This window comes from Echiichthys vipera (assembly GCF_963691815.1).
Source record: "Echiichthys vipera genome assembly, chromosome: 3".
NCBI classification, from domain to species: Eukaryota; Metazoa; Chordata; class Actinopteri; order Perciformes; family Trachinidae; genus Echiichthys; species Echiichthys vipera.
Window position 1 is genome coordinate 17,027,394 of NC_139828.1, and position 72,089 is coordinate 17,099,482.

Sequence of the window (72,089 nt, forward strand, 5' to 3'; positions counted from 1 at the left end):
GCATTCGCGCGCCATGAGCTCAGTTGGAGGCCGTCTTCCTTGAAAAAATACAAAGTACAAACTTTTCCTTGATAATACAGCGTGAAAATGAACGCTGTGTCAACCAACGATAAGTGTTTTCAGCTTTTATTACCCTCGGTCATACATTTTGAAAGAGTTTGGAAAACGGTCATTGCCAGCCTAAAACACACACACCCGCCGTGTAGTTTTCCGAGACGTACCAGACGAGTTTATCACGCTGTTTGGACTCAGGGTTTACAGCAACAGTCGTGGGGCAAACGCACATTAGAGGTGTGTACCTGTTATCATTACTTTGTACCCTAAATAATAAACCTCCTAAGGTGCCTCAACCCGCTTCTCTACCAGAGGGTTGCAATATTGGGGATAAAAAATAGTATTCAAGAAATAACATAGCTGTTAATTCTTGAATGCTTAAATAGCCAGATGATTTTCTTTTATGCCAGTTTACACTGCATCCCTAAATATTGAACAGAAAGCAGGAGCGGCTCTGGTGGGCTTGAACACTTTAAAAATTCATATTTGATATTTCATATCACATTTTAAAATCTTATAAACATTAATAATAATCCCGTTTTCTGTGAAATATGTTTTTGTTTGTCGTGGTTTGTGTGTTTTACCTGAGGCTCAAATGTTGCAAAAAAATCATGCCAGTAATTTACATCAGTTAATTGCTTTTGGTAAAAATATATACAGGTCGAGAGGCTAAATATAACAATGTGTGACTGCTATTTACTATGTTCCATATCTGTTTTATAAGTAGTACTGATTCTAACAGCGGAAGTAAACTACTATTCACTGTCTCTCTTATTTGTAGGCTCTGAATGTGGAGGTGCAAACAGTGCTCTGAAAAGAATCCTTTTTTTTGGTGAGGATTTAAGGATTTCCCGTTTGACTTTGACGTTTGCAATCCATTGGGAACGTCACGGAAGAAACACAAACTTTGTGCAGTGTACTGGATTTTAGGCAATTTACCTCCTGGTTGCAGCTCAACCCTTTCCTCAATCTACTTGGCACTGTTATGCAAAAGTGATTATGTTAAAACCTTTGGCTATGAAAAGATATTTGAACCTCTGTTGCATGATATGGTGATTCTGGAACAGCAGGGACTATATATTCCACATCTTGGAGTTTTTATCAAGGGCACAATACAGTGTGTTGTTGCTGATAATCTAGGAGCTCATGGGCTAGCTGGATTTCTAGAGAGTTTTTCAGCAAAATATTTCTGTCGATTTTGTACAGCTCAGCTTTCTGACATTCAGACGCAGGAAGTAAAAACAGGAGTTTTTGAGCGCAGAACCAAGGAAGTTCACCAGCTTCACATCCAAACAGCTCAAGAAATGGGGATAAGCTGCTTTGGGGTAAGGAAGTCTTGCATTTTAACTGACAGCCTTTCTCACTTCAATGTTATAACAGGTTATCCCCCAGATATCGTCCACAACCTATTTGATGGCATAGTTCTTGTCGAGTTGGCACGGTGCATTCAGGTGCTTGTATCTAAAAAGCTGTTCACTCTAACACCTCAATAATCTTATCTACTCTTTTCCTTACAAAGAGGGAGATAAAACTAACTGGCCTCATTTATTACCAAAAACTTTAAAGAAGAAACAGACAGTAGGTGGCAACGCCCACGAAAATTGGTTTCTTCTTAGGTTACTCCATTTAATTGTTTGAGAACTTGTTCCAGATGAGGAAACTGCTTGGCAGGTGATTTTGGACTTAAAGGACATTGCAGAATTGGTTGTTGCACCTGTTCATAGTCTAGAATCAATTGCATACTTGGAGTGCAAAATATCACATCACCGAAAACCTTATCAGGAACTGTTTCTTGATCAAAGGCTGCTGCCCAAACATCATTTTCTGGAACACTATCCAGCAATTATAAAATGCTTTGGTCCCCTTGTATCATTATGGACCATGCGCTTTGAAGCCAAAAAGTACAAAAAAGGTATGATAGTTGTGCATGGATCATGTGGGGGTCTGCCTGAGTTTTCAGAAATAATTCAGCTGTGCATTATAAGAAATGATTTGAGTCTCATCATTAAAAAACTGACCTCATGGTACAGAGACCACTATTGAGCTTTTGAGTTGCATCCAACCACACAGCTTGCAGTGGTTCAGCTGAAGGAGCTCTGTATTACTCCTAAAAAAAGTGTTGCAATTTTGAAATTCATCATGTAAAGGCTGATGAGATTTATGTAAGAATAATAAGTATTTTGGTTTTGTTTTTCAGAATGAACACAAGATGGCTGCCTCACTGAGAGTTGTACTGGGAGTGGACAACGCATCAAAACTAACTCTGCCCAATGGGATGCCGGATTCAGTATAGGCTCTCAAAGAAGATATTAAAAGACAATTCAGCTTGCCTGGAAGTTTCAGACTGCAGTATAGAGACATTGAATTTGACAATGAGTTTGTGAACTTGACAGAGATCTCAGAAATCATTGACAAGAGCACGGTTAAAGTAATTTGCTTAACAGATGAGTCAGACATGACCACATGTCGACCTGTTTCACAGTGGTTAGATGACAGTTTTTTGTCGACAGCATCAGACACAGATATACTTTCCTCTGCCGAATCTACATCTTCAGGTTCTTCCCTTAGGTCACAGCCATGGCCCCAAAATTTCCAGATACCTCAGTTTAATTATGAGGTACAGATTCAGTTGGAAAGGGCCAACCAAGCCTTCCTGAACAGTGGTACTCTTTTGAGTCCAAGTCCCAAACTAAAGTCTGATATACTTGATGGTTTGGCATCAGAAATTGTCAAATATAAAGTTTATCCTTCAAGTTCAGAGTTCGATGATGTCGCCCAGGCCCTGATAACAAAGTATCCTTGTTTAAAGGAGCAGGGATCAGTAACTGGCTTCTATGGATGGAAAATTAGCTTAAAGTATAAAATGGCAAACTACCGCACAAGACTGAGGAACATTGGCTGCACAGAGTTGAGCATAAATGCCGCTAAAGAAAAGCAAGGTGCCATGGGTCAAAGTCCAAACCAGGTGAAGAAGCCAAAGAAAGCAGAGGTGAACTTCTGTCCTGATTACCCAGCAGGCGAGACCAAAGAAAGCCTTGAAAAGGAAAGGAAAGCAAGTGAAGAAGAACAACCATCAGCTAATCAACAGTAAAATGGAGAAAACCTTCGCCCACAGGAGACGAGAAGTAATTGAAGATATGCCCTTCATAGCGGAGTTTAAAAACAGATGGCCAGCCCTGTTTTCTGAAAATCAGGTAATGTTCAATTTTTTTCAATGGTAATACATTTATTAAACCATTAGCTCTTCATTTTTTGGACTCAAGTATGTCAGTGTTCTTTTGAACCAGGTGAATGGAGAAAATACCATGCATGTGGCATCTGTCTGCATTACAATGCACAGTATATTAGCATTAATGCAAACCATTAACCCACCACCTCAGAAGTTAGAGCCAATAGCAGACCTATGATTACATTTCCATAATATGTGACCAGTTGAAAGTGACGGGAGATCATTTTAAGCTTCATCTGAGATTCTGACTCAATCTGTTTCAGGTAAATTCAGAGTTCAGTCGCATTACCACCATCCCCCTGCTGTCAACCTTTATGGCTCAAATGGATCATTACTCCAGCCAACTGATGAAGGTTTTCAAAAAGAAGGGAGGGGCAGCAGGACGCAGAATTAACCTGATCATGGTAGCCATGGACCAGGCGTGTGTTTTTCACTTAATTCCTGACTGAGTTGAACTCTTAACATAAAAAAGCTGTTTTGTGGTATTGTTTAACCTCTTTACCTCTTATTAGGTCTTTCACTTTCAATCAAGTTCAGCTATGCTTTAGAGCCATATCATAATCAAATATAGTATTATAAAAGAATTAACTCATGAGCATCACTAACACAAGTTCTACTTGTATTTCATTATTCAATATCCTCTGTTTATGTCACCTTAATATTAAAAGTTACAAATCTAAAACCATTAGTTATTTTAAATAGGGTTGGTTTTACTTCTGTTTATGGTCTCCCACAGAATCCAAGCATTGAAGTAAGACGGGAATGCATACTGAAAGCACTATGCGTCTACTTAAATGAAGATCCTGACAACCATGGTGAGTTATGACACTCTTCATCAACCATAGCTTTGAGGTCAAAGGCTATTTTCTCGATTTTGCATACATTTTTAAATTCCCCTTTTAAGGGTATTTAAACCATGATGCAACAGAGCTCTGTGGCCCAAACGAGTACTTCCTAATAGGATATGGTAGATTAATTGTTCAAGAAACACAATTACCAGTCTTATTCTTTGAAGAAACTGGCAAATATTAATGGAAAATATACATAATAATGCATATGTTTGATCAACACAGTTTCTTTCTGCCATTTTGAGGATGTTGATGTAGGTGCAGAGAGAGAAATGGAGAAAGTGGTTTTTGGGCATCTACACTGTGCAACGAGATGGAGCCAAAGGAACAGATCCACCCAAGGATGTTGGCATCCTTGTTTAAGGATGTACGGGGCTGCAAGACCTGAGAGATGTGGCAAAAGGCTGCGCAGCCCTGTTTGGCTTGATCTACTGTTTAAACTTGAGCTATCCCAAGGACCTGCGATATACTTTTGAGTTTCTTCAAAAAGTGCTGATGGGATTGGATGGGAACAAGCTCTCCACCAAGGTGCAAGTCCTCAAAAACAAACTGCATTAGTAAATTGCCATCAAGACTGCAGATAAGAACTGGACTTGGATTGGATCTCTGTTGATTCTTACTCAAGAGAAAAAGGAAGCGCTTTGGGACTGTGGACTGATGTTGGACTCAACTGTCAAGTTTCAAGACATTGTTTTTTTTTTAATCTGTAATTGTGTTATTTGACATTTTCGCTTTTTGGTACATTTTTGCCCAAGTGATGGAGTTCATGAAGGTAAAAATAAGATGGGCACACACCTGAAATTACAAATTTTCTTTTTCACATGTGCCATGTCCAGGAATTGATGGCTTGCTTGAGGAGTTGCATTTCATTTTCACCTCAGCAGAGCTGCCTATATCACACAGCACAGCTTTTGACATTTTCAGTAAACAGTTTGTAGTTAACCAAATGTTCAACAAATGTGGATGGGAGTGTGGGGATAAGAGTAACGATGATTATCTAAACATCAATTTCATATTTTCATTTCACGATTCTATTTACAGTTTTTGTGAATGTGTGTATACTGTACCTATACACATTCATGTTTAATAGTCCCACTGTACCCAATGTTTGAGCATAATAAAGGCGCATGTGAAATTAAGCATCTTAAATTGTATTTATTTAACTTTTTTATTTAGCCAGTACAACTAGTACAAGTGTTGCATTAACACCTACCACATTAATAATTTTAATTTGTGTTAAGTTAATTGAACTCAATCATATTACGTTAACTTAATGTGGTGTCAGTAAATCCAACATAATATTGTTGTGTATATGCAATATAAGAATGTCATGTAGCTTTTAAGTAAGAATATTAAGTTATATTTACTTAATATGTGTTGTTCACATTAATAGTGATTTGCTTTTCCTGTTTAAACAACACAGTTTCATGGGACCGGTTGACATAACTTGGTTAAGTAAAAACAACATTTCATTTCTTAGAGTGCATGATATGTTGTGTACAAGGGAAGTGAAACCTAAATTTCCTTTCTATGAACTATAAATATTGGACTGCTTCTCTCCTATTTCCCTGTAAGACATCTTAGATCTGAAGGGCAGTATGAAACCTTCCTCGAGCCTTGTAAAGCCATGCTTAAAAATGTACGATTGCATCCTGATGTCTTCTGATGTGGATGAATGCTCTGTTTTGGTGCTGCTGGATCTTAGCGCAGCTTTTGAAACTGTGGATCACAGCATCCTCACTGAAAGGCTTAAGCAGTGGCTGGGTGTCTGGGAGCTTGCTGGAATGGTTCTCCCCCTACTACAGTATCTCTTGGGTAGGATTTTTTCTGTATTGCTTGGTCCCTTAATATCTGGAACTGCTACTCTTTCCTGTGCTGTGCTTCGGGGTTATACTTTGGGTCCTATATTAACTGTCTGACTGCCATAAAGGACTGGATGGCTAACAACCTTTTTACGGCTAAACGTAGACAGAAGTGTTTATCATTATCTCGGATAGCAGAGCTTCCAAGGTTGCTCAGTATATGGAGTGAGCAATCTAATCTATAAAAATCTAGAGGTTATATTTGATCAGGCCATGTACTTTGATCAACATGTCAAATCACTGACCAATCAATGACCTGTACACGTTTCTTCAATTTAAGAAACATTGCTCAATCAGGTTTGTTGTACTGCAATTTGAGCTAGATATGGTTTTATTTACACGTTTCTATCTTCCAGTTTTAAATGTTTTTTTTTATGATTTACATGCGCTGTACTTTAACATACTCCTCCTGGAGATAGTTTTCCATCTTAAAATATTGTATTTCTCAGTGCCAATAAAAGAAATGTCCATGTTTTCATATTTTCAGAAAGGCATAGCAGTCACAGGACATGGATAGAGGCCTATAGAAAATAATAGGAATCGCAAATTTAAATATCTCCCAATTTTAGAGCCAATTCTTTTACACTGATGAATTTTCTGCTTTGGACTAGTAGTTATGCCACATTTTGATGTGAGACTGGGTTGCCCGCTGCCAAGGAAATAATTAAATGAAAGAATAAGAGTTCTGATAAGAGATACTAAAATAATTATTCATAAATATAATATTCATGTCATACTTGACCTTGAACTCAGGTTTATTACACACAATGTTGCCTGTTTGTTAATTATTAAACACACCAACATTGACAGGCAAAGACACAGCTTAGACTCATTTCTACAGCATCATACTTCAAAAACATGTATGACTGATGAACACTCCAACATTACAACCTTGTTTTAAAAACAAACAAAAAGTGCATTGATACAAAATGATGTTCGGTATAACCTTCTGCTTAACAGTAATCATTCAAGTCACATCATTACATGCTGTAAAAAAATGACTTTGACTGGATGGAATGGGTATAAGGGAATGTGTCGCCTGTTGCATGATAAATCACCTGCAGGGGGCATAATAATTAACCCCCCAAACCGATCCCTACATAAAGTCACTTGTATGTCTAGCCATGCTTATCCCACCTGAATGTATAAGCATCTCACATATCCTTCCGGCCCTTCTCGTATAAGTTTAGTTTTCTTAAAAGAATAAGCATGTTGCTTCTTCTGGTTTGCATAAACAGCTACAGGTGTGTGAAAATTCAACATACTATCTCTGTATCATAGTGGATGCAAAATATTCTACCATTTCAAACAGTTACCTCGAAAACAAATCACATTTTTCTACTGACTACTGCACTTTTCCACAGAAAAACACCACAGTCTAAATTGATATTCTATTATTGCTATCGTCTGTTATTATGTGGGAGTGAATCAACTGCTATGAAGCTATTGTAAAGTATAATAATTATCTACGAACTCAGTGCCACAGTAATATTGTCCCCGATGAATATCCAATTAAAAGTAATCTGTGCAAGGTGAAAGAGGTTATTTCTTTTGTCAAACTATGTAAGGCTATATGAAAAAGCTTGTGGTTGAAGAGACATTCAGCAGCAAGTTAGGGTCATAACCCATCTTGCAATGTCTGGTTTTGTCTCAATCCAACCAGGCCAATAGGCTACAGTACATTGCTCTCTTGTGGTGAGTTGCATGAACAGAGAATATTGAATGTAATGTCATTAGTTGTTGTCTGTATCACATCGCTATGCCTTGTATTGTCCTCTGAGCCAGGTCTCACCTTCAACAATTTTAAATTTCAGTGAAACTTGAATGGAAGTTAAATAAAATAGTAATGTACCAATATGAATTTCATGATACTGTACTGATTTTGATTTCTTCAACTGCTACCATAATAAATCCGTCCAATCCACAGTATGTGCATTGGTAGTTATTTCCATGAAGTCTGCATCGTAACAATGAAATGAATAGCTTAAATCTGTTTGTTTTTTTAATTTTGTTGTTCTGTATGTCTTTGAACAACTTCATGGTTCTGTTCTTGTTAAATTAAACACTCAAAATGACAACCTTTTACGTGAGATTTTAGAGCACAATGTGAAATCAAAGATATTAAATTCTTAAAACTTACAATTCACGTCCTGTCTAAAGGCCAAGGTTATTGATTTACGTTTTTCAGTCCAGATGCTGCATGAACATGATTAGCTGATTCAGTCCAACAGTATCATATTGACTTCCCAACTCTGTATCTGGGGATCCCACTAAAGCTTCTCACGACTTTTACTGATTCCTTCTTCTGTAAAGTGAGCCTGACATTTTCCCAAGGTTTAGGGTCTTTTAAATGTACTTATTATTCTTTTGAAGGACTAGCCGTGCGGCATACAGTAACCACAACCTAATAGTAACTCTGATAAGCTGGCTCCATCTCTGCCTGACAGGCTGACAAAAGCCGCTCCAGCATGGGTTGAAAAGCTGACAGTTTCTCCTTTGTCTCTCCTGTTGGTGCTGTGGGAATAATTTGTGACAGGTAGTCCAAGATAACTGCCTGGGCGCCTGGCAGCTCAGCGGTGGAGCTGACGCCCCATATACAGAGGCTAAAAGTCTTCATCGTAGCGGTCCACTGGTTTGACTCCAACATGCAGCCCTTTGCTGCATGTCATCGCCTCGCTCTCTCTCTCTCTCCCTTACTGTCAATCTTCAGCTGTACTTAGCAATGAAAAGCTGACTGCAGATGTCTTCTTGGTCACTGTACCTTAGGCTCCAAATGCACAAGCAGTCAACACCATGTGGAGCTCTGATAAGCAAATGAAGATCCCTGGAATGTACTATACACACACTAGACAGATGCACACATCTGCCTGAGAAATATCCCCATTCAGCTTGTAAGATGCACACATATTAAAAAACAAAATCACATATTTGTATTAATTTTGGCAAATGCTGTGGATAATTCATTCATTCATTCATCTTCAACCGCTTATCCCGGGGTCGGGGTCGCGGGGGGTGCTGGAGCCGATCCCAGCTGACATCGGGCGTGAGGCAGGGTACACCCTGGACAGTACGCCAGTTTATCGCAGGGCACATAGAGACGAACAGAGACAGAAAACCATTCACACCTACGGGCATTTTTAGAGTCATCAATTAACCTAACACTGGATTAACTGTGGATAATCCATCTTGTAATATGATATTGTCAAGTATTAAATGTTAATAATGATGCCCTCTCGGCACCTACATGTTACTTTGCTCCTTGATGACGCTTGCTTGTCAACCCCTGCAAGGTTTGACAGATATATCTGTTTATTTTACTAAATTGGGTTTTTTCAATTGTGCACTCAAGGGAATATCAATCAAACTAGTGTGGGTTTATTCATTTTTAGAATTACTTTTATCTATTTTTACAAATTTACTTTTCAACTGTACCAGTAAATAAGTACGCTTAAGTTCAGGTACAAAAACACTGTGCAAGATGAGAAGCAGACAAATATCAAAATGTTAAAAAACCTGCTGTCTTTCACCGTTCTCTTCATTTTATCACTGCAAGATTTTCAAACTATGAGAGACAAAACAAATGGAGGCTTAACAATATATGTTATATCAATATTTATGTGAGTATAAGGTAGATAATCAGTTTCACCATCACATAGGTTTTCCACAAGTTCCCCAATGTGTTGGTTTGATGACAATTGGGGATCATCAGTATTTGAGTGTAAGGTGTCTATTCAAAATCTCGGGTACCAGGGCCCAATAATGGCAGCTCTATAAGGTCTATAGATCTTAAAGCTAACTGGGATAAGGTTTGTTTCCTTTAGAAGACACATGATAGTGTAGGGGTGTCAAGAAGGCACAAGAGGATAGTGAGTTTTACATCAAGCATTAAAGGAACCAGCAATAGCCTACTCCAGGATTAAGATTTAAAATGCAATTTCTAGGTTTTGAGGGGCATATTTAATTATGAGAAACGGTTTAAGTAAGATTCAAAACTGTCAAATGGGACAGGCACTTTGTGTTTATGTTCATGATTGTTTGACAGCTTTTTCCCCCCTTAATCTCAATTTAGGATAGTTCAGTGACCTCCTAAAGTATCACCTTACATGTAGACCTTTTAAGTGAAAATTGACTTTATAGGTCCTATATGGATTTACACGATAGGCATAGGCTAATGTACAAACGGAAGTAACTTTTTAGTTTGAGTATTCCTTGACAATGTTCAATGGACAATGTTTACCAAGAGCTACTTTAATAAAGATGTTTGAGAAGGAAAAAAAAAACGCATTTGTGTTAATCTGGTGCCGATTTGCTCTTACCAAAGCCATTAAATTGCCTCTTCTGCATGCTACCACCGAATTAGAAACCGGAAGTAATTTTTCATGACTTGATAGTTCTGGGGAAAAAAAAAAAATTCAAATAACAAACAATTTTTATTTAAATGTTGAATTCATTAAAAATATGGGAACATCATAATACATGACTTATTTTTAAGTAGATATAGACATATACAGAAATATAATATATACGATGAGTAAAAAATGAAACGAGTAGAAAAGCAAAAAACAAAGAAACATCAAATAAATAAATAAAATATGCCAAGGGTCAGTAAAGAATTAAAAATATAGTGCTGGACATACAGTAGCCTGTACATTATGTACTCTGTCAAAAGAGCTTTATAGTGACAAAATTCATCATAAAATGCGGACTATAATTTAACTTTGTGCTACTGGGAAAATCATAGAAATATACGTGTATGGCCAAAACCTACAATATTCATCTTAGTACACGACTTTACCGGCGTTACTTTTATTTTGAAAACTCCCACCGGATGTAGATATCGCTAGTCTTTTTTCCATTATTTTTTATATTCTTCTTCTTATTATTCTTATTGTTACAATTATTATTACTTTATTCATTGTGTACTTCTCTTTCTTGACTATTGTTTTATACTCAGGACATACGTATTTTGTTGAAAGTTTTTTTTGTAAATTTGTATTTAGAAATTGCGTTAGATAAATAAAGTTTGAGGGTAAAAAAAAGAAAAGAAAGGGATCGGTCTAAGTCCTGTGAGAGGTAACGGTTAGTAACCACATGCTAGCGGGGGACACATCATAACGTTACCGTTCATTAGTAGGTTTGTCCTGTGAATAATATCTGTGATTATTATCCGCTATGACTGTTGTTTCAAATAAAGTCAGCTAACAACGTCACTGTAAGGAACCCCAGGACATATTATAGTTTTATGTGAAGTTTGTTGTAAATGTATTGTGCTTTTATTTTGTTAACTGTTTATATTTTACCGGAAGTTGTGGCAAGGTGTATGGACAGTAAATCTATAGCTAAAAGCTAAACTAGGGAGGTATGGAAGAGTGAATGTTGGAGCAACGGGACAGAGTGTAAACATAAGAACTATAAAAGGATATATAGCTTCGGTCGAAAGTGGCAACAAGGTCTGTATATTATGTGTATTATGTCAAGTAATTTAGAGTTTATTTTATAGCCTACATTGCGTTAACGTCCTGCTACTACTCGTCTAATATTTAGTATCTTCTGTTTTGTGTGTTTGTACTCCGCTCTCACGTTGGTCTGTGAATGGTTGAAAAGACAAATTAAAAGAACATAAGACCATCAGTTCCGGCTATAATCATTTCGACTGGAAAGCTACAGTCACTGTTATCTCATGCAGTTTGTTGAATACAAGAGCACCACGCTGTTAATGACGCGGAGGAACCATAGGATCTCATAATGCGGAGAGTTGCTATTTATTTAAAGTCAGTGTCACAGTTTATAGATTTTTAACTCACACTGTCACTTCAAATACTAAAGACACCGTCCGCAGCGGAGGACGCTGAAGTTGGCTTTCCAAAATCAAAACATGAAACTGTTTTAAATCCTTTGTTGCCTCTCTAAAATAATCGAGGTCATATTGGACACATTTAAGCGGTAAGTGGTCTTCGATCTAGACCTACTCCAATATGGCCTATATGTGAAAAAAGCTGAGAAATCTCCCCCTTTGCGTTTTCACAAATAAAATAAAACTTTCACAAATCCTTGTTTTTCATACAGCTTTATGCTTTATCTAATGCAACAGTATGACGTGCAGACAACGGAGACGTGGTTGCTTAGTAATGTAAATTAAGTTTCCCTTAAAGTCCCCCTCCACTCAAAATTGTGATTTTCTTCTGTTTATGCCTTTTGAAATGTCTTACATAGACTTTATATCTGTGCCAAGAGACAATCCTCCCCAAGCAGCACCGGTTTGTGCACTTCTCTGAAATTTTAAATTGCAATGTATTCTGGGCAAGCTCTAGTGGGTATTTCCCTAATGCACCTATGGCTGATCCACTCTGATCTGCTTTGTCATCTTGATGAACCAGTTACACGGTACCTTTTCACCTAGAAGCTAGAACATTACAGAAGAGCCTCAATCTATAAGCGGACGGCGTGAAGCCAGATGCAAAATTCCTTAATGAGGGAGAAAGAGAAGATGTGCTTCCAGCTCTAGCTCTTGATTATTTTTGTTTCCAAACGTAAGCCATGTCTCCCCATAACATTGTTGAGACAGTCATCCAGCATTATAATCCATACCAAGGTCCACTTTTTAAGAAGTAGCAAGTCCTTCTGACCCTTTTTTTTATTTTTCATTTTCTACCATGATTAAGTTGTTAAGTTTGTAAAGTTTTAACAAGTTATACTTACAAAAAGTGGTGGGAAGTCGATAAAAAATTACCATTTCGAAAAGTGGTGGGGACATGTCCACAGCGTCCCCAGCATAAATGATGCCTATGAATCTGCCTGATACCCGTTAATATTTGCAGAAGAAAACGCACGACACTGCAAACAATACTGAAATAATTGTGAGTGCATGTAAAAAAAGAAAACAAAAACATACCAGTTTGTTATATTTGAACGGAGCTCAATCTGTATACTGTTGAAGTTGCACTGCTACCAAGTTTCATTCTTTTGGATTCAGTGATTAATCATTTAGTGGACCAGTACTCCAGTTTCAGACTACATTTTGTATTTTGAGTAATTATCAATTCCCTTTAGGTTGCTATTAGGCTTTGGTTTCATGCATTTCTGCAATAGCATTTGTTTTTCATTCAGCAGTAATGCCAGCTAAGCATACCAAGCCCAGCTTCAGCCAGTCTCAGGTGGTAGAGATGGTGAAGAGGCTCTACAGGCTGACGCCGTCAGAAATCCGCTCTCTGCCGAGCTATGATGACCAGAACTTCTATGTTGCGCCCATGGAGGGTGGCGAGTACGTCCTGAAGATAATGAACTCGGAAGACAGTAAGAACGACTCCCTGATTGAGATGCAGACATATGCCATGAGCATCCTGAACCAGCATGGACTTCCTGCTCAAACGGCCCTGCCCAACGCCTCAGGACAGCTCACGAGCCTGGAAGAAACAGGTATGGGGCTAGTCCCACATGGCCGGCCCGATTAAGATGTTATGTAACACTGTGAAAGACAAATGTCTTCTAATTTGGCAGAAAATATAGTTGTACACATCATGCGGCATTATCAGGAAATTGCATTCATATTAGCTAGACTAGAGCACCTTGTACCGTGTTTCCCACCACAGCCTTGTAGTGTTTTTCAGTCAGGTTTGTGTTAAATTAATTCTGTTTTGATTGATGTCCAAATGCTTTATAACATTTTCTCTGCTGATATTCACTCATAAATCACTTGTAAAAATAACACGCAGTTTGTATTACAAATATTTTTAGGATGTGTTGGAGTTGCCTTGGAAATTAGAGCAATCAAGGATGAATGTAATGTATGCAAATGCTGGAGGCTCAGGTGCAGCAAAGTATTCATTAGCTGTATAGCGCAGGTAAATAATATACACTAGATAGATAATAGACACTTTCCTAACATTTAGCCTGTTTCTATGACTTGGAATTTAATACCACTTTCAAGATAATTTTGTCCTCCTCTTTTTAACCTGTTAACTTATACAAGTTGACCTTCAATCCAGACATACACACGTACTGTATATACGCACATAGAGACACACATCTGGATTCCAATAGAGGTGTATAAACATCTCAAGGATAATCAGAAGAAATGGACAGCACCTGAGTTAAATATACGAGTGTCACAGCAAAGGGTCCTAACACTTATGGCCATGTGATGTTTCAGTTTTTGTTCTTTAGTAATATTTACGAAACAATCTTTGCTTTCTGCCTTTCTGAGATATTTAAGGGCATCTGAATACTGTCCGTACCCATTGTATGTCTGTGAAATAAAATTGGCCCTGTGGCGGGTCCTGTTTTATAGAGAGAAGTTTGGAGTTACGCTGTAGGAATTTACCTCAAGGTTCATTTTTTTAAAGATCTTCCTCATAATTTCCTCCAACACTCACCTCACACACTCAGGTGTTTCAGTCTTATGCAATATAACAGACTGTGGCAGGTTAATGTCCTCAGTAATACTCATACACACTTGAGTAATGATAAGTGTGCCCCTGAGCAAGGCCGCGATATACAGGTAAGGATTTATGAGGGCTAAAGAGCGAGAGTTAATGCCTGTTACACATATCCTGTCTTTACCTTTGACAGATTGTGGCCATGGCTGTCAGAAATACCTGGTGCGACTGCTGACTTATTTGCCTGGAACCACAATATCCAAAGTTCCTTTAACACCACAGTTACTGTATGAAGTCGGCAAGACTGCAGCCAGAATGGACAAAATCTTTCAAGAGGTATAATGGTAATTCCCCTGAGAAACTTTTAGATAATTTGCTTTGTTTTGTAATACCATCGGAGCTATTGTGATAAGAAAGTGCTCCACTGTTTTTTATTTTTAAACATTTTTTTTTAAAATTTACCACCACTGGCGTTTTTTGGAATTTGGAGTTCTTCAGGGCTCAGTTTCAACATAGGTCATTTTTTTTAATTGTCCCAAAGGACAGAGAGCCTAAAGAAAAAGCACTGCACCCAACATTTATTTTTATTTTTATTTCAGTGCTCCACCTTTTTTGTGTGGCTGCTCCGAGCGCTTCCACTTGAAAATCTCTGAACTTTTCAAAAATGCTCGGGTCAGAGCAATATCACAACAAAGATGGAAATAGCCATTTGTGGGAGCAGACCGGCTGCACGCTGAATTTTACTGATGAGTGTTGTGCTTTTATCACAGAATGCATTGAAAGGTTTTTGTTAGCTGTGTAGTCAACCCCCTGTTAACATAGCATTGTTAGCTACCCAGCTAATGTTAATAACGTCATAGAAACACAGGCAGCACTTCAAAGTGCTCCCTAGCGCCCTGCCAGAGCTAGAAAAACAGTCGGGAAACTGACCTGTAGTCATGAACCACGTCATTATGCGTCTTTATTGTCACCTATGTTTGCGTTATTTTAAGACCTTAATCAGATCATGTATATAATAAAGGACTAGCCCTTCATTGCTCATGAAGCTTGACTTGTGGAAATGCTAAGCTTTGATATGCAAAACCTACTTCTGTCTTGTACTTTTTCTTATGCCTTCCACTTATCAGCATTATTATTGTTTTTTTCCAGATGGAGCACCCCTACATTGATTTACTGCAGAGAAAGAAGTTCATATGGAGTCTGTCCAATGTTCCCCTCCTAGAAGCGTACATCAATACATTAGATGGAGATCCTCTTGAGGAGGTTGTGAAGTCCGTCCTTCATCAGTACAAGACCTCTGTGGTCCCTAAACGCTCCAATTTCCGCAAGTGTGAGTGTGATATTTACTTTTAAACAATTAAATAAGGGAGCAGTTTAGTCCAAACACCCTTCTGCTCACGTTCTTTGACACATTTTCACCTTGTATACTGTCAGCAGAGCCTGGCAATGCCATTGAAAACATGTGTGATAATGTATTTTAGTTCCTATAAACAACATTTTATCTCTTCATTTTCTAAGGCATTAACCATGGTGACTTCAATGACCTCAATGTGCTTGTACAACCTGATGAAAGTGACGGCCATAGGATTTCTGGCATCCTTGACTTTGGAGACATGAACAGTGGCTACTACATCCATGAGCTAGCCATCGCTATCATGTACATGATGACGGAGCACCCTAACCCCATAGAGGTGGGTGGACCCGTCCTCGCAGGCTGGGAAAGTGTTCTTCCCCTCAAAGAGGAAGAGAAAGATTGTCTCTATGTGCTGGTACTGTCACGCTTCTGCCAGTCGTTGGTTTTAGCTCGTCACTCTGTGACCTTGCATCCAGAGAATGCAGAATATCTGATGATTACAACCAGGAAGGGCGTCCACATTCTGCAGAAACTCTGGGAGCTCGGAAAGGAGCAGGTGGAGAAGGTGTGGTTCCAGAGTGCTGCTCAATTCAGTGACACGAAGTGAGAAATATGTAAGGAATAGTGATGCACCGATCTGATGTTGATATCAGGCCGATACTGACTCAAAAAGCTGGCTTGGGTATATGGTCCAATCGATACATTAAATCAATGTTTATAAACTGTGTGAAAACTCTCTTGTTTCCCGTAGAGTTCATTATTCCATTTTATTTGAGTATCTGAATCATCAGTGTGATTTGCTATATTAAACACTCTACATTTATGCCCTACACAGCATCGTTTACTTAAAAACTCTACATTGGGATGCAAAGAGCGGTGTCAATGGCGTTTACGCTACTTTCTGCTTACAATCCCAAACTGCAATGCTCCACATTTTATAGATGCAAAAACTGTTGAGTGACACAGTTTTCAGTATGGCAATGATTTACAAGTGTCTGAAATATAAATGCTATTGAGTAAATAATTGACCGTCTATTGTGTAAGGAGTTGTGAAAGAGTGAACAACGGGGTAATTTCAGACACAGCCAATGTGTCTGTAACTACATACTGCAATTACAACATCAGTGTACTGAAGCACACTTAATTTATCTGCAAACAGCCATTAGGTTGAGATAATAAATGCATTTTGAACCAGTATGCAGATTTCATTACTATTGCTCAAACCAAGGCAGTAAAAAGACTTAAGGAATTGAGAAATAATTATTCAGTTGTTGTTAAATGCTGTAAACCATGCTATGAAGTGTGATGTCTGCCAACTTCAGTTAACCCGGTAGCATTAAATATTAGTACAGCATCACATCACACAACATGTATTACATTTTGTGGATTGTGCTTTAATTTTGTGAAAATTGTTTGATACTAACACAAGTGTCCCAACAGATCTTTATAACAAGGATAAGATCTGGGATTGCACAAATTGTTCTAATCCAGTATAACCCAAAGAAAAAACATCACCCTCATCCAAAATGGCTTCAGCTATGCAGCAAAAACTCAAAAACAAATACAGACTTATTTAAATGATGACATTTTTTTATTTTATTTCACATTTTTATTCGTGATGTAACCCATACCGCTACAGTGGACATTTCTGATACCCTTTTGAAATACTTTTTTTGTTTTACAGTCTGAAATGATAATACATAAAATAATATATCTTTCCAGCGTGATTTACACAAAATTTCTGAAAATCAATAAAAAAAAATAAAAAAATAGAATAGCAGTGTTGGAAAAGTGATGCATCCCTTTAGATTCTAGAATAACCTTTATAAACATTTTCAGGAATAACCAATTAACTTCCAAATTACACCTGACATCAATCGGGGCGTTTTTCATTACTTTAGAATAAAATCTGCTCTTCCTTGAGGATTCCACTCCTAGTAGAGCATGGTAACAAATAATTCACCATGGTTGGAAAGATGCTTTCAAAAGAGCTCCGGGATAAAGTTGTGGATAGGCACAAGTTAGGAGAGGGATATTAAAAGATTTCACAGGCTTCAAATATCCTTCTATACCGTTCAGAGTATTGTCCAGAAGTGGAAGGCATATGGCTCCACCCAGACCTTGCCAAGATCGGGCCGCCCCTCCAAAGTGGAGCCAGGAGAAGATTGATCAGGGAAGCTGCCAAGAGGCCCATGGTGACCTTGAAGGAGTTACAAGTCTTAATGGCAGAGGTTGGTTGACCTGTGCGTCGGACAACAATTTCACAAGTTCTAAATGTTTGGCATGCTGGCAAGAAAGAAGCCTCTTCTGAAAAAATGTCACACTGAGTTTCGTTTACAGTTTGCCAAAAAAACATATTGAAGATTCTGATGCCATGTGGCAAAAGGTTATATGGTCAGATGAGACCAAAATTTAAGTTTTTGGGTTGAAATCCAAGCGCTTTGTTTAGTGGAAACCTAACTGAGAACACCACCCAAAACACACCATCCCTACAGTGAAGCATGGTGGTGGCAGCATTATGTTGTGGGCTTGTTTCTCTTCAGCAGCGACTGGGCAATTGGTCCGGATTTAAGGAAAAATGGATGCTGTCAAGTCCACCCAAATTCTTGAGGAAAACCTGTGGCCCCCTGTCAGGCACTTGAAAATGGGGCAGGTGGTTCATCTTCCAACAGGACAACGACCCAAAACACACCGCCATAAAAACAACACAGTGGCTAAACGACAGGAAGGTGAATGTTCCAGAGTGGCCTATCCAAGCCCTGACCTGAATCCTACAGAACGTCTGTGGATGGACTTGAACAGTGCAGTCCATCGCCGCTCACCAAAGAATTTGACTGAACTCGAACAGTTCTGCAGGAAGAATGGGGAAATATTTCCCAGTCTAGGTGCACAAGGCTGGTAGAGACATATCCAAACAGACTGAAGGCTGTAATTAAAGCAAAAGGTGCCTCCACAAAGTATTAAATCAGGTGACTCATCACTTTTCCAACCCTGCTATTCTAGTTTTTCATTTTTTATTAATTTTCAGAAATTTTGAAAAAAACTATTTCATTTGAATGTTGTATGGTAAAATGTGTAAATCACGCTGGAACTATAATTTTTTATGTATTAAGATTCAGGCTGTAAAACAAAAATGTGACTATTTCAAAAGGATATCAGACCTTTCTGTTGGCTCTGTACGTCTCTTGAGCTAATATAGGTTAATCTCAAGTTTATGAATTTTGTATACCTAGTTTCACTAATACCTTGGTTCACATTTCTATTGTAAATGCAGCTGTAAGAACTTTCGGAAGAGTAGCTGCTGCAATGAGGATCCTTAATAAACAAACAAACATTGGCTCATTTGATTATTGTTCACTTTATATAATGTTACTGATTCACAATTAGATCATAGGTTTACAGTTTCACATAACTTTCAAAATCAACCCTGCTTTATGTACAGCAGGATTCACATCAGTTTTGACACCTGGCTGTCAGAGTCCATGTAGGGCATGTAGGGCTGGTGATTTGTAAAGAGTTAAAAGTCACCAACTCAGACAAAATAAATAAAACATCCTTGAATCAGACATTAATTCATGTGCAACTTTATTTATGCATCTGGATAAATGTACCCGATCTAACCACTGGGTGGCATTGTAAACAAACATGAACCTTGATAAAATTCAACCTGTTAACTCTGCAGTGAATATCTAGACTTAATAACAGGCTGTTCTAGTTAACCAGTCAGTCCCACCTAAAGGATTAAACAGGCCCTGCTCCTCCCAGTGTGTTGTACTATCGGTTTGCGGGGAGGGGTATGATGACGGACCCTAGGGGGGCTCTGTAGTAACGTGACTTTTCGACTGACATTTTAAATCTCCAGTCAAATGACCATTTCTCAAAATAGCACTCTAAGTACTAAAAGCCACGTGTGACACCCCCCCCACCCCCTTTTACATATAGCCCCATCACCTGCAAAAAGTGATGAACCAATGTCCTCCTCTTTTGTCTGTTTTCATAGTCCCCTCATATCAATAAAAATAATTGTGGTTCCGCAAGAATGCTTAGAGCGTGCTCACACTATCCTTTTGGCCGCGGCCAAAACCGTTTTTTCAGCTAAAGTCTAGTACCTTTAAGTAGTGTGAGCGCACCCGCTCCGCGCTCAACCGGGGCCAGCTGGGCCGCCACGGCCCGCTTGAAAGAGGTGGGCTTTAGCGGAGCCGTTTGCACATGTACGAGCACGAGCGTGCGCACGTGTACGAGCACGAGCACGAGCCCTACGGCAGTAGCGTTATGTCCGCCTGTTCGGACATGTAAATAGAAGGACGGACCATGCGCGGACATTTAACAACAACAACAATGGTGGTGAAAGGTTCACGTTGGTGTGGTGCGGAGGTGGAGTGTTTACTGCAGATTTGGTCAGATGAAAATATTCAAAAACATTCGACAAGACGCACAAAAACTCCGAGGTCTATGGAAAGATTTGTAAACAAAGCCACACACACGCGATCAATGCGTGTGACGTGTTACGGCTTGAAGGCGTATGGACAGTAAGGGCGTGATCACACTGTCCTCCCGGACCACGACCCGGACTTTAGGGTACTTGTCCCCCCTCCCTCTCCCCCCGCGCCCCAGCCCCGTTTGTACTCACACTGCCTGGGCCTCGGCCAATGCTTCTTACTGTCCATACGCCTTCAAGCCGTAACACGTCACACGCATTGATCGCGTGTGTGTGGCTTTGTTTACAAATCTTTCCATAGACCTCGGAGTTTTTGTGCGTCTTGTCGAATGTTTTTGAATATTTTCATCTGACCAAATCTGCAGTAAACACTCCACCTCCGCACCACACCAACGTGAACCTTTCACCACCATTGTTGTTGTTGTTAAATGTCCGCGCATGGTCCGTCCTTCTATTTACATGTCCGAACAGGCGGACATAACGCTACTGCCGTAGGGCTCGTGCTCGTGCTCGTACACGTGCGCACGCTCGTGCTCGTACATGTGCAAACGGCTCCGCTAAAGCCCACCTCTTTCAAGCGGGCCGTGGCGGCCCAGCTGGCCCCGGTTGAGCGCGGAGCGGGTGCGCTCACACTACTTAAAGGTACTAGACTTTAGCTGAAAAAACGGTTTTGGCCGCGGCCAAAAGGATAGTGTGAGCACGCTCTAAGAAGCATTGGCCGAGGCCCAGGCAGTGTGAGTACAAACGGGGCTGGGGCGCGGGGGGAGAGGGAGGGGGGACAAGTACACTAAAGTCCGGGTCGTGGTCCGGGAGGACAGTGTGATCACGCCCTTAGAAAAATGACTGAAAGTGATGACACTAATAGCAGTACTTATTTGTCCTTATGTCCTGGATTTACTTGCAATCCGTCCTCCATCTCCATATTTGTTGTATCACAGGGATATTCTGGGCCTGATCTGACTTGCCATGATACAGGCTGACTTGATATTGCCCCGGGCTCTCACTGCCAGCCCACTCATCTCATCAGAGCAGTGCGTCGTTGAATCTGTTGCTTTGTTGTTTTTTTTCCAGAGCAGCCACACAGCTCACCTCAGAAGTGTTGCTCAGGTGTGTCATAGCAACAACACCATATGCGTGAAAACACGCATATCAGTCTCAGCGGTTCAGCCTGGTAGGCTTTTTTACAATTCCACTGATTAGGAACCGTACGTCTACTACTTCACTATGGACAGCAGGGGTCTCTGTTATTGTATGTCTCTCTGTGATAATCACACAAGCTTTTGAACAGGTTTATCATGTATTTTGTAAGAGGGGCAGGTCAAAACAAAACGTCCAAACCAGATGCAAAAGGCATATTTTACCACCAGGGTCTAAAAACAACTACCTCTCACCTTACAGTGTCGGCTGAAAGAAGATGGGTAAGTGCACAAATTATCTGATAAATGACTGTAAAATCAAGTTCATTAAAAGCTCAGATGCATTTATTTATTTTTTTTACGTTTTTTTATCTAGACAAAGCCTGTGCAGGTTTTACAGACAGGGCTTAAACTATTGCCCAAGACTAAAATGCCTGTTTGTATTAAATCGAGGTGATTTGAACAGAATTCTCTCAAATGGTTATAGTTGTAGATTAAACCTGTTCTGGGTTAAACTTAAACCAATTGCAAGAGAGAGAATTATAGCTATGCTACTCTAGGACTAAAGTGAAGCATGGAATATCTAAATGAGGACCAACATGCACTACAAAGATAAGCCAGATGAGATTAAATTACTCTGATTAAAAACAACCTTTTAAGTCCACTTTTGCTAGAAAATTCAGTACATACGTTCCCTTTTGGAGATGATACTTATGGCTTCTTTTTGCTGTGATAATGTTAGTTCTGTAAAAAATAAAAACAAAGGGTCGGCCGGTGGAACAGTGGTTAGAGCAGTTTGAATCCGACCAGCGGCCCTTTGCGGGATGTCTCTCCCTCCTCTCACCCCATTTCCTTTCTGTCCTATATAATAAAAGGCTTGAAAAACTGCCAAAAAAAAATGAAAACAATGTGCAGCTACATTACGAGTGTCTAAGACAAGGATGGGTTTAAAATGAAGTAAATAAAATAAGCCCGACCTTTATCAGCTGCAATGATTTGTACATTTATATCTAGATAATTATAATCTAATAAATCAATTTTGAAATGGGCCAATCTGCAGAATGAGAACTTTTACTTTTCGTACTTTAAGTTAAGTTGATGCAAATACTTTTGTACTATTGCTTAAGTAACATTTAGAATGCAGGACTTGTAAAGTCTAAGAGAGTGTTTCCAAAGTCTGGTATTAACACTTTAACTTAAGTAAAAGCTCTGAGTACTTCCACCACTGCCCACACATATAGAAACGACTCAATTTAGAGAGACAGAGACTTAGAGTTTCAGAACAGCTCCAACCGGGGTGGAATGCACAGTCGCTTTGACGAAAACAACATAAGCGGCGGAAACACTGGGTGTTTTGCAACTTCAATTTAGAGGGTTGTGATGTTTATTAAAACTTTAGTATATGCTGCCTTATGTTCGACACACGACTCTGCTCTCTCTCCAGAGCAGCTTTGCCTGACAGGCACAGGAGCCTTCAGTGGTGTTTACAGGCTATTACGTGTTTGAAAGTATTGTCGATTGGTGGTAAATGAAATCCTATATGAATAAAGTTACGGCGTTGCCTCTCTTATGCTTTATATATGGACACGGAAGGATTAGCCTGAACAGGCAACATCCATGTAGGCTTTTTGGTGGCGCTGTAGAGACTTTAACATAGCAACGCGGTGACGCCATAGACATAAAGAGTAGACGCCTCATCGAACGTTGGGCCTGTTGGCGCTGACGAGCGGTGGGGCCGCCATCTTGGCCCGGTCGCCCGCTCCACTCAGTGTAAGGACAGGACACGGTTCGGCGTATTTTAATATTCACAGTGGGATTAACAGTAATAGAATATTCTGATATATGATATATGTGATGTATGATAGGTGTTTTGCAAACACTATAAATATAAACACAACAAGAGAAATCATTTATAGAGTATTAATAGGCTGTATTTCATACATGAATACATAAATCTCTCTCTCACTCACTCTCTCTCTTTCTCTCTCTCTCACACACACACACACACACACACACACACAAACACACGCAAGCACACACACACACACACACACACACACTCAGAGAAAATTAAAATACATATAAATCAAGAGTATCAATACAATTAGGTCAGAGAGAGAGAGATGACATTTTGGACACATCTAAATACAAGTCAAACAGACACACTTTCATTTAAAGCACTAAAAAAAACAAGAGCCGAACCCTATATGTTATAAATATTCAGAAATGATCCATGCTCTGCCAGTCGCATAGTCGTGGTAGTGGAGAGGAGAGGGAGCGAGTGTGTGTGGTATAAAAATATATATAACATTTTGTTAAATCGATCATTTTCACACTGTTTTGTTATTGCACAGTTACCAATTAGAGTGTAGCTCTAATTGGTAAAGACAGTGATGTTGTAGGAGTACTTTGTATAGTATCTAAAATTACTGTGTCCTTGTTTTTAGGCAAGGTCTAATTATGTGAATGTCTTCTTTATTACATATTTTAATTATGTAGTTATTGTATTTAATGTGCAAACAAAAACACGGGGCATAGTTCAGTAATATCAATTTTAAATTATACAAATGATTTAAGATTTTTCCTTAGTTCAATAAATTTATGATTTTTTCTTTTCAGACTGTTTCAACTTCTGTGGTACAACTAAACTAAAAAAGCCTGGACTCATCAGTTCTGGTTTACAAACATGTGACGTTCGTCCTGCTTTAAGTGGAGATGTGGAAAACCAAGTAAAAATGTATGGAACATTTTGTTCAGCTGTGAGAATATCGGGCACAGAGTGGAAATACATGTTCACGCTTGCCTCGTAAATCTCTGATTCATTCTTTATAATAAACCCCACATCATGTTGCTCCTGTTTGATGAAACAGTTTAACAGCAAAGGATATTGATCAGATTCTGACACTTCTCCTTTGATAGTCTAAACTTAAAAAAAAAAAGTGACATGACATGAAAAATTATCTCATAATTCATCTCAATGTCATGTTCAATATTTAAAAAAACAAAACTGAGAATATCTGAGGTGACCTGAGATTAACTGTCTCTGAAGTGTCTTCCTCTCATGAAACCACAGCACATCCTCCGCTGACCTACTGCTGGAAATGTGCAACCATTTACACTAGACCACATGTACGACAACCCCTCTCCTCCCTGCTTCTCCTTTCATATCTACACAGGCATACACACACACATCTGGCCGGGGGGTAAATTAACTAAGATTCCCACAGAGGCTAATCTCCACGCCTCTACTGTGTCAAGATAATAATAATAAAATAAGGGACAGCAGCTCCTCTGGCAGCTAAATATGTATCTACCTGCCACAGCCTGAGGGACTCACTATAACATTCAAAAATGCATGGATTTATGTATAATTGTTTAAAATTGTACTGTACCGTACTGATTATGAATTGTAATATTGTAATATTAGATTAGAGCAGGAATACGCTGCTCAGTGCTCTGGCATCTTGTTCCTTCTGCTGCTCAACTCAGAGGCTCAACGAGTCACTCACAGAACTGATCTGGGAGAATGACCGGTCCAAGATGGCGGCCGCATTTCTCGCGGCCCAACGTTCGATGCGGCGTCTACTCTTTATATGTCTATGGGTGACGCGGTAGCGAGCGCTAAACCGGAAGTAGGAAGTCATACCGGAAGTAATCGAACCGGAAGTGACGTCATGGTATGACGCGAGGTATACAATATATTAATTCAGCAAACAAACTGGTTTAACTGTATTTCTTAACAGAAATAGGCATTAACCCTTTAAAAAATAAACAACAATGTTAATGACTTAAGGTCAACACAACTTTACTCTTATGTGCAGATAATGCAGCTGTTGATCCAAGGCCAAGGCTCACCCTGCGGCAAGCAACTGAACTAACACTGCAACTTTATGGAGTGACCATAACTGAGATCTCCACCCTGCCTAGTTTTGGTGACCAGAACTTCCTTTTGGTGGACAAAGAGGGTATGAAGTTTGTCCTGAAGATCATGAACTCTGAAGAAAGTAAGGATGTTACCCTGCTGGAGGTGCAGACCCTCGCCATGTCCTTTCTACGGCAGCATGGTTTTCCTGCTCAGACGGTCGTGCCCACCACCAGAGGACAGCTCATGAGTATGGAGGAAATAGGTAACAACAAAATACCTCTGCTGTCTAATTTCATAAAATTGATCTTATCGTGAGTCATACAAGACAGCAGAGTAAATCCCAAACACATGCACAAATAGGTGGGTGGTTAAGCTACATACATACTTTAGATTAGTTTCTTAAAAAATATTTTAATACCACTTTAAAGATATTTTTAACTGTATTCAGACTTGGCTTTATTTCAATGATTTATTGCAAAGCGTTTGTTTCCAGTACACACATATGATACATTTTATAAAATGCGTCTCTCACACCAGGCTTAAAGAGTGATGAAAACAGATTCTTACATATATTCATATTCAGTACAGCAACCAACCAACGACAACTAATGGCCAAAATGCATGGGGTGCGTACACAGTGCGACAAGGCTGCGATGGCATACTGCAGCATATCCGAAGCAGGGCGCGTCCAATTAAAGATGCTACATGGACCACAGAAGCTGTGCAGCTCAACTTTACACAGCTCGTCTGTTTTTTTCCTTTATGTGGGCTACACAGTCATCCAACAGTTGAAAACTACACATAACTGTGAAAAAAACAAGTATTCCCCAAAAACATGAACATGTTCAATGAACACCCTCTTTTAGTGCTGTCACTGTCTATGGGATTCTCGTTATTATACATCATCAGCATGTATGTCTGGCTCTGTGATGTATATACAGTATGTATGTCTCCTGAAATTGATAAATTCTGTTTCAGAGAGCTCATAAAGTGTTGAGCTAAGTTGTTAATCACACTCAATGATAACACACACAATGATAATTAACCAGCCCTTGACCATGTCATGCTTTAAAAGGGCTAACAGCAAGGGGAACGTATGACACACCAAGGTAGGAAATCCAGGGGCCCTGGGGGGGTCTGCAACCCCTTGATTGATACTTGAGAACCCTTTGTTAAAAAAAAACTGTCACTTGCAATTTTTTAAAAACATTATGGATACAGAAAAATATTGTTATGGGGTTTCCTCTTACATTGCCACTTTGGTTGTGTTGTTGTGTGAGTGGCATTGTTGTTAATTATAGCCTGGGTGATGTGTGTGCAGAGCATTTATTTCAGAATCAGAATCAGAAATACTTTAATAATCCCAGGGGGATATTATTTTTGTTACTAAGCTCCAGATATACCAACAACAAATACTGTATTATACAAACTAAATATATAGAAGTAATAACTCAAATTTAAATTTACAGTAGTGAAATACAGTACATACAAGATCAAAGATTGTTTGAGGTTGAGTCTGAATTACTTAGAGGATGTGACAGACTCTCCAAGGGATGCGTGTGTCTTAGAGAGGGTGGGAGACATTTTCCAGGATAGACCAGAGCCTGGACAGCATCCTCCTCTCTGCCACGGTCATCATGGTGTCCAGCTTCGCCCTCCTGATCAGTTTGTTCAGTTTGTTGGTGTGGTGGTCGCCTTCAGTCCACTGCCCCAGCATGTGACAGCGAAGAAGTTCACATAGGCTAGTTAATTGCCTTGGCTGGCTTACATGAAATGTTGTATGTTGCATATTGAGTTATACTATCAGCTTGGAGGATGTATTGGACACATGCAGACAGACACAGACATCAGCAAAACACTGGGGCACTAGGAAGGGTGGACCAGGTATTTTGCACACTGTGTTCCATGATTTCTTTCTTTACCATTGGCAGATTGTGGCTGTGGCTGTCAGAAGTACTTGGTGCGGCTGCTGACTTATTTGCCTGGAACCACTATTTCCAAGGTTCCTTTAACACCACAGTTACTGTATGAAACTGGCAAGACAGCAGCTAGAATGGACGAAATCCTTCAAGAGGTATAATGGTAACATTTTGATGATTTACTTTGTTTTATAATGCCATCAAATTTGAATAATAACAAAGTATTCTCATTTGGATAATGTATCTAATAAAGTTCTAGCCATTTACTGCTTATTCAGCCTATTCTCATTTCCAAGCCGCCAAATATCGCTTCTCTATGCACAATCTTTCCCTAATCTTAACCAAGGGGTTTTGTTGCCTTAACCTAACTACATGGTTAGTCTCTGTGGCAGAAGTCCTCACGGAATGAAGCATCAGAATTGTGTCATCACACTCAAAACTCTTCATCTGGCAGATTTCGGCATATCTCTGGTTGTCCACAACCTACCTTTATGCGGATTTCAGTGGCTAAATGTGCGCTGTTTATTGGAGGAGTAATACCCATAGAGTTCAGTAGAGGGCTGCATCTGTGCTTATAGAACTAGGGTTACAAAATTATAACTTCATTTTTTCCAGATGGAGCACTCCTACCTTGATGTGCTGCAAAGAGAGAAGTTCATATGGAGTCTGTCCAATGTTCCCCTCCTGGAAGCGTACATCAATACATTAGATGGACATCCTCTTGAGGAGGTTGTGAAGTCTGTCATTCATCAGTACAAGACCTCTGTGGTCCCTAAACGCTCCAATTTCCACAAGTGTGAGTGTCATATTTACTTTTCAACATTTAGATAAGTGAGCTGCTCCAAACACTCTTCTGCTCACGCTCTTTGACATGGTTCAATCGCAACTACTACTGTCAGCAGAGCCTGGAGATGCCACTGAATACATGCATGATAATGTATTTTTCTTTTAACAACACTTTATTTCGTCCCTTTCTCAGGCATTAACCATGGTGACTTCAATAACCTTAATGTGCTTGTACAACCTGATGAGAGTGACAGCCACAGGATTTCTGGCATCATTGACTTTGGAGACATGAACAGTGGCTACTACATCCATGAGATAGCAATTGCAATTATGCACATGATGATGGAGCACCCTAACCCCATAGAGGTGGGTGGACCCGTCCTCGCAGGCTGGGAAAGTGTTCTTCCCCTCAAGGAGGAAGAGAAAGATTGTCTCTATGTGCTGGTACTGTCACGCTTCTGCCAGGCGTTGGTTTTAGCTCGTCACTCTGTGACCTTGCATCCAGAGAATGCAGAGTATCTGATGATATATACATCCAGGAAGGGCGTCCACATTCTGCAGACACTCTGGGAGCTCGGAAAGGAGCAGGTGGAGAAGGTGTGGTTCCAGAGTGCTGCTCAATTCAGTGACAGGAAGTGAGAAATATGATGACGAGGACAATTTTTACTATGGATTCTCAAGTTTTCAATTGTCAAATTCCTGTCAATATATTCAACTTTCATTCTCTCTCTCTCTCTCTCTCTCTCTCTCTCTCTCTCTCTCTCTCTCTCTCTCTCTCTCTCTCTCTCTCTCTCTCTCTCTCTCTCTCTCTCTCTCTCTCTCCTCTCTCTCTCTCTCTCTCTCTCTCTCTCTCTATCTCTCTCTTCTCTCTCTCTCCTCTCTCTCTCTCTCTCTCTCTCTCTCTCTCTCTCTCTCTCTCTCTCTCTCTCTCTCCTCTCTCTCTCTCTCTCTCTCTCTCTCTCCTCTCTCTCCTCTCTCTCTCTATATATATATATATATATTTAGTGTATATATATATATATATACAGTGTATATATATATATATATTTCCCAATGTACTATATTTGTGATGGGTGTTGATATTTGGGACAAAGCATACATTTAGAAGCTGTACGTTAGAAATATTAGAGGAAAAACATGAGCCAGCTACTGTAGATCCTACTCCGTCACCGATTTTGAATTTACCATTATAAATAAATAATTCAAGTCCTATTCAGAGGAGGGTCTACTTTTATTTATCTTTATAGGTTCTTCTACTGAATAATGGACACTTCTGCAGTTCCCAATAGAAAATTAATTTGTATGGTCTATGACCTGCATTGTAAAACATGTCTTTCAACTTATTAATTAAAGATGCTTAACTGTAGTCCTTAAAAAGCTGGGGACCCAGAATCACTTGACTCTTAAGGAAACTAAAAAGCTTACCGTTCTGTAGAGGAAGGGTTGTGGTGAACTATTATTTCAGTTAGTAGCCTACTTGGGTGCCATACTGTGCATGCAAATTGCAGCAGTATGTAAAACAAACTGAAACAGACCTACAGGAAAATTAGAAATCTATGTGGTTTGATTGGGTGTGCATATATATACATTAGTAACATTAAAATGCAGTTAATTTTGAGTTTGGTCTGTTGCAAATTCATTCTAGTGTATTGACACTCTTGTTAAAAAAAAGGTCCTCATGCAATTTGCTTGTAAAATATAATTATCTGTTACATATAATATATTAGTTGACAAAAAATCCTCACGGCAAGGCTCATCAGCTGTTCATTGTTATTGTTATCTTAACTATTGTTTTCAATGTCAATGATTAACTTTCTACTACTCTAAATAGCTTAGAGTCCTTTATTTTGTTGTCACTATATTGTTCATGAGTAGGTTTTTTAGAATAATATTAATACTAAAGACATAATCACATTAGATTTGTGAAGGGGGAAGACATAAGGACAATCATGGTTTTACTATGCCATTGTAAATGCTATGTTATTATTTTTTATGTTTATGCATACAAAAAGTCAATAGTGCTGTAGTTTTATTTGGGGTTTTCAAAATAAAATTGGTTGAAGAAGAAGTGTGTATAAGTACTTTTTGAGCATTTGACTGGAAAATTTAAAACTGTTTTATCTGTAGTGTATTATTCTATTTTGGATTGTTCTTTTATGTTTTGAAACTTGTTTACTTCTCACTAACACAAGTGTCCCAACAGATCTGTATAACAAGGATATGATCTGGGATTGAACACAATTGCTCTAATCCAACATAATCCAAAGAAAACACCACACTCATCTAACTCAAATGGCTTCAGTCATGCAGCAAACTAACAAAAACAGAAACCCCTTAAAGCCACATATGCAACTTGAAACCATGGTCCTTAGAGGTTTACTGAACAAGCTGTCTGTCCCCATTCCAATTGTAGCTCACATTCCAAGTCTGTGCATGTTTTGGTATCTATGTCACTTTGATGGGCCACTTTTTTACATTTAACTTGTATCTTCCGGTTCCGGCGTTGGACACCTACAGGAGGAAGCTGGAGCACAAACTCCAGCAGAACAATTTAAAGGACGTGTGGAGCGGCATGAGGAGCATCACTGGCTGGTAGCCAGACAGTGGGAGGTGGTACTGAACGTGCCAATGAGCTGAATCTGTTCTTCAACAGATTTGATGAAAGGGCTCTGGACCACCCCCCCGCGGCTCCTCCACAACCAACCACCTCCAAACTCCAGTCCTGCTGACACCCCCCCTCCCCCTCAATTCCTTCCTGGTTTTGCCCTACCTGTCCCCTCCCCCCCGCCACCACCTCTCTCAACCCCCACCAACACACAGAGCAGACAGACCTTCACCGCAGAGCAGGTGAGGAAGGAGTTGTGCAGACTCCACCCAGGCAAGGCAGCAGGTCCCGACGGTGTCAGCCCGAGGGTCCTCAAAGCATGTGCGACCCAGCTGTGTGGAGTACTGCAGTACATCTACAACCTCAGCCTGAGTCTTGAGAAGGTCCCTGTTCTGTGGAAGACATCCTGCCTGGTACCAGTACCAAAGAAGGTGCGTCCCAGCGCCTCCGAAGACTACAGACCGGTGGCGCTGACGTCGCACCTGATGAAGTCCCTGGAGAGGCTGGTTCTTTCACTTCTTCAGCCCTTGGTCAGCTCATCACTGGACCCCTTTACAGTTTGCCTACCAGCCAAGTCTAGGTGTGGAGGACGCTATCATCTTGCTGCTCAACCGTGCCTGCACCCACCTTGACAGAGCGGGAAACACTGTGAGAATCTTGTTCATGGACTTCTCCAGTGCGTTCAATACCATCCGGCCTGCTCTGCTGGGACGCAAGCTGACGGCGATGCAGGTGGACCTTCCCCTGGTTTCCTGGATTACGGATTACTTGACGGGTCGACCACAGTATGTCAGACTGCAGGACGGAGTGTCTGACACTGTGGTCAGCAGTACTGGAGCTCCACAGGGAACTGTTCTTTCCCCATTTCTGTTCACCCTGTACACCTCAGACTTTCAAGATTCAAGATTCAAGATTCAACAAGCTTTATTTATCCCGAGGGAAATTATTTTGCAACAGTTTCAATACAAAGGCGGAAAAGGATCAGAGTAACAATAAGCATAAACATAAATCAAATCAAAATAAAGCTAACGTCAGATAAATCAAGCAATGAACCAAGTGTGACAGAGTGCAACAGACATCGTGGTTAAGCGTAGGTATATACAATATACAACAATACGCGCTGTGCAGTTTAGCAGCAGATTGAAATAAAATAAGTACAAACTAGATAAGTGAGAAGGAGCGATAAGTTATAAGTGTTAAAATATTAAAAATGTTAAAAATGTAGCAGCATGTCCTACAGAACTAAAGTGACAGTATGGCACAGTGGAGTGTAGCAGCATTTCGTACTTAAGTAAGTTACAGTAAACCACAGTGAAATGTAGCAGCATGTCCTAAAGCACAGTAAGTGTATCTGCAGATAGTTACAGTAAACCATTAATAAATAAATAAAGTGATGTAGTGGTGGTATAAAGTGACAGTGTCGTATAGCAGCATTACTTACTGAAGTAAGTGACAGTACAACTGAATAAAGTGGTGCAGTGATGATATAAAGTGACAAAGTGACATTTTCAGGATACAGTGTCTCCACTTTTCCTTACCTGACTGGGGGGAGATGAATTATAGAGTTTGATGGCCGCCGGAAGAAAAGACTTCCTCCGGCGTTCAGTATTACACCAGGGGAGAATGAGTCTATGGCTGAATGTGCTTCTGCTGGAGGTCAGCAGCTGGTGGAGAGGGTGAGAGTTATTGTCCAGGATGCTGTGCAGTTTAGACAGCATCCGCCTCTCAGACACCGCCACCAAAGAGTCCAGTTTGACCCCCAGGACGGAGCCAGCCTTCCTGATGATCTTACTGATCCTCTTGGCGTCTGCTGCCCTCAGTCTGCTGCCCCAGCACACAACAGCAAAGAAGATGGCACTGGCTACCACTGACTGGTAGAACATCCTCAGCATGGTGTTACAAACATTGAATGACCGGAGCCTCCTCAGGAAATAGAGACGACTCTGGCCCTTCTTGAGTTCCTCTCTGAGTCCTGCCACCTGCAGAAGTTTGCTGACGATTCTGCAATTGTTGGCTGTGTCAGTGAGGGAAAGGAGGAGGAATACAGGGGTGTTGTGGACTCCTTCGTCGACTGGTGTGCAGCTAATCACCTGATTCTAAACACCACCAAGACTAAGGAGCTAGTGGTGGATTTCCGCAGGAGTCAATCTGCCCCCACACCCATCTCCATCAACGGCGTGACTGTGGATGTTGTCCAGGATTACAAATACCTTGGAGTATACCTGGACAACAAACTGGACTGGTCCAAGAACACTGAGGCTGTCTACAAGAAGGGCCAGAGTCGTCTCTATTTCCTGAGGAGGCTCCGGTCATTCAATGTATGTAACACCATGCTGCGGATGTTCTACCAGTCAGTGGTAGCCAGTGCCATCTTCTTTGCTGTTGTGTGCTGGGGCAGCAGACGCAAAGAGGATCAGTAAGATCATCAGGAAGGCTGGCTCCGTCTTTGGGGTCAAACTTGACTCTTTGGTGGCTGTGTCTGAGAGGCGGATGCTGTCTAAACTGCACAGCATCCTGGACAACAACTCTCACCCTCTCCACCAGCTGCTGACCTCCAGCAGAAGCACCTTCAGCCACAGACTCATTCTCCCCCGGTGTAATACTGAACGCCGGAGGAAGTCTTTTCTTCCAGCGGCCATCAAACTTTATAATTCATCTCCCCCTGGTCAGGCAAGGAACAGTGGAGACACTGTATCCTGAAAAGGTCACTTTGTCACTTTATATCATCACTGCACCACTTTATTCAGTTGTACTGTCATTTAGTTCAGTAAGAAATGCTGCTATACTACACTGTCACTTTATACCACCACTACATCACTTTATTTATTTATTAATGGTACTGTAACTATCTGCTGCTACATTTACTGTGCTTAGGACATGCTGCTACATTTCACTATGGTTTACTGTAACTGACTGTAACTTACTTCAGTACGAAATGCTGCTACACTCCACTGTGCCATACTGTCACTTAGTTCTGTAGGAAATGCTGCTACATTTTTAACATTTTTAACACTTATAACTTATCGCTCCTTCTCACTTATTAGTTTGTACTTATTTCATTTCAATCTGCTGCTAAACTGCACGCTGCGTATTGTTGTATATTGTATATACCTACGCTTAACCACGATGTCTGTTGCACTCTGTCACACTTAGTTCATTGCTTGATTTATCTGAAGTTAGCTTTATTTTGATTTGATTTATGTTTATGCTTATTGTTACTCTGATCCTTTTCCACCTTTGTATTGAAACTGTTGCAAAATAATTTCCCTCGGGATAAATAAAGCTTGTTGAATCTTGAATCTTGAATCTTGAATTTACAGCTGTCGATAAAATCTGGGGTAAGACTGCCCTTGAGTGGTCCTCAAAAGCTCCTGCTTACAATGGAGGCTGCATTACAAAGAAAGGACCCTTTGTGTATGTGGTACAGTTTACCTTTTTGTACAGGTACAAAAAAGTCAGTGGAACCATAAATTGATGGCACAGTTCAAAGTATAATAAAGATAGTCAAACTCCTTCACCTGTATTGTGTTCTTTTGGCACTGGGAGACAGGAAACTGGTTATGTTGCTTTGGGCTCCTAAAAAATTCACACTTGTTTGATTGGCACGATAATCGGATGAGGCACCGTCAGTGCTTACTTGTGATTTTTGGAGTTGCTGGAACACAGAGATGCTGCTAATCGGCTGGTTGGGTGCAGAAAAAACCCATATCATTCAATGTACGCATGGAAGGCATCAGATCCAAAGTGCCTGATACACAGACACACATAGGCAAATATTCTCTATACTTGCGTGCATTTCAAGCTGTGCGAATGGAATGATGCACCAACCGCCGAAGTAGTTGCAGCCTCTATTGAAAGTGTAGTGAACTTCATGTGGATGGATGATTAATTACTTTTACCATTCTGATAAGTCTGCTAGTTGCACATCAGATTCCTTATCTAAGTCTGGGTCTGACTGACCCGGGGTTCAGGGTGTCCAAACCATAACATATTAGCATATCGGTCCTGTGTGCAATGGGTGGCTGGATTTCCGGCTCACTATAGAAAGTGAATAGGATCTGTCAACTTTATATACGTCAACTCATTCGGGGATCCCCACATTAAAATGGTCTATTGTTGATAAACAATGAAACAACTTTGACCTGCTTAATGTTTGACTGTCTGAAGAAATTCAACAAATTTGAATGTCTTTTTGTCTTTTTAAATTGCAGTCTCTCTCTCTCTCTCTCTCTCCATCTCTCCCTCTCCCTGACACAAATTGAAGGCTATTTACAGATCTTTAAAAGTGACAAAGAAGGTCTGTTAGTGATAACAGCTGAACACGTTTACTTTTTATCTTGTAAGAGGAACAAGTCAAACCAGATCTCCAAACCAGGTGTAAAGGGCAATTTTTGACACCAGTTTCACTGACACCTCCTCGAAGATAGAAGAGCCACATAAGCTACTGCTCTCACCTCCTCTACATCATCTGCTGAAAGATAATGGGTAAGTGCATATATTGTCAGTTAAATAACTAGGAATTAAAGATACCAGCATGCATGCTATTTTGCCATTGAATTATAACTGATTACAACAGATGTGCAAACAAGAAGGTCATAGAAGCTGTACTCAAAATTCAAACATTAGTATAGCAGCAGACAAATATTTGCTATGGAAAGATATAGCGGAGGATGAAGTCGATCTTCTTTTTGTGTGTTGTAATTCGGGTTTCTTTGTTGATGGTCTGCTGTGCGAGCATGTTAGTGCATGTGGCCTTGAAAAATTTTTGGTATTTCATATAATTTGGGACACAGTTCGTAAGAGCAGTGTGGAGGCAATAACAGCCCACTATTTCGAGTGCAGCTGCTTTAAGTAACAATTATTAATGCATGGCTTTTACTTGTTATTGAGTATTTTTCTACGTGTATATAGTGGAATATTACCTCCGCCACTGAAAATAAGTAGTGGAAGAGGAGGCACAAGATTTTTTAAAAACTTTTTTTTCTATTGAGCTCATAATATGAGCACTTCAGGTATTATCGGAAGGCAAGAGGGTGTGGCTGTGTCTGAAATGATGATGTTAGTAATGTTGAAAACAATTTGTGAAATGTATATCCGTCTTAGTGTTGATCAGAAACAAAACAAAATCTCAATACGGAATATAACATTCCAAGAATTAAGAAAAAAAATACATAGAAAACAGAAAACACAAAAAAGAAAAACATAAATGCTAAGCGCCAAAGTAATGAAAAAACACAAGATAAACAACATCAAATCAAAGCCAAATGACCTGAAAAAATATCTGGAGTCAAACTGTCATAAACAACAGATTATCCATTGTCACTACAGAACAGAGTGATACTGTGCATCAAGTCAGTATAAACAGGTACAGCAAGGGTTCTGTCAGACTTGCATCTGTCTTTGCAAAGTTTCCCTCCAGCCGTTATTCATTTTCACTGAACCACATGCAAGTGACTAATTGAAACTTTTTTTTGGTTATTTAGATGTGAAGTTTCACAAGCCACAGTTTAAAAAGTCTATGCACAATGTTGTTGTGTTTTTACTCTCTCTACCTTACTCTCTACAGATAATGCAACTGTTGATCCTCGGCCAAGGCTCACCCTGCGGCAAGCAACTGAACTAACACTGCAACTTTACGGGGTGACCATAACTGAGATCTCCACCCTGCCTAGTTATTATGACCAGAACTTCCTTGTGGTGGACAAAGAGGGTATGAAGTTTGTCCTGAAGATCATGAACTCTGAAGAGAGTAAGGATGTCCCCCTTTTGGAGGTGCAGACCCTCGCCATGTCCTTTCTACGGCAGCATGGTTTTCCTGCTCAGACGGTCGTGCCCACCACCAAAGGACAGCTCATGAGTATGGAGGAAATAGGTAACAACAAAATACCTCTGCAGTCCAATTTGATTATGCTTCTTTTAGCTTCAGTCATAATAACAGCGACAATGGAGTGAATCTGAAGCACATGCCACTAGAGTTGGGTGAATGTATAATCTTTCCCACAGTCAATATCACCCTGCATTCATGCCAACGAGTATAATTTTCTTTGAGGGTTATTACCCGAGAAAAGTGTAACAATTATTTGTCCTTGGTAACATTGAACTAACCATAATAGAAACTAACCCCACTCTGCCCAGTGTGAATTATCCAAGATAAAAAAACAGGCAAGGCCTCTTGTCCATAATCAAATACTGTTAATCTATTACCATTTAAACCAGACCATACAGAGTTATGACGCTATACTGAACTGAATGTTCTGTTTTTTTGTATCCAGACTGTGGACATGGTGCTCAGACCTACTGTGTGAGGCTGCTGACCTATCTCCCTGGAAAACCTATAGCAGAATTTCCAGTCACAGCGCAAGATCTTTATCATGTCGGCAAGTTGATTGCCTCCATGGACAAGACATTGCAACAGGTACGTTCAAAAGTTAGACTTATTTATGTTCCAGGTCATTTATATTTTGGAGCAGATTTTGATGCAGAAGGTCTCCCTTCACCTCAACATGCAGGTGTTGCACAAATTGAGTACTTTTTATGTCTTTCAGCTCATTTCTCAGGTTATATCTACTAAAGACTAGGTTATATTTTTCTTAGCTGTTGATGTAGAGCTATAGTATTTGCATTATATACATATATACAAACTAATAAATAGTTTGAATACTGTTCAACACATTACCCATATAAACTTTATATGGTCGTAATATGTCAAATTGATTATACTTATCATTGCAGCTTTAAGGTATGAAAATGAGCAAATCTAATATTGAAAACATTGCCTTTTTTCAGATTGCCTGTCCAAACATGGATGTCTTACGAAGAAATAATGATAGTATTTGGAGTTTAGCCAACATTCCTCTCATTGAGAGCTGCCTATCAGTGATGGATGGAGATCCCCTGCGCGAAGTGATCGAAGCAGTCATTGAACAGTTTAAATCACACATACCTCCCAAAATAAAATCTTTCCGACAAGGTAATAGACGATAACAAGTATACATTTGTGAAGTTCTGTATTCCTTTGCATTACTATTATACTCTGTTGGTTTACCATTATACTCTGCTTGTTAAATTATTTGTCTGTGTAACTGTAAACAGGGTGCATGCTAGTCCAGCCCATTATCATGAGGAATGGTGTCCTTATTGGCTAATTCCAGGACTCATACTTTAGGTATCTAAGCATAAATCTATCTATCTATCTATCACAGGAATAATACACGGAGACACAAATGACTGGAACATCCTTGTCAGACCTACAGACAGCGGGAATCATGAGGTGACAGGCGTGCTGGACTTTTCTTTGCTCATGAACACCTGCTATGTATTTGAACTGGCAGTAGCAATCGCCTACATGATGCTGGAGAACCCAAGTCCTTTGGCTGTAGGTGGAGCACTATTAGCAGGCTTTGAGAGTGTTATGGTGCTCAATAATGATGAAAGGGATTCCCTCTTCATGCTGGTGCTCGGTCGGTTGTGCCAGTCTCTGGTTTATGGTCGGTGCAATGCCAGAACCGACCAAGACAACGCCTATATCCTGACTACAGCCAAATCTGGGACTCGGCTTCTTACTAAACTGTGGGAAATGGGCAAGAGAGAAGTAGAAAGTAAATGGTTCACAGATGCCAGCACATTCCCAGACAATTGTAAATAAAGAAATGTTTGTCAATGGATGATCATAAAGGGGAGATTTGCATTTACAAAGAATAACCGAATTGTAACTTTTTACAGTTTTAATACATTTTGACTATTTGACTCAAACAACAACAAACACATACTTTTTCTTCTACTGTTTTTGGTACCCTGTAATTGCAATTAATGGCTTTATTAATCATTAATGAACAATTTACAAAGGCTTTATAGAAGGACAATGGGCCATTAATGCGAAAATAGTCTCTAGTTGGTTTACATCTGGCATAACTTTGTCTTCATTAGGATCCCATCAGTGGACTAGACTCATATTAACAGTTCATTAACATTTACAAGTGCAGACAAGATAGGTTACTGTGTGTATTAATGCCCTACTATTAACCATGATAATTGCAGATGACTAACAAACATTTTCCTATGGCTTATTAGAAATGAGGAACTCAAGTATTTCTTAATGGATTATCAAAATGTTTAACTAGCCAAGTAGAAACACACAGCTATGTTAATGTTATTGAGAATGTTTAAATTGTGATGTTGTGGCTAAATAAATAAAGCATCTAAATACAGTTTTCTCATCTGGAACTAATGTATCAGGCACATGTGGACAATAAAGCTATAATATAGAAATAACAAGCTCAAATATAGAATGTCAAACAATCATACGACAAAATTCAGTCTTCAGCTCTTAAATTTTACATAATACAGAAAATTGGTGTAAAGATTGACATTTCCCATCAAATTGATAAAAATCTGCATTTCATGGGTTGAAAATGGCTCAACACACCACCTGCCCACTCTTACTCCGAATGTGCATTTGTATGGAGGGCAGCATCACTCCAAACCAGTTAGCAGTAGTGGATGTGGGTTAAAAAGCCCTCCAACAGTGAGTCTGCATCGATGCAGGCTTAAAAACTACATTCCTATACAAGATGCTACATACACAACAGTTAGTGAGTTATTTCCAAAGGATAGTAATAAATTGCCTTACCTAAATAGACATTTGATTGATTATTTATCTGCAGACATGATGAAATTAGAGCAGTTTACATCGCCTTTAGGATCTAATAAACCCTTGATTAATCTAGAAAATGATTAATTTGATTATAAAGTGTTGTATATTGAGTCCTTCTCACAGTGACCCGGGGTTTGAATCCAACCCATGGCCCTTTGCTGCATGTCATTCTCTCTCTCTATCTCTCCCCCCATTCCTGTCTATCTTAAAATGAACATATGGCAAAAAGCTAAAAAATAATCTCTTTATTTAAAGGAGCTGTACTCAAAATGCAGGGTAAAAAACCTCCACATGGCTCTCACAGATCATTGGCCAATGCTTAACATACTGACATTTTTGCAAGGCCACATGCACTCACATGCATGTAGCCAGACCACTATCAAAACAAACAACAAAGAATCTCGAATCGCAACACACACAGAGGGAGAATGATTTCGTTCTTGGCTCAGGACACCATTACTCCACGATATCTTTACATAACAAATATTTTTCTGCTGCTATGGTAATAGAGTAGAGCTCCTATAATAACATTTGCTGTGGATGTAAATACAGCTGTGGCCAAGAACACTAGAACACATTGAGGACACTAGATGGAGACATCATCCCACTTATTCCAATTTTTGAAGAAGTCTGTCAGAGTCACATTCAAGCTTAAAAACCTTTGAATCCTAATTTCAGCCAACATCAATGATTTCCTCTGACAGTCCTGAGAGGCATGGAGGGACTTCATACAGTATCTTGTGTTGACATTTTGAAATGGTTGAAATATGCCCAAAACAAAAGGACTTAAACTGTTAGTGAAATATTAACTTTGTATGATGATTAAAAAGCTTAATTTATACAACCAAAACAGAATAAATGAAGAAACCATGGTTTATGAGCCAAATATCTGGCTGTAAGTTTAATACCACTCTCAACACTTTAAGGAAATCAGATGAGAGAAAACTGCAGAACTGCAGATGAAATTGTCAAAGCAGCCAGAATTTCACGGTATTTCACGTTCAAATCCTGCTGTGCCACCAACATCTCTGCCAGAGCCGTACGTGAACATGCCCGATGCCATCACACACCTCGTTTAACTTTTTACATTTCAACCTCCCACCTCAAAGGCACCATCTGCCTTCTGCCCCTGCTGCAGCATGTGATATGTACCTCTAGTCATGTAGAAAAAGTCACAGTGTGCGTCTGTAAATGTCTGCCTGTGTTTACGTTTGTTCTCCGTCTGTTTTCACTGTAGTTCAACACCATCACTCGACCAGACCAAAGAGGCAAGTCTCTGCACTGTTTTCCATACAGGCCACAGTCCATCCTCCCTCTCCCTCTCTCCTTTCGTCTTTGTAATACTTTAAATCAGTGTTCCACAAATTATGTCTCTGCACTGTTTTCCATACAGGCCACAGTCCATTCATTCTCTCTCTCTCTCTCTCTCTCTCTCTCTCTCTCTCTCTCTCTCTCTCTCTCTCTCTCTCTCTCTCTCTCTCTCTCTCTCTCTCTCTCTCTCTCTCTCTCTCTCTCTCTCTCTCTCTCTCTCTCTCTCTCTCTCTCTCTCTCTCTCTCTCTCTCTCTCTCTCTCTCTCTCTCTCTCTCTCTCTCTCTCTCTCTCTCTCTCTCTCTCTCTCTCTCTCTCTCTCTCTCTCTCTCTCTCTCTCTCTAATACTTTAAATCAGTGTTCCACAAATTATAGCTGAAATAGAAATGGCAACACTCAAAGGACTTAATTTAATACACCAACCCCACTTATCAGTGCCATTAATCCTCTTGGCATTTCAAAACAGAGCGCTGAGTCTTCACTGCATCTTCTTTTAAATACAGCAGAGAACTTCAATCTATACTCCAAAGACTACCAATCTGCAGGCTTTTAAATCAGAATTGACTGTTTTCGAGAAAGATTTGCTACAGCCTTTGTCGGGCCTTTTTATTTGACATATGATAAATGTAAATATTCTGAGAGCTCTTTTTTCAAACAAAAGTCAACAAGGTGCAGTACAAAATACATAACGATGGAAAACAAAGGCAACAGCTGGAAGGCACCTCACCTATTGTAAGAAAGGGATGCATAAAGGTTACAAATATAATCTCTGCAGGATTCAGTATCCCAAATATTCAACCTGATTATTTGTCGCTCAATGTTGGATTAAAGTATCATCTGAATGCCTCAAATGTCCTCCTTGTAAAAATATATATCAGAGGTGTTATCAGAATAAGAATCAGAATCAGCTTTTGGGCCATCTATGTGCAAACATACGAGGAATTTGACTCCCGATGTTTTTCTCTCCTCTGTGTACGCAATACACAAAAATACAAAAAACACAGAAAAATACAAAATAAAAATAAAATGTTTACCAAAGAAGATATATATATATATATATATATAAATAAAAGAAAAGCAAGTTTCTAAAGGATAAGCAATTGAACATATTCATCAGCATGAGCAGTCATCGGGTCATTGATACTGCGTCAGGGACTCCTTCACTCTGATAAGCTGTCGATCAGGCATAGCAGATAGCCGATGACATTAAGAGCAGACAGACAGAGTCAGAGAGACATTGGTGTTTCTGTCTGTCTCAAAGTGCTGTCGGGATATAGCCACAGCATTTTTCATAGTAAATTACCAGCTATAGCTTTAACTGTATCTGCAGATGGCTGCCTTGTTGGCTACCTTGTAAGGGCGGCTGTAGTTCAGCAGGTAGAGGGGTTGTTCACTGATTGCTGGCTGGGCTCAGTGGCTTTCCCTAGTGTCCTAGGGAAAGCCACTGAACCTCAAATTTCTTGCCTTGCTTGCTGCCATCAATGTGTGAATGGTTGAATGAGAGGCTAAATTGTAAAGCAAAGGATAAAAGTACTATAAATGTAGTCCTTTTAGTTACAGTCCAGTAAGCTATCATCAGTGTTGTGTAAATGCGTTAGTTTTTTTCAGGCTGATTTATCTCTGCTTATAATATGTTGGATTCCTGTTCTAATGTATATTTCCAGACATATTTTAATTTTTGAAGACTTTTTCAAATAATTATCAAACAATAATTTAGCAGTGACTTTGAGGACCACTAGGGGTCACAGTCCACCTGTTGAAGGTCTCTGTCCTACAGTGAACTGTATATTTCATCACAAATAAACAATACCTCCAATAATAATTTTAATCCTAAGGCAGCAATTCTAGACACAGTACCAAACCCGCTGTTTGGATTTATTTTTGTTGAAAACAACTGTTACTTATTGTCTTCAGATGCATCCAATGCACAGCTCTTGGCCCTCTTGCCAGGCATCCACAGCTGCCAAGCCGACCTGTTAGGACTAATTCACTTCATGGATTCCTGACAGACTCTCTTGTAATGCATATTAGCTTCATGCCCAGACGAGCTGGTGGCCAAGATGTCAAGGTTTGATCCAAGGCTAATGGGCCTCTCTCTCTGTTAACATAGATGTTTCTCATCTGTTATGTTAAATGACAGGTTGGCAAAGTCCTGAACTAACAGGTTTTACATAAAAAATACGTGTCCATTACTTAATTATGTAGCACTTTGTGCTTTTCATTTATTGAAAAGCTTTGCTTACTTAGATGCCATTATCACCAAGAAGAGTGACAGAACAAATGAATTATTTTCTTATCTTCTCCTTAATAAGAAATTCTCTATTTTCTTTCAATTAAGTGCTCTTGTTTTTATTTAAAAGAAAGCATACTTCAAGGATAAACTTCTAAAAGAGGTATAATCACAACAGCATCCAAACACAAAAATTGTGCAAAAACAGGAGAGAGGCTCCTCACAGTTGGGAGTAAAGCTGAGAAGGAGACACAGGACTCCATTAGTAAGCTGTTGAGGCAGCTCCGTGGCTTCCCCCAGTCTAAACGGTTTGATCCAGAGGTGCAGGACTTTACAGAAAGATGCTGGCCAAAGTCTTTTTATCATAGAATGAGAGCAAAAGAAAGCTATTAGCACAAATTCAGTAAAACTTTCCGCACATTACATATTGCTTTTCAGCGGACGTCTCTGCATTTACTGTCACACGGCGGCCTATCTGAACAGAACAGGTTGGAAGCACAGTGGCCTCTCAGAGCTCCAACATTAGGAAGGCGCTTAGAGAGGGTTTGCTAATCGGTTGGACAGACTGGATTTACTGAGATGACTGAGTCCCAGGGACAGTCTGTGTGTGTTTGCGTGTGTGTGTGTGTGTGTGTGTGTGTGTGTGTGTGTGTGTGTATGATCAACTTTCTGGAAGAACAGAACATTCTGAAATAATTAAAAAATACTGAAGAAGATTGTGTTTATTTATTTATTAATTAAAAAAATATTAAAGACTTTCAAATGACTAACTGTATCATGTATGCAATTAAGACCACAACGTGGCATTTACTCACATGCAATAGCAAAAAGCAGGCAGAAAAGAATCTACTATAGCAAAAACTTATTGGCTTACCAACTAATGGCACTGTACAAGTTGAAAACAAGTCTTGCTTACTTAACAAATCCCATTTTTTTCCATCTACTACTGTCCTCCCACTTATCATATGCTCTAAAACAAGAACATATGATAAACGTATTTGAAATGCACCTGGTGCGTATCATGTAATTGAGTGGGTGTTATCAGTAGTTATCAGCCTTCTGGTTTAGAAGGGGCCTGCTCTACCTACTAGTAGGTCCAGAAGGCTGTTAACAGCCCATAAAATGGCCTACCATATGTACAGTTTTTGTTCAGTGCTGCCCTCTAGTGGCCGTGGTAATTATGATGAACACCCAGAAGACAAGATTTGTGTCCTGTTTAAAACTAAAAGTAATTTTGCTATCCTGTAAGGGCCTTGATATGAGTTCAGTTACTAAACTTATTAAATCCAAGTCATGATCTTTTTTCCTAAACCTAATCCCATAGTTTGAGGAAACCTTTCACCATTTAATGGGCTGGTTATGTCCTTTAACACCTGCTACTCGGTGAGGCTATTTGAAAATTAAAAAAAACAACAACATTGTCAGCAATAACTCAAATGATATAGCACATATAATCATTCCAGCAACAGGAAGGTAAACATGCAATACAATAAAATAACTTTACAATGATATAAGTGAGATTTCTGTACTTTTCTCAACTTTTTCTTTCCTGTGATTCAAATTCTTGATACTGTCTGACTCAACGGGGTTGTGACCCTGATCCACCCACACAGCAAATGTATAGCTGAACTCGGAGTATAAAAAGTCAGACCCATAAAGATAGTTTCATACACCCCCACATGCCCCACAGCCATAAAGTGGACACAAAACTCTACAATCAACTCTTGTCAACTTAATATGTCATGAAAAATTCCACACTTTCTGTAGCACTGGAAGATTTGCTGAACATGTGGTACTCCGAACATGTTGTAGTAATACACACTTCCACATCTTTTTGATAACATTATTGGCCACAATCTGATAACAAAAGAAATTCTGCACTTCCTGATTTTTTGTGAGTTTTTGCTTGAAAGAAGTCAACAGCACTTTGAAAAGAACAGGTATCTCGACAACAAAGATATATGAATGTTGTGAATACAGCAAAGCTGCTGACTATAGAAATATGAAAGACTGTTTGTTGTTGTTTTCTGTCAGTATCAAGAAAGTAATGATGCAAACCCAGGCTGGACACTGTCTCTAATTATGGCAATTAGATAACAGATATATAGAAGCCAATTTTGAATTTTCAGCTTTTATCCATTTAGATGTGTGTATCCAAATCATCTTATTCTCATCAACGTGTTCCTATGATATCTTACAAAATAAGACATACTATTTAATGACCAGAAGTGGACCACAATGAATAATACAGGAAACAAAAGGTGAGGGTAAGGGTGAGGCATCAATACGACTTGGTTAGGTTTATAAAACAGGCCGTGGTTTGACTTGGTACTTAGTACTCGAACACCGTTCCCCCAGGTGAAAGTCCTGTGTTTTGGGTCTCCCTCCACAAACCAGACCTTACGTGGACTGCACACAATTGCAGCAAATTATTTCCCGTAATTATATGTAGGCTACAAACAGTGGATAAGGATAGCCAGTCCAAATACAGGACCAAAAATAATAATAATAATAATAATAATAATAATACATTATATTTGTAAAGCACTTTAAATTGTTTAAAAAGCAATCCCAAAGTGCTAAAATAAGATTAAGAAACAGGTTTAAAAACGGGAGCATAAAAACACAAAGTGTAGGAGAAAGTTTTTTTAAAAGAAAGAAAATTCAGTGTTTTGCATTTTGCTTTGCAAGAGTTAGTTTATTAACTCGCTTCATAGTACCTTAAGTGACACTGCTTATGTGGCGTCTCACAAGATTTATAGATGTATAAAGTCAGTATGTTAATATTAAGTCTGGGTGTTATTAGTCACACTTCACCGTCAGATGTAGGGCCAACCAGATTATTTCCCACCATCTGCTGAATATCACAGTATCAGGTACAAAAGGTGATTCATTATGTTCATTTTAAAAACTTTAAAGAGGTCAAAACTCCAGCAACAGAATAGAACATCTTTATTGTAAGAACAATGCGTTCAGGGTTGTGTGGTTTAGTATAGAACAATAAAGTTGTTCTATATACCATAATTGTTGCTGGATTTTTGACCTCTTTAGGCTTTTTTCCCCTTCCCCATGCATATTGGAAGTAGGTGAAGAAGAAGTATCAGAAACCCCCAGTAACGAAGACAAACCCTGTAAACTCTGACGGTAAGAAGCTGATTACACTCCCCTCCAAACACTACTAAATTTTGCATCTGTCTGACGCTGACATTATGCACAGCACAGCTCATGTAGACATGTTCAACTTGGAGCGCCAAGGGCAGTGACCTGAAACCTAGTGTTTCAAATATGCGAAGAAAATGCAAGACACTCATGTGCTACAAACAAGGGCAAAAACAGGGCAGGAAAGAGAGAAAAAGTGGGAGAGTGAAAGACTGATGTGCCATCCTGTACCCTCCAGAATTTCAGGTCATGAAGCACTTAGTCTCAGGCGGTGATAGCCAGACTATGTAGGAGGAGAGAAGCCTCTTCAACGCACTACATTTCTGTTTATAATGAAATTCTGTGGTGTGGGGAAGAGCAGCCCATGTACTACAGAGTTGTACTGCAGGTCACAGGAAGTTGATTCACATGTGGATTTTTTTTTTGTCATGAAAAGTAGCATGAAGTAGTTTTTGATAGTCACTTTTGAATACCTTTATCAAGGTTAAGGCATGGTTAATGACATGACTTCAACTCTACCAAAGTAACAGCATCAATAGTCTAATTTACTGTCTCACAAGTTACAGTAAGTGTCCCGGATTTTTACTTGAAGAAAATTTCAGAAGTATTATCTGTAATATGAAAAGAAAGTAGAAGGTGAACAACTCCATATAGTGTCTAAAATATAACTATATTTATGTATAGTATGTTTTGTATATAAAATCTTAAACTAAAAAGTGGTTTGCAACTAAAGCTCTCAAATGTAGATGGGTTCAAAATTTTAAAAACGGGAAGTGAAGTAAAGTTTTATAAAATAAAATAACTTCTAAATTCTACAAAACAGACTTTCCACTAGTGCTTTCCCAGTATATCATGTTTACATTGGCAAGCTACTTATACTTCGAGTGTACGTTTGATGAAATGAGGAAATTGAAGGACTTTGTTGGTGTGTGTTGCTCTGTTATGTTGCTGTGTTTTAACAGCTGTTTCCCTGTCACCTCAGAAAGCAACTTTTATTTTTTCCCCCACCTCGAGCCATTCCGCTTTTTTATTAAACACATCACTTTGAATCTGGTTTATGTCGTGAGGTAAGCATGCACCAAATCAAAACACCACATGGTAACCAAATGAAATAATCAACAGGAAAACGTTTTTTTTTTCATATGACCCTCAACCTCCTTTTAATTCTGTTCTATTTAATACAATCTAACTTGTTTAAGGTGTTGTCATGACAATTAATCTGAGTATCACCTTGTTGAGGTTATAACTGCATCATTAGAGTCAATGTAAACACACTATGTGATTCAGTCGTCTCATAAGTGACCGTAACATGAGGTGTGGGCTATCTAATGGAACAGATTGCACGTTGCACATTGCAAGTCCAGCACAGTTCATCATGTTCAACATAATGTGTTAGTGTGTACGTACGGTGGGTGGCTGTGTGGGTGGGTCAGCGTGTAGTATGACGGTGTATGTGTGTGAATATGTCTCACTGTCAGTGTAGGTGGTTCAGCATGCACAGTATGATGAAGTGAGTGTGTTTGTGTGTGTGACTACTGCAGGAGTGCAGGGCGGACAGTTGGATATGCAAACAGACTGTCATTCTGGACGGCAGCCAGAGAGCTTCACTGGGAGATTTGGTACAGAGAGACTGGAATTAAGAGTCATTATGTGAAAATAGAAAAGTTAACAACACTAATCCAAAAAGTTCTGGAGGAGAAAAAAAAGAGCGTCTTGCTTTTTTAAAATCCCTTATCTGAAAGTGTGTTTATCTCTCTCCCTTTTGACAAAGGACATCCATTAAAGGAAAAGTTGATGAATTAAGAGAAAAGCTGAGGGGAACAAACCGTTTTACTGAAACAATAAAGCAATGTGAAATTGTGCAGGATGGCAGGAGTAGTTAAGCCAACAGAGAGGTTTTGCCAGCACTCCACATTATGTTGTCTCTGTCACAAGCCCTCTGTTTTAAGATAAAATTAGCTTTTAATTCAACATGTAATTCCAGTAATTCTGCTTAATCTCCTCACCCTTTGAGGGGAGAAATTGAGGTGACTTGGGGTCGATTTTTTTGCTTCCCAGCTGTAGGCAAGATAGAGGAAACAGACTTGAGATGCTTTTCATTTGTGCTGTTGTTGTTCATTAGCTTTTCAGCGCTCATAATCGAGAACATAACATTTTGATTCCTTTCTGCATTAATTTGAGGATCTTAAGAAGTTCCATGCAGGACACATGTTTCTGATAAGAGTCTTGATGTGATTCTATGATGTTTGGCTGTGTGTAATTGTGGACACATATACCGCATACATACGTATGTCCACATGTGTTTACAGATAGATAGACTGAGAGTTAATGGCACTGGAGACAGAGATGGAAAGAATCTGCCACCAGTTGGGAAAAGATGGCAAAAGATCAGAAGCATAAGACATGAGTGAGTGGGAGGAATGGACATTTTGACTGTAAACCACTGGGAAGAAGTGAGAGAGTCTGAATTAGCCCTGATGACCCTTCACACCCATCTACATGATGCAGTATCCCTCAGAGGTCTATTGTTGGCCTCCATAACTTTTCTGTTTGGCCAACATCAGAAAACACTGTATACCCAGGAGGCTCTCCTGCAAACTGTAGTCCAGAGCAGTCAACCTCGACTCCAGAGCAACCTCTGTACAAACAATGTCCATCATAGCAAGAGATTTCATATTGTATCGATGTTTAGAGAGTTCTCTCTTACAATAAGTAAAAACACATGAGGTATACCATTCCTCTGTCAGGAGGACAGATACTACTGGTACTAAAAGTAGAAAACATCTAGAATGATGTTAGTTTTGCAATTTTTTGGGTAGTGGTGGTGGTGTTGGTGGGGGTGGGTGTTAAGCTTATGTAAGAGTGAGAACCGTGCCTGCACAAACAACTGCAGTCCACAACCTGCGTCTGTCAAGAACCCACTACTCAACTTTAGCCTTGATTTTACGCTCGCCTACAGCTTTTGGAACTTGCCAAACTCAGATCGGAGGCAAATCATGGTTGGTTCGGCACTTGGAGCTTGTGTTCGATATGTAACCTTTTAAAAGAGGTGAGCCGAGCAGCTCGCTGGTACCTCGTAGACTCATTCGAGATATAGCAGGCTAAATATCTGGAGTTGTCAGGGACTCCAAGGGGGGACCAGGGGAATTGCCGCCTGTTACAATAGGAAATTTGCTGCGTATGTGGCCGCTGACAGACCCTGCTGCCCAAGGGACAGGAGAAGACGAGAGTTGAAGCTTAACTCCTGGCTGAAGGAGAAGCTGCTGCTACAAGCTGCGTTGTCACAGAGACACATCTTCGATGTTTGATACCGATGCACAAGGCACCCTTGAAAGTCGGATTAAAACACGTTTGGTTTTCAACTTTAAACCCATCTGTGGCAATATTAGATATCAGCAAGTGCTCCAGTTTCGAGAACACCTTGGTGAAAGATCTTGTGATTTAGTGACTCCTTCAGTGCTGGGAGTGTGAAATAACTTCAAGACTCCTTACACAAGACATCAAGTTGTGTAGTTTGAACAGTACAGAAAACTGACAACTTGTAAGTCTTGTAGTGAGAACTTGGCAATAGGCAACAACACGTCTTTGTTAGGTTTATGAAAACGTTTACATTGAAATAAGTAAGTCTGAACTATTTGATTAGGTTAAAGCCACAAAAATACTGACTTTTGGTTTCACATAGCTGGGACACAAACATCAGTCTCCTCTGTGAAGGTCCGGCATTTGTTTGAACCATCCACCACCTGACCTCCTCAGTATGTGGACTGTGTTGCTCTTTATATCACAGTGCCTGACTTCCTCTGAGGCAGCCCCACATGTCCTGGCTCAATATTACGTGGGTTATAGATACATATGAAATAGTGCATTACTTTCTGTAGGTATAAGTCAACGTTTGTAAGCACAAACAGTGAATTAATACAGTCTGGTATATTTTAGTACTAAATACCTCTGTTCCAGAGACTCTTTATTTGTTTCAGCCCAACCCTGTACCCATCCATCTTTCAGAATCTGCTCCAGACTAGTCTCCCTCTCAGACCCATTCCCTGTCATCTTGTAAGCCTGCCTTTTCTGAGATATATAATTTACTCCATCAGGGTAATTACTGTAAGATTGTGTAGTAATCTAGCAGTTAAAACTGCGTAAATGGTCCTGAACTTGAACTTTCTGGTTCTGTTTTTGTTGGTGTTCCAAAGTATTTTCACAAACATGGTTTGACACAGGTCTACTGTTATTGCACAACTATTGAAAAGTTTCTCTACTCAGCGTCTCCTGATAGACAGAGGAGGAGAGAACTGTGGGAAAAGAGGTCAGAGGCGTTGTTTTGGCTGCATGCAGAAGCCTCATAAATCAGAGGCTGTATAAACTAGCTTTGCTGAGAGGAGGACACAGCGGCGTCTGTTAGCCCACTGGATCAAAAGCAGGCAAATATAAATAAGTTCTGTGTTGCTGCCTGTATGTGTGAATGTTTAAACAAGCGTGCACATATGTATACATAATTTCCCCACAGGGATAATTAAATCTCAGCTTGGCATATTTTATTCTGAATATGTGCAATTATGCATGTGTTTGTGACTAAGCTTTCAAATGCACATGTGTATATTTATATGAATCTGGGGAAATCATGCTCCAACCTTTGAAACTACAGTTCCCATAATGCTTTGGCAGATCTAGACAGGAAGTATAATGTTATTATATATGTTATAATGTCAGTAGTAATACTGCAAGAGTCCCATTTGTTTGCTTATATTTCCTTACATTTTTGCAAATTGGCACGATTAGAAGAATGCCCATTAATACATTAGCACTTCCTGTCCAGAAAACTGTCACTGGATTACTTCAAGACAGAAAAAAACTTCAAAACATGATGATCCTCAGGCAGGCTCAAGTTTGACAGTGATAAAACAGTTTATTCTAATAAGCTAGACCAGTATGTAACAAAACCTGCCTACTATAAATACTGTCAACTTTTACTCTGCCTTTATCATACATAGTGTTTCACTCTGCTTATATCAGAGCACTGAGAACGAACTGGGTTTCTGGTTCATATTGGGATATTTAGAGTTGTGTTTTGCTTTGGACAGTGTACAGTCTGCTAGTGGAAGCCATGTTGCAATAACAGTATGAACAACTGGAGAGCCAGCCTGACTGGCAATGCAGTGTGTTCTGTGTTATTGGTAGGGTTAGCTTGACAATACCACTTGAGAACCCTATGGGGAAAGTATCTGTTGGCACTTTAGTGCAGTTGTAGTTCATAAGAATTTCATCTGGTTAATTGTCTGTATTGTAATTGTTACAATGCATCAAAGAGTAAGTTAAAACAGTGGTGATTGGGCATATGACCCACTAATGAAAGCACTTGTACTTTTGCTGCTATGCCATGCAACGTTAGCGGCACTTTTTATGCCGTTCCCCTTCTGACTTCAGATTTCCTATCAGTGTCACGCTTGTGAAGGCATCACACGCGCAGGTGAGCGCTGCCAATCAGATGAACCCAAGGAGATGAGGTACCAGAGGCTCACAAGCAATTATATCTTACCGCCAACGCAGCTGCTAAAAATGTATCTCAATTCTTATGGTTTACAACTTTAAACAAGTTTCTGAAATAGTGAATCATCATAATGATATATAGAAAATAACATCCAGATGTGTCCAATGTGTCAGTTGGATTTCAGAAACACATTTAGTGCCAGCTTACTTTTGATTTACTGTTAATGGTTTATGTTCCACACTTCCAGACTCAGATGATGGATTCAGAATTTCTCTGCTGACAATAAAGTTTCTCGTTGTTGCACTAATTGGATGACCCTAAGCCATAGGTTTTATTCTCATGTGGTTAGAATTACCAAGAAAACAACGTGTTGGGTTGTTTCTCAGCTCAAAGGAAGTGATGCCTGCAGTCATGTCCTAGAAGAGCGTGGCTGAACACATGACCTCTGAACAAATGCCGGGCTGACCTGTGGTAGCTCAAAGTAAGGAAAGCAGTTTGCTAGAGACTCTGTAGTAGTTCTCTAGTTCACTCTAGTGACTTCTGTGGTCGATCTATAAATCCGCCTGAGAGACTGAACTTTTATTTCAGTCAGGTTTAGGCACCTGGTTTTTATATGTTTAATACACACAAAATAAATACATGGAATACACAAAAATACAGTGCACTGACTTCTACAGTAATAAATATGTGGAATACGCACAAATTATTGCGCATTACTTTTCATTGTTATATGTACGAACAGTGAATGAGGACAGCTTGTCTCCAGTACCATCACCAAAGCGAGGATGTAGCAACAACAACAAATATGGCAAACTAGGAAGAGACACTATCTTCTATTAACTTAGGTTGCATTAATGTGAAGCAGTCATTAGCTCGCCAGCAGAATTGCTGGTACCACCACCATGGAAGTGTGTGTAATAATGTGACAACACTATGATTTAAGGTTTGCCTGGAAACAGAAAATACTTAGGTTTATTTTAGGGACGAATCATGGGTTCAAATAAGTACTTTGTTTATTCATTGTCATGGTTACTAAAATAATAAACATTAACTGTTGGTAGGAAACAGGGAATGAACAGCATTATCCAAAGTTTATGGTTTTATTGCATTTTTCCTAAACTTCTTGTAGCCAATTTCCCTTCATCCTTGTCAGTGATAGGAAATGTGAAACTGTATTTCTAGATTGTTTTGGTAAAAGCTCATTTATTTTCTCAAGAATAAGAAACAGAACAACATTTCACATTACATTATATACTCTTCAAGTGGCACCAAATCAGAGACTGATGGCTAAATTTTACCATAGAGTTGAAACCCTTGATAAGCACACAAATAACATTACATCCTTAATAATATATTATTTACCTTTTGACATGCATTTGTTGGGTGCTGTGTGATTGTATGTTGGCAAGTGATTAGTGATTAGGGTTTCAGGTTTTCACTTAGCCTTGCCAAACATATTCTTATACTCTGCCTTCCCAAGCTAGCCATAAAAATGATAACCCTGTTTTGAAAATGTTATTTCTGTCAAAGCCCATCATATCTAAATCACCATATCTTTGCTTGTCCACAGTGAAGGATGTTGTTTTTGAATTAAATCATATTGAATCTGTCAGGCCCAGGCAGGAATGAGGACTCAGATGCGGAGGTTTGCGGATCAAAACTGAATTTATTCCTTGACGAAAAGAATGTGGCACAGAGCAAAAAGGCCACAAACAAAAAATCACTCCACACAGGAGGAACAAACAAATACCGATACAAAGTACAAAATAAAGTCGCTTATGATTAAACAAGGACTGCAAACACCTAAACATGGAAACAATGAACTCAATGGCACGAACAAGACTGTGGAAAAACGCTGGATACATTCGACACAAGGTACGAAATAATCTGGCAACGGGACAGGGGAGAAGACACGGACTTTATACACATGAAGGGAGGGAAACCACACATGGAAACAATCGGAGATCAGGGAATTAAGTCAGACTGGTGACACTAGAGGAAGAGCAAGTGACCTGGAACGAGAGGAGAGTTACTTTTCAAAATAAAACAGGAAATTCACAAGACAAAAACCCAAAGACAGGACAGACCTCAGCGGCATGACAGAATCCACCCTAGGGATTTGAGGTTATGGCTATACTGAGATAAAGATAGTATTTTTTTTCTTATTTAAAGTTGCAGTTTGTAACTTATAAAGATATTTTCTGTCATATTTGCACAAACTCACACTATATCCTGACACTAGTACTCTCTAACACAGTGTAAGTCACTGCTCGTGAAACCTGATCAGACTGTGAAACTAGGCAGCGCTGATCAAATATAATCAAGATTCTGTTACTGTATTGCCTTTTTCTTACATAGTCTTGCAAATGTTTTCAGAAACACATTTTAGTGTTTGGTCATTCAGACCAAAGATTTGCGATGAAAAAGTTGCAACAACTTGCAATGTACAGGTCTGCAATGCTCTGAAACCTGCCAGTTCACACCAGTGAGAAGAGGCGAGACGATCTATCATTTCCATAGCAACGCCTCTCTGCACTTCCGTTCTAACCTGCGACTTTCTAGGATTTTTTGTAGCTGGATATAATTTGTTGCATTATAAAATATAAATGAGGACTGAGGTGATAAGATACTCACTACATCAAGATTTCTAGTTGTGATGAAAGGGAGAAAATCAAATTTAATTTCCCTGATTCACTGTTTTGTTTTGGATTGCAGCACTCCCTCTCCTAATTCATTGTATCGCTCGCTCGACCCTCTCTCTCTCTCTTTCATGCATGTTGCGCCATTACTGCCATGTCAACCAGCTGACAGTTTGTAAGTGACTTGACCAGTGTCTTAGGTTCTAAAACCAGCTGCTGGCGATTTGACAAGCTGACAACTTGCAGCATCAGCTGGTTTAAGTCCAGATGAGACGGGTCAGTTCACACGGTTTTGTCTCACATCACAAATCTTTGGTCTGAACTGGGCTTTGATTGGTTGTTTTCCTTCAGGTGTGATGGAATCTTGAGGATGCTATAAGCATAGGAGAAATCAGGGGAAGATGACTTTTTCAAAGAATATCTGTCTATACGTTTGCCAGAATATAGTGACAATCTCAGCAAACAACAGCTCTACATCGTTGCATTACAATTTGGTTACTGAATTGTGTATGCATTTCTAACGGTATGAACATTCTTATCATTTAACTAAAGAAACTAGACTACCTCCATCATAGTTTGCAGAGTGTGTGTTTTTAAAACACCCAAAACATATGGGGTGTGGACAGTAGAGTACAATTTAAAATAGATTAAAATAAATATCTATTTTTCACATTAAAATGAATTAAATCACTGTGTTTCCATGTAGTTAAAACGATCAATTTAATTAATTCAGTACCAGTTAATATGGCTTTTGCTTCAAACCCTGCATAACGAGCTGTATCACTTGGCAAAACTCAATGTGCACATAGTAAAACTTGCAGCAACCACACAGTAAAAGACAGAGTCTGTGTATCAAGTACTGTAAGTCTCTGCAGTTAATCAGTAATCAGTTCAACACTGCTCACAACTTTCTCTGTCCTTTTATTTTCCAACCAAAATGGCGCCTTTGATTGTGATAGTTTACATTAAGGTTCTGATTCAAATTCACAGTCAGGAAGAGACACTGATGAGCCCACTGGATGAGTAACAGGATGGCCCGCTGGCTCATTGTGGAAACCAAGCCGGTTCCATTAACAATAAACTCCGGTAGCGGTTGCATGATATTTAACCAAACCACAAGCACAAACTTCTCACAGCTTTAAACATTACAGACATCATATCCCTGGCTTGATCACATTTTATCTATAAAGTTTTTTTTTGCATGAATAGAGTGTTACTAGAAACCGCACATGTGAATTCTTGCATGTAGGACTACTGGTGAGGTTTGTCTACTGTTTGAGGCAATTTCCCTTTTTGTAAATATGCTGTTGGAATTCATTTTCACAGACATTTTTTATTCACAATGTATTTTCAAATTCTGGTTGATTTCTGGCACATAATGAGACAAATGTTAGTTCATTGACTGCATTTTTTCCCTGTCTCCATTCCCTTGCTTACTGCACCAAGCCAATCTAAGCAAATAGTTCAGTGTGCCCATGACTTTGAGGGAAATTTTTCTCGGTAAGCCACATGGATTTTTTTGAAAGTCTGGAGACATCATTTTACCGATTACAGACGGGGTCAGTCGCTCCACTCTCCTCCACATGTGGCCGAGAGGGGCCAATCAGACTGTCATTACTCTCCTGACAGCATGTGTTTGCTGTTCTGAGAGCAGCTGCAGGGCACTCTCCTTGACTCCTCTTCTTCTCCCCACATGTTTTTGATAAGCAAATACAATTGTTCTTTTTCTTGAAGTTACGTAAGAGTTGGATAAACGTACTGCTTGATGCACATAACATCCAGGGAAAACAATAAGAACAACTATTTGCTTGGTTCTCTGTATATATAATCTAATTCATCTCTTTCTAAAATTTCATGATAATACTTTTACCATCTGCAGGACAAAACGCCATCTGGCATGAATAAATGGCCATTTATCAACAATACGCTTACGATTCAATGATGTAAATATTGTATGCACCTTCTTTGGAAGCTCTAGCATTTTGGCCAACAGGTCCAAGTCAGCCAACACCCACAGGAAAAAAAGCATCCTCTGAGTAACTAGAGAAAGGACTTTATTTGTCTAATAAAATGTCTCGGGGACACGGTTGATGAAACTATTCAACAGTTATGGGAGACGTAACCCTGCTGAGACTGATGGTGACAGAGATAAATGGAAGGGCAACCGCACACCATGGATGGAACATTCAAAACTAAACCCAACCCCGGAAATCCTTGCTGTTCACCCTGATGTCCCTGAATCATGGAAATCAAGTCCCTTAAATTCAAATTCCACTTTGGCCTTCCATCTACCTCTCCTCCCCTTTCTCTCTTCTCAGTCTCTTTTCTCTCAGTCAATCAGGATGGGGTCCAAATCTCCCCACAATAGCCACCACCAGTACTACTCACTGTTCAAGCTACCATTTCCAACCCCATTCTCCCGCTGACTAATTAGTGTTATGGTTAGTTAGCATTTTTGGCAGGCCGGGAGGTTCCCTGTGACATTATGTCTAAAGCACTTGTCAAAACAGCGGTTGGAAGAACCGTGCTGGACTGCCGACTGGGGAGGCTGAGCCGGCGGTACGGGGTTGGTGGAGGTGGGGGGAGGGAGGGAGGGAAAATTGCGGGTGGGCGAGAGAAGTTAAGAGAGCCTGGCGTCTCAGGCAAAGGCCCTGACAGCTCCAGTCTCCAGGCTCTCTGCCCACAAACAGCACCGGGAATCTGAAAGACAGGCAGCATTAGCTGAACTTGGCTGAAGCTAACTGCCGTATGCATGTATGTGCTCGCTGCCCAGATGAAATTCCCTCCCTTCCCTACAAATCAGGTTATAGAAGTTTATGTATTTCAGAGTACACACTTGGATTACCTTTATCACACAACAAAACAACACAGAGAACTCTACAGTGAGCCTCTCTTGTCTTTTGACTTTTTTATTTCTCTCCTGTTATTGAACTTTTTCTCCCATATTCTTTCTTATTTGTTTCTCCTTTCTTACGCCAACTTCTTCCACACCCTTTCTCCCTTCCATCCTTCTCCTCTTTCTTCCCTCTAAATCAGATTAGACCTTGCACTCATGTTTTTGCAAGTGTCTTTTATTTGCATGGAGTGGAAACCCTGCCCATTTAACTCTGATCTTGACTGATCCCCCACTGATAAGCTATCACTCATTTCAAAAGGGAAACCCCTCTGTAATAGGGCTTGTGGTGAGAGTCGGAGCATAGTGGTCTCTAGAGTGAAGACAGTTTATGCATTCCTTCAGCCAGACAGTAAAGAGTTTAAATAGAACATAAAGGTAACAGCCAGAAATCAAGATGGGCAAAGAGACCAAATTGCCCTTAAATAGTTAAATGGAACTATATTAATTAGGTAAAGTAATTAATATGTTGCCTTTAACTCTTTTTATGCTTTATTGTGTTGTCAAATGGTCACACACATAACTGTTGTTTGCATGTGGAGCTATTTTATGTTTCATAAGATTATGAACTAGGGGTAGACCTAATCTCAATAAAAGGCTTCAACATAGGAATGTAGAATCTGTAGGCAACAGAACAAGATTTGGGTAGAGGAAGCGGTCTGGTTTCTGTTTGTAGTCCTAGTAGTATTGACCAATCATGTTTGAGAAGGCTTTGGTTGCATGCAGGTAAATAGTCCATGTGGAGAGCAAATGAGGCAGAAAGTATTGGCTAAAATGCGATCTTGGAACCCATCAGCTAATTGTCTAACAACGATTTAGCTTTTCATTTGCTGGTAAAGGTTCCTGATTTTCGAGTACAAGTAAACGCAGCATGAGCTCCAGCTGGGGCAGACGCTCTCATGCATTCTACATACAAGCACATTCGACCATTCACTCCCATACATGCAGGGAAGAGGAGATCACCTCTGAAAAAAAATTCTTCATACCAATCAAAAGGGTCATAATTATCTTGAGACCCTCTACTAAAAAAATGTAGGAAGACAAAAATGTAGGTAGACCCTACCAAACCCTACTGTCGAGTTATGAGCAGGAGAAGGAGGGTGGGCGGCTTAAAAGAGCCGACGTGAAACACATTCAGCAGCTTAGGTCCCGTCTCTTTATAGGCCCAGTGCAAGGCTCAGGCAGTGACATACCTCTTCTGCTCACACTTTTTGTGCATTGTGTCCGATATTTTTTCTAGTGTTTTTTGTGTTGTTTTGTGTTTGGCCATAAGGCATGGGCTCGGGAACACAAACATTTCTACGTCCAGTAAGACCTCCCACGTTTACGAGAAGATGCCAGACAACCAGGAAGTAACAACGTTCTAAAGCAACCATTCGCCACTGAGCAGCTTTCATAGGAATGAATGGGCGCTATTTTTCAGTATGCAGTCCATACTTTAATATGTCCATGCCAACCACTGCTGACAAACGCAGTGCATTTGTATTTAGGGAGGGAATGTTGCACAGATGGTATTTCTCGGCAAAGAGGCAAGTAGAAGTAACCTGACTATGGCCAAATGACTTTCGTTCCACCTTGACTCCGCCTAGCTCCACTTAACCACCTGGGATCGTTCCATAGCAGAGGGATTTCTGGGCCAGTGAAATATGGTCAAGCCTATTTTTATAGATGTGACGTAGCGGAGAAGCGACTGTTGTGATTTAGACAACAATGGCGACTCGCTTCGAGGAATCAGGCGTCGACATCTATGCTGCTATTTCATCCGTGTTGTCCAATTTACCGAAAATCCGAAAATTCTTTAAAAGAACACCAGAGAACGGCTCTGAAGGCTTTTGTTGGTGCAAACGATATCAGCTGTTCTGTTTTAGTTTTCCCTCTCATCAGCGTCACAGGTTGGTTTCAATGTGAGTGGTTGAAGTAGCACGTCAATAAAGATGATGGACAAATGGTTTATCCATTCATATGCAAGGATTTTTGGTAAGGCCCAGCCTCCTAAAAATCGATTTCATATGGAGCAATCCCAGATGTATGAGTGAATCGAGGCGGAACAAAATTCATCTGGTGAGAGTCAGGTTAAAGTAGAAGTGCTTTCATTAGCGGGTCATATGATCAATCACCATTGTTTTAACTCACTCTTTGATAGATAATAACTTCAAAAAACAATTAAATAGATGAAAATCGTATAGATTATATAGTTAACCCTAAATGAAATGGTAACCTGTAGGGTTTTCCAAAGGTTACAACATGCAACTAGTTATAGTTAGCTTGAACATTAAGTGTTTCAGAAAGTCAAATGATTGAGGTAACAACTATCATTGTGTGGGTGATTTTAAAACTCCATACCATGATGTCATCAAAGCCACAATCCTCTGCCAGCGCTTAACTGCCCAAAACCCAACCCCTTATCCTGCTCCCCCTTCTCCTGAGTCCAGTATTTATTTGAAAAGTACAGTCTACTCTCGTTGATTTATGGCTTTTAAACAGGAGGGTTTATAGTATTCCTGCCAGTTAAAGGCTCCCAGGGTTGCAGTTTTTTTTAGCTGGAAGCTTACTTTCTCTCAGACAAGACCATTACTCGTCATCTTTCCACACAGTACAGTGCATTCACAAGTTCACTTTCTCAGACCAACTTAAAGTACCTGTACACTCAATAATACATTTTTCTTTCATTTTCCATCCCGCACAGGATGCAAACTTAAGTACAAAGTTCTGTTTCCTTTGAAATCTCTCCGGAAGCCTTACCTTTGGATATGGTGGTAGTATGGAGCTGGAGTTTTCAGTTCTTCGAGTCCTCATGAGTGGCGTTATAAAAGGAGGCAGACTGAATATCAGCATTTTCCATCCGTGACACGCAGTTTGATTTCACACCACACATTGTTTTACTAAACACACCTATTATGCAGAGGCAGGAGCCAAAAAGCACTCATGGCTCTTATTCAAACTCACTTGTTTGTCCATCCATCTATCCATACACACATCCATTCACTACACAAACATACATACACAGCTATAATTCCCAAACTCCATTCCAACTTTTTTCAGCTGCAGACAGTAGAATCCATCCATAGTGCAGAGGCTGTTACAGAGCTCTACAGGGCAGAGGAGCTCATCAATAATGCAGCAGAGATAGGCCGATGGCTGACTATGGAGGAGAGGAGCATCTGCCCTCCGGGCACGGAGGTCCACTCAGGCCCTGCAGGCAGAATGATAGGCGGGTGCCCTCGGGGCAGCAGGCAACCGACACCAGCATCACCAGAGGAACCCTAGTGAGAAGCCCTGCTGTTTGGATTAGCCTTGCCAGACTTGGTGTGTGTTTGTGTGTTTCTCTCCCTCCTCTGTATATGTGTGTGTTTCTTGATGTGTTTGTTTTTGTGTGTGTAGGAGCAGGGTGCTAAAATAACTGTGTACTATCAGTAACCATTAGCACCTCGGATTATGATCGCTGTGGTTTAATGCTCAGGCTGAGATGTAGATAAATAAAAATAAAGGCACACTCCCTGATAGCAGCAGAGACACGGATGAGTGAAGCTTTCTTGGAGAACTTGGCAACTAGCCTTTTTTTCTTTGCATACCAGCCAATTTCAACCACTATGTCACTGCACAATATCACGGCACACTGAAACCCTTGTAAAATGTATCATAAAGTCAAATAGCTCTTTTGATCTCAGAGCATATTTCCTTTCATAAAGCAACTTAAAATACTCTGGATATTCTCAACCATTCCCACTATAGTGATGCACGCGAACCCCCAATTGCTTGAGCCTGACAAACAGATTCAAAGAGGCAATAAATCACATAGAAATATGAGTTTTGACCCCCACCCCACCCCTCTTGTTGCTCACTAACGAGACATCTCCACAAAACGGGAACACAATCCACCCTCGTAGTTTCCAACAGGAAAACCCCAGTTCCTCCAATACCAGGACTATGCCAGGTTATCTTACTGAGGTTCCCTGCTCTGTGTGATTGCTGCTAGCTGTAATTATGTCCAACACTAACCAGGATCAAGCTGTCCACAAGATGGTTGTGCGACACCAATGTGGTTTGGAACTGTACTCCTCCTGAGAAGCCTTGTCTGGGAAGTAACCCCACCACAAGTCCTTCCTCTCCCCACTTCCCTAGCCTACATGCCCAAATTACAGGAATGCTACTGAGAGTGTTAGGGCATGTGGGGTTTGAGCACCAGACATTCACAGTTCAATCTCTGTCTCTTACACCATTGTTGAAGTAAGGGATGGTGGGGTTTGATTTAAACCTGCAGGTGGTTATAGTGCAGCGGCTGTGGAACACATTATCGCTGGGGCGATCCTGCTTTCGCTCCCCATCTTCGTCCCCTCCTCCCACCAGGCAGAATGACATTTATAGGGTCCCGTGCAGTGGTTTGTGACCGTGAAAACCATCGTTGCTCTTGAACGCACATCCTACCCTTCCTGCTCCACAGTCAGATAGTGGGAATGGAAAGTCTGTAGGGCAGAGCAGAACGGCTGACTGACTTGTGTGCTCGGTCTGCTGTAACTCAAAATAAGAAAATGTGGCTGCGAGCTGATTTTACACCAGTGACCTACACAAACATGTATGTAAATTCTTCCACTGTTTTGTTCATATATGGTCTGTTCTTTTTCCATTCTGTTCCACACACACACACACACACACACACACACACACACACACACACACACACACACACACACACACACACACACACACACACACACACACACACACACACACACACACACACACACACACACACACACACACACACACACACACACACACACACACACACACACACACACACACACACACACACACACACACACACACACACACACACACACACACACACACACACACACACACACACACACACACACACACACACACACACACACACACACCACAAAGTATGATGTATTTACTTTATAAAGACAAGAGCTTTAGTTTCATGCTGGCCTGCTTTGTGGCATGCTTTGTGACATCTTCCATTTTCTACAACTATTACATTTTACCATTTTGTAATGAAATGAAAATCAATTTTTGCTGTATTTAATTATAGTGACTCTCAACTCAAGCACAAACACGATAAGAGTTACTGCATGTTCCAAGACGCTGTTGACAGTGGCACAACCTTCACATCATGACTTTTCGATTAGGTTTTTCACTTTGGAATATTATTTGAAATGTCTTAAACTGCACAGGAATTAATTTGTTCAAGTAAAAAGACTCTACTACTAAATTAAATTATTTAATGAGTAGGATGTTGTTGTTTTTAGAAAACATGCACTTCAAAGAGCATAATGGAGAGCCAGCAACTACAGCTTGTAACACTTCCGATGTGCTTGTAAAACGGGGCAGTAGTAACAAGTTGCTGTAACTTGAAAGGGAGAAAGTAGAGGAAATGTGGAGGGTGAAATGAGTGTTGGGGAATGTGAGGCATTTGTGTGACTTGTTGGTTGGTTGGATAGTTCGTTGGTTGGTTGGATGGTTAGCTGGTTGGTTGGCTCTCTTAATGTGGCTTTTCATGGATATTTATACATACAAGTCCTAAAAAGACGCCCAAGAAGCCGCCGTCACCTACCTCCCCACCCTTTCCACCACGCCAGACGCATGGTTGCATGGCAGATAAACATATGCCTATATTCTTTAGTCTTCCACCTTAAAATCTCCATTACAACATACATTAACATACACATAAACATACTCAGCAACTACTCTCCTTATTCGACTCTTCACTCACACACAGGCCTGATAAACCCGAAAGTGCTGCTTTATCATTTGCAGATATTTATTTTGCACTCTTTATGTCAAAATCATCAGGGGACGTGTGCGCTACATCGTTGATTCAAGAGAACATTATCATAGGCTGCTCTCTTTCCTCTTGCTTATTTGTCTCCCAGTTTCCCTTCCTAACCAGAACCACATGGACCCTGCCTTTGAACACGGCACACCAAGAGACAATCTATGCGTAGAAATGAAGTAAGTGGAGAAAAGCCAGGCTAATAACTGTACTATATTGACAGGTCAAAGAAAAGCCATGTATTTACATGTAGTGGGCCGAAGTCAAATCAACTAATGCTTTGCCATAGGCTTTGCCTGGTGCTCTGAATGATTACCTTGTCAAAATGACTTGGGAAGTGTATTCATCCAGTCGCTGATGAAGCTATGCATTGGGGTTTGAGCTCTCATTCTTAGCATGTTTAAAGTTAACTGCAATCACCTGCATGTTTCTGGTTAATTTGATAGACCAGAAATGTTATAATGCAAATGTATGCATTTCCCACAGCAACCATCCACCAGTCTTCAGTCCTGAGAGAAAGGGAAATGTTTCAAACAGGATAGTGAAACAAGAACTGCTTACAGCAGTAATAAGTAAGATTTGTACAGCCCCCTTGGAACCAAATTAACATAAGTAGGGATTTGATTGGGTTGTTGATCAATAACACTGATTTAATCACTAACTTACTGTAGATCATCTACAGTGCTCTGTGCTACATGAGTAGGAAAGTACATTTTGTAGTTTACATTGAACATAAAGTACAGTAAAGTAGGAAGTATTCAGATGTTTTACTTAAGTAAAAGTACTAATATCAAACTGTAAAAGTACTCCGTTACAAGTTATAGTCATGCACTGAAAACCTTAAGTAACAGTATGTAAGTATAATAAAAAGACATTTAGTTAACAGAAACTATTAGACTTAGACTTCTCTTAATTGATGCTTTGGGATGACTCCCGCAAGGAAATTAAGATGGGGAGGTATAAAAAAATACAGTAAAGGATAATCAGTAAACTCTTCGTAAATAAATACAGAAAGTATAAAAAACAATAAACAGTAAGCAATAAACTCTTGATGACGGTGTGCAGGGGGCGGCTGGCATTGTCAATAATGTCCAGTTTGTCCAGTGTCCTCCTCTCTGCCACCGTCACCAGCAAGTCCAGTTTCCTGCCGACCACAGAGCCGGCCCAAATGATCAGTTTATGCAGTCTTGAGGTGTCCTTCTTGGATATGCCGCCCCCCCCCAGCACACCGCAGTGTAGAAGCGGATTCTGGTGACCACAGACTGGTAAAACATCCACAGCAGTTTGCTGCAGATGAAGGACCGCAGTCTCCTCAGGAAGTACAACCTGCTTTGTTTCTTCCTGTACAGTGTGTGTCCCGTCCAGTCCACCGCCTCCACCTCAGCTCCCTCTAGCAGGACTGGTCATGGTCTTGGACTAGACCTCCCAAAATCAATGACCAGCTCCTTCGTCTTGGAGGTGTTGAGCTGTAGGTGGTTAGTGTGGCCCCGGAGAGCAAAGTCCTCCACCAGACTCCCCTGATACATCCCACAATGGCTGTCATTGGCGTACTTCTGTATGTGACACAGCTCCGAGTTGTAGCAGAGCCGAGGTGTACAGGGTGAAGAGAAGAGGGGCCAACACTGTGCCCTGAGGGGCTCCAGTGATGCTGACCACAGTGTCAGACGTGGTGTCCTTCAGCCTGATGTACTGTGGCCTGTCAGTAAGGTAGTCTCTGACCCAGTCCACCAGATAGGGGTCCACTCCCATCCTGTTCAGTTTGTCCTGAAGTATAGGGCGCTGGATGGTGTTAAAGGCACTGGTGAAGTCCAAGAAGAGAATCCTCGCTGTGCCGCTTCCCTTATCCACCTGGGAGTGAACTCAGTGCAGCATGTAGAGGATGGCATCCTCCACACCAACATCTGGCTGGGGTCTGAGGAGGCTGAGGAAGAGTCGCTCCAACGTCTTCATCAGGTGTGAAGTGAGTGCCACCAGTCGGAAGTCATTCAGCTCGCTGGAAAAATTAATGGATTAATTGTTTCAGCTGTTCTAGTATTTACTGTTGTGTAGTTTAATTAATTACAAAACATCATATTTTATTAGCTATTTGTATATTTTGTATGCACAATTTTTAAAAATGGATTTGTAAAGTAACTGCTGTTGTCAGGTAATTGTAGTGGAGTAAAAATATTTTCTTCTGAAATGTTTAAGAGTTTAAGTTGAAAGTGTCACGACAAGAAAATAATTAAGTGCAGTATCTAAAATTTATATCTAAGTATTAAGGTAGTGCCATTCCATGCAATTTGATTCGATGCAGTTTGATGCAATACAATGCATTCTGATACATTTCTCAGCATTTGTTTAATGAAGTCATTCATTTTCAATAATAAATTAAAACAAACTAATTATATAAAAGTGGCACTTCTCTTACCTTCCAATAGATATTTTTCATAAAAGAATAGGGAACCCAAAGTATTTTTGTTATTTTACATTATAGCATGGGGAAAAAATGGAAAATAAACGTATAATTTCAGGATAACATTTCATTGTGTTTATGACTATATGAACAAACAAACTTTAACCTGTGTACCATGTCATGAAAGCCAAGCCTTTCAACTACACTGTAAGGTCTTAGGTACTGAGCAACAAATTAGATTAGATTAGAAAACTGTATTAATCCCCAAGGGGAACTACTTTGACACCAGATAAAACACATATATCCACTTGACATACAATACATACAGTTCCATTGCACAGCTGTTTTGACATGATTAGATCATTTAGACATACTATATGACAGAGTACTCAACACAAGACAATAGCAGCAGAGACATTGATAAAAACATAAATATTTATTTATTTAATAAAATGAACTATAGATGCAGTGATTACCTTAGACCTCACCAAGTTGTGGCTGAAAGAAGTTTTTTTCATTTTTTTGCCTTTTTCTTGCGTGTACTTTCTTGTGTGAGCTCTAATGTTACTACCATCCACATAAACTCATGTAGCTTTCCCCATGTTGACTCACGAGGGGAGTTTTAAGATTCGTTGTGCTGCCGTTGTACTACATAGCTTTTCTACAGACCTTACAAAAGCCCAGACTTTTGTTGAGTTTTCCTTCCTTTCTTATACAATCCTAATTTCTTCTAAACATTTACATTTTACGTTGCACTGTTAAAAGTGTTGGCCATGTTGTTCTTTCTCACAAGCAACCATAGCAATGCCACTGTAACGTTATACTCTCGTCAATATGGTGAGTCTAGCGTTAACCTTTAACTTTTTTAACCTTTTTTCTGTTTTTAGTTAATATAGTTAATACATAGCTTTTAAATTTAAGAGGGCAGGGAGTCTCCTGGAAACATCAGGATCAGGTTGATAAGCCCCCACTGTCTGGCATCATTTCAACTGTTCAACAACCGTGTGACTGGCATAGTATTTATAGTTCACTAGTAGGTCAGATTTAAGTCGATTTGAAGTAAGTAGATTTGGCTGACAATCTTATGTCTACCACATTAAAAGAAGTGAATGAGTAGGGATCCTGGGGACATGCTCCGTGACATCCCCCATAGCTTGATTGGCTACTCAGACGTTTGGCCTTACTTTTTCGAGAGTCAGTTGCTGTGACCATTAGATGTTCCCTTTGGGATTTTGATTTTATTGTGGAGTCTACTACAATGCTGTTTCCTTCCTCATAGAGGTCAGAAGTTGGACCAATGCCAGCTAACATGCAGGGCTCGTAATGCTTTAACAGTATAATCCACTTGTTTCTGTGTGGATAACTATCACACACGTATGCAGTTTTTGAATTTTTGTTATCTGTTTCTGGTGCAGGGAGCGGTTAGCTACTTGCACTAAAACTGATTTTTATTTTTGGTTCACCCAGTCCAACTTTGATTGTTGACAGTGCATTGGTAGTTGGTTGATTGTTGTCCTCTGTGGGAAAAAATACACACGTACGCACACACAAGCACAAAGTACTTATTTTGAATCCCTAAATGTTTATTCCAATCCTTTGCTGCTGTCAGTTATTTTAATGGATGTTGTTAAGAAACAATAAAAGTTTAAATCGAAACAGAGCCTGCGCTTGGAGGAAGGCAATGGAAATCATTAGAGGACATCAATGTTCAATATGTTGTATGTGTCGGTTTTTGTGTACATAAAAGTGTGTCTTTCTGTGCATCTTTAATAACTCTTACACAATGACTGAACTGCGATGAATGTGTGGGCCTCGGTCACGCTGAGATATACACACACTTTACGTGCATCTGCACAGTCTTTCTGTTTACAGGCTTTAAGGGAGAACAGTGTCCCCGAGCTCCAGCCGTTACTCATAGTGTTAGAACTTTTTAATAGGAAACTGAGTGAGATTTGGCTCGCCGGAGACTCTTGCACAGACAATAGCACATTGATGCTAGCACTGTGTCACTCCTACCTTCTCACTCCCTCTGCGCCTTTAGGTGCTGACAGACTGATAGGCACCTATTGTTCCACATCTGAATCGGAGGAAGGCAAGCTGTGGCCTCTCCCCTGCTTCCCTCTTTCACTTCACCGTCTGGTTCTCCTGAATTCCCTCTATTAATTCCTCACGCATTTTCACCATCTCCCTCTTTCTCAATGTACTTTAATATTTTGATTTCACAGATCTTTCCCCCGCCTTTTTGCTTGCCCACTCATCTCCTGTTCGTTACCCTTTGTGCTAGTCTCACTTCCTTCCTCTCATCTCACTGTCTCTTCCTCCACCCCGACCCCCCCCAACCCCTGAGTTGTCCCCGCTGTGCATCTGTCATTCCCACTCTCCCTCCCTTTTTATCCCCCGACTGTACGTATCCGTCTATTCATGCCTGGAGTGCCACAAGCAACTTGGCAGGTCACATTCTTTGCTCCTCCATCTGTTGGCTTGATCTCCGATTTCACTTTATCGACATTGTCATCTCTTTTACTACATGGTTTCCCCTCTCTCCCTCTGTCTCTCGCACTCGCTTGGTCCGTCTGTGTCATCACCTTCATAAGCCCGCAATTCCGTCCGCTCTCATAACCTTCTCCGCCCAAAGCAGCCAGGGGACAAATCTGGGGTGACTTCATTGTGAAACGCATGCTCAAAGTTCAAAGCAAAGTTTGCTCAGGAGTGGCAATTTAAATCAAGACAACTATTATCTTCTAAAATTTGCCTCAGTGGTGTCATGCTCTGATGATAGCTGCAGCAATTTGTGATAATTGGGCTGTTATCAAAATTCCACTGCTGTAAGGACACCAGATATTCTGTGTCTTCAAAGTGTCCGTAAATGCAAGCAGAAACAAGGGTGGTTTAATGATAGAAGGTTCCCTGTTTGGGCCTAGATATCAGAGCAAACAGTGTTCATGTCTGTAATTTCCATAGAAATTTGAAGTACTAATTAAATCAAAGAAATAGTGTGACATTTTAGAAAATATAATTATTTGCTTTCTTGCCGGGAGTTATATGAGAAGATCAATAGCCTTCTAAGGTCTGCACAGTAACTACCTCCAGCAGCTGGTTAGCTTTGCTTAGCATAAAGACTGGAAACAGCAAGCTTAGGATATTTCTGAACATAACAAGATTTGCTAAGCAGGCATTTAAACTCGATCAGGCTGTATGGCAAAAGCTCAAGACGTCCCATTCATTTTCAATAGGGGTTGTAAGGCTGTTGTAAGCTGTGCCAGTTACCATTCAGTGTTCTTGCTTTCCTTGCAATATGGATTACTTGGTACAATTCAAAAAAACAGTTCATATTTGTAACAGCTGTTTCTAAGTATGTGATGGAGTCTCAGTGGAGAACACCTTGCTTTTCCATCTATTCATGTTGCATTCTGGCATGAGTCCACTGAGTGGCAGTGTCATGTCACAGCTAACATTCAGACAGGCGAACAAACTCGCTCATACACACCTCCACACACAGCTTCTTACAAACCAGACGGAAAGATTATTGACAGAATGTGGGACACACTCACACATAGACACTCAAAGCAGACACACACACACACACACACACACACACACACACACACACACACATACGTGTTTTCCGAATATATCAGGACATATGACAAAAACGTGAAAAATGGGTACATGTCTTTCCCAAGGTTCTAGAGGCTGGGGAATCTATATGTTTGTTCCCCATGCTTCCAGGAATATGCCCATCTGTTGAGATTTTGGCTAGGGCCATCTTTTGGTCAAACCTGATTTTAATGCTACTTGTGAGGACATTGTCAGGTTTATGTGACTTACGGGTGCAATAACATCACACACTGATATTTCATGTTTAGGTGAATTGTGAAACCATGGATAAACACACAATTTTCATGTATACATGAATTATAAAGACCAGGAAAGGGTGTGGTCTGTATTTTCACCTTGACTCATGTTGCATATGTTTGAAATACCTATATAATAAACACAGGTGTACAACAGTCATGCTCATCAGTCAGGTAACCTCTGACAGATATGTCAGAAACTCACATGTTAATACAACACAGTAAAACTGAGCTTTGTAGAGACTTATAGGAGACAGCTAAAAAATGTGGTCAGTCTACTTTTTAAGTGTTATTATTGTATTGCATTTATGAATTTTGTAGTAGATGTTCATGTCAATAAAAACATGGAACACTTTCTGCCATTCAGTTTTTTAATTGCTGGCAACATATGTAAATTGAAACAGAACAGACTGAACCAGTTTGTATCCTTCTATAAAAAAAGACCACAGTTAACCCTCTATTGAAGTTTACAGCTTCTATGAAACAGTATATTCAGCTAACCTTTCTAAATACAGTCAGAATTTATATAGCTCCCATTCCAGTGAAGTGTCTAATATTTCAAAAACCAGATTCAACAACTTATGGTTAAGAACAACGCATTGCTGAAAACGTAGGAGATATCTGTGGAAGTAACCATTTCTTTAAGTACTTGTTCTATTGCTTGTTGAAACTGAGAAAGAGTATGAACTTCTTGAACCGTATTTTCTAAAATAAATTATGGCAGGTACTGTGAAACCAGGAGAATGGGGGGTTGAAAAACACATGCTCATTAATCTGAAAATTTGGCAGGACTGAGCAACTAAGCACAATCTTTTACAAACAACATGGAATGAAAATAAAATTCAGTTCAACTGATAAAGGATAGTACCTTGGCCACAGTTTGCATGTTATAGTTTTATCTATTCATCATCCTTTTTAATGCTATGATTCTGTTGTGAATGTAGTATTTGATGGCAACCCAGTCTCTGTCTTTTAGAGCTACCGGCTCTGCTTGGAGGCAGGAGTCACAGTCCTTTTTACCTGGTACTTTGCAGCTTGTTATGAAATGCAACATGTGCTGCTCAACAGCCTTCACTTCGTCACCTGTCCACTTGCTTCTCACCTTCCCAGCTGTTATAAACAGAAACAAAAGAAAATCCTTTATCAATGGAACAATGGCTCTGCTAATGTAAAAAATGCAGGATAGAATAGAAAATATTCTAGCTAATAATGCAATACAAAATTCTCTTTAACCTTGCTTTCCATTGGAGCAATTTGAGGATGCTTGGGATGTACCCACTTGAAGTGCTGTGCTCTTCTGTGAATCTAAAAGATTGAAATATAATATGTATTATGATAAAAGCACGCACTCACATTCCGCCAAGCCTGAGGAGACTTAACTTTTCTTTTCATCACATGAACATTCACTTCAAACATTCTGTATTTGGGTGCATTTTATATTTTACCATTTCTTGGTTCAGTGTTGCCGTTTTTGTTGTCCAATGTGGTTGAAGCAGAAGTGCCCTCCATGTTGTCCAAGGTTATTGAGGCAGAAGTGCCCTCAATGTTGTCCAAGGTGGTTGAGGCAGAAGTGCCCTCCATGTTGTCCAAGGTGGTTGAGGCAGAAGTGCCCTCCATGCTGTCCAGGGTGGTTAAGTCAGGTGCGTGGCTTGGATTCCCAGGAGTCTCAGTTCTGGAGCCTTTGAAAAGTAACAATGAAATATGTTAAATGGATCCCTATGGAAAAGGCTTTCCTGACTTGCTACCTCCTCTTTACCTTCCTTCTAAGTTGCTCTGCCCTCCAGCATACTGCTAACTGACTTCTTAGCTCTTATTGCTAAACATTAATTCCCTTTTTGTCATCTAATGTTGCTTTTCTCCATTGCTTTCTTATGTGTCTCCTATCATTCACTAATTTCTTTTTCTTTCTGTTGTGTAGACCTAATACGCTTCAACCTGTTCATCTTCTTTCTCTCAATGTTTCCAGATCTTTCAGTACAATATTCATACATGATGTCTACCATCCTCTCTAATTAATATATTGTTGTTCCTTAAGCCCATCTAACAAGATCATCACGGCACCTATTAACTGTCTCCAGTCTCATAACTTAAAGATGTTACCACATACTGTGCGAGTCAGGATACCTTTGTGTTGATGTAGGTCAGCAACGGTTTCTTCGCTGGAATCATCATCACTCGTGGTTACTTCATCTGATTGAGTAAAAAAGTCAGGCCAAAGTTTTTAAATTAAAGGCTGAACATGCATAAATTTTACATTTAAAGCTTTATAAAGTATGTTTCAAACAAAATAATACCGTCAGGATTGATCTCGATGTCATCCAGCCCTTTCCCTTGCAGATCAGACAGTTTTCCTTTCTCCATTGCCATCAACAGTTTGCTGACTTTTGCAAGCTGCAGGGTACTCTCTGGAAGCCGGTAGAATTCTCTGTGGACACGGATGTTGTGTCCGAGAAAGGTGGCAAGTTGATCCATTTCATTTTCTTTAAGGTTTAGTACTGTGGACAAAGTGGCGACTTGTTTCCGCAATCTTGTTGAGGTGAGTGCCTCTGGGTACTTTGCACCACATTGTTTAGCATACTTGCGAAAGCAGTCAGAGCCTCTGTAATGGGAAAAGACACCTGGGCGTGCAAACAAGTACACATTCTCTGCGCAGACTTGACAGTCATTCCTGTTTGTCACAAGGAGGTCCATTGCAGCGATCATGTCAGGTGTGAGAAGCACAGGTACCATTCTTGACCCTTTACCACGAATCTCAACTCTGTCAAAGTGCCTTGCAAGCTTCCTTTCCAACTCAGTAAGGCCGATCATAATGTCAGGATTCAACTCTGTGCGATTCCGGGATGTGAAAACCTGGAGCTCCATTTTTGAAACTTCCCCCTGCCTTTTTCTGTTAAATAGTACTACCTGTGTTAAAGTCACTCTAGCAAGATTTCCAAAGGTTATGCTGTTGCGGTTTTCCTCCAGGTCCTTCATGCACTTAGCAGATTCGGTAGCAAGAAACTTGTGCAGCAGCGACACATCCTGTGTGAATGGTAAAACCTGTGGTTTATTCCATTTGGCTTGTTTAAGTGTACCCAATGCAGCAGCTGAAATGGACTCTGTCCACTTTTTCTCATACAGAGTTGCAAATTGCTTGGCTAACTCTGCAACATCATGGCGATTTGCTATGATGGCATTGCACTGCACAATGCCTGCAAC

At 40.0% G+C, this 72,089-nt stretch overlaps 3 protein-coding genes across 4 annotated transcripts; all 3 read left to right on the plus strand.

The window, feature by feature from the left end:
• Positions 1 to 11,359: 11,359 nt before the first annotated feature.
• hykk.2 (hydroxylysine kinase, tandem duplicate 2) lies at positions 11,360 to 16,329 on the plus strand (the record flags this gene model as incomplete). Of its 2 annotated transcripts, none has more annotated exons than XM_083911021.1 (5): positions 11,360 to 11,443; positions 13,101 to 13,409; positions 14,562 to 14,704; positions 15,518 to 15,698; positions 15,887 to 16,329. In XM_083911021.1, the coding sequence occupies exons 2-5, from the start codon at positions 13,106 to 13,108 to the stop codon at positions 16,327 to 16,329; spliced, it is 1,071 nt and encodes a 356-aa protein (XP_083767147.1). In that variant the 5' UTR covers positions 11,360 to 11,443; positions 13,101 to 13,105. The 2 variants fall into 2 exon arrangements, with proteins under 2 accessions (XP_083767147.1, XP_083767148.1); XM_083911022.1 differs by having other exon boundaries at positions 11,375 to 11,443; positions 13,104 to 13,409.
• Positions 16,330 to 21,463: 5,134 nt separating this feature from the next.
• Positions 21,464 to 28,564, plus strand: LOC310945238 (hydroxylysine kinase-like). Its single transcript, XM_083911275.1, has 5 exons — positions 21,464 to 21,578; positions 25,118 to 25,423; positions 27,093 to 27,235; positions 27,696 to 27,876; positions 28,060 to 28,564. Exons 1-5 carry the CDS (start codon positions 21,575 to 21,577, stop codon positions 28,503 to 28,505), a joined length of 1,080 nt encoding a protein of 359 aa, XP_083767401.1. The 5' UTR covers positions 21,464 to 21,574; the 3' UTR covers positions 28,506 to 28,564.
• Positions 28,565 to 34,952: 6,388 nt separating this feature from the next.
• LOC310945046 (hydroxylysine kinase-like) lies at positions 34,953 to 38,116 on the plus strand (the record flags this gene model as incomplete). Its single annotated transcript, XM_083910987.1, has 5 exons — positions 34,953 to 34,956; positions 36,038 to 36,343; positions 36,744 to 36,886; positions 37,258 to 37,441; positions 37,674 to 38,116. The coding sequence occupies 5 exons, from the start codon at positions 34,953 to 34,955 to the stop codon at positions 38,114 to 38,116; spliced, it is 1,080 nt and encodes a 359-aa protein (XP_083767113.1).
• Positions 38,117 to 72,089: the final 33,973 nt, after the last annotated feature.

Bases quoted from the DNA above. Each gene is read 5' to 3' on its own strand.
- LOC310945238 (XM_083911275.1), top strand. The intron at 25,424-27,092 runs GTAACAACAAAA...TACCATTGGCAG, and splicing joins CATGAGTATGGAGGAAATAG to ATTGTGGCTGTGGCTGTCAG. The intron at 27,877-28,059 runs GTGAGTGTCATA...TCCCTTTCTCAG, and splicing joins ACGCTCCAATTTCCACAAGT to GCATTAACCATGGTGACTTC.